The sequence below is a fragment of the Aquila chrysaetos genome, chromosome 16, assembly GCF_900496995.4.
Source record: "Aquila chrysaetos chrysaetos chromosome 16, bAquChr1.4, whole genome shotgun sequence".
NCBI lineage: Eukaryota > Metazoa > Chordata > Aves > Accipitriformes > Accipitridae > Aquila > Aquila chrysaetos.
Window position 1 is genome coordinate 8,078,920 of NC_044019.1, and position 60,948 is coordinate 8,139,867.

At 42.8% G+C, this 60,948-nt stretch overlaps 2 protein-coding genes, 1 long non-coding RNA gene and 1 other non-coding gene across 7 annotated transcripts; 3 read left to right on the forward strand and 1 right to left on the reverse strand.

The window, feature by feature from the left end:
* Positions 1-15,743: 15,743 nt before the first annotated feature.
* STX12 (syntaxin 12) lies at positions 15,744-30,209 on the forward strand. 3 transcript variants are annotated; one of them, XM_030039443.1, is made up of 10 exons: positions 15,744-15,820; positions 15,853-15,982; positions 19,378-19,447; positions 21,408-21,507; positions 23,366-23,503; positions 24,395-24,438; positions 26,345-26,450; positions 26,923-26,995; positions 27,162-27,244; positions 28,763-30,209. In XM_030039443.1, the coding sequence occupies exons 2-10, from the start codon at positions 15,871-15,873 to the stop codon at positions 28,853-28,855; spliced, it is 819 nt and encodes a 272-aa protein (XP_029895303.1). In that variant the 5' UTR covers positions 15,744-15,820; positions 15,853-15,870; the 3' UTR covers positions 28,856-30,209. The 3 variants fall into 3 exon arrangements, with proteins under 3 accessions (XP_029895303.1, XP_040985176.1, XP_029895302.1); XM_041129242.1 differs by adding an exon at positions 17,124-17,216 and having other exon boundaries at positions 15,751-15,982; XM_030039442.2 differs by having other exon boundaries at positions 15,751-15,982.
* A 1,385-nt stretch (positions 30,210-31,594) lies between these two features.
* Positions 31,595-60,168, forward strand: PPP1R8 (protein phosphatase 1 regulatory subunit 8). 2 transcript variants are annotated; one of them, XM_030039525.2, is made up of 7 exons: positions 31,595-31,745; positions 45,930-45,990; positions 53,355-53,508; positions 54,156-54,376; positions 55,064-55,208; positions 56,394-56,458; positions 57,460-60,168. In XM_030039525.2, exons 1-7 carry the CDS (start codon positions 31,684-31,686, stop codon positions 57,811-57,813), a joined length of 1,062 nt encoding a protein of 353 aa, XP_029895385.1. In that variant the 5' UTR covers positions 31,595-31,683; the 3' UTR covers positions 57,814-60,168. The 2 variants fall into 2 exon arrangements, with proteins under 2 accessions (XP_029895385.1, XP_029895386.1); XM_030039526.2 differs by lacking the exons at positions 31,595-31,745; positions 45,930-45,990 and adding an exon at positions 52,194-52,350.
* LOC121233854 lies at positions 35,147-52,008 on the reverse strand. Its single transcript, XR_005934137.1, has 3 exons — positions 51,996-52,008; positions 35,796-35,802; positions 35,147-35,318 (listed from the first exon to the last, which is right to left on the reverse strand). It is a non-coding gene; the product is annotated as an uncharacterized LOC121233854 (long non-coding RNA).
* LOC115352252 lies at positions 49,801-49,966 on the forward strand. The gene has a single exon (XR_003927053.1).
* Positions 60,169-60,948: the final 780 nt, after the last annotated feature.

Here is a 60,948-nt window from a genome sequence, read left to right on the forward strand (position 1 = left end):
GAGAACTGCCAGGGAAAGTCAAGCCAAAAGCCTGTCTAGCCCTACCTGCTCTCTGGGATTGGGTAGTCTGGGAGGAAATTTGGGAAATCAAGTGATTGTACATGGTCCTTCTCACGATGCTCCTTCACAACTTTCAGAAAGTAGTAGTCCAAGGAGTTCTGGTTATGTTTTTACCAGGTTAAATACCCTGCTATGGACCTACCCAGCCTATACCTGCAATCACTTTTTAATTCATAGGTACATTTTACTTCAGCAATATCTTGTGCCAGTGAAATCCAGAAGGGAGTTATAAAGATGTAATCAAGCTCTTCATAAGAAGCTTAAGCTCTGTAAGCTCCTCTTCATTTTAAACCTGCCACCTACTCACTTTGTTGAGTGTCCCCTAATTCCCAATCATTTCTTGGCCACCTTCTCCAAACCAGTAATGATTTTATAACTCCTGTGATGTTCCCTCCTGAGTCTCTCCCCATTCAAGAATCACTTTGTGTTGTAGATCGTTGTGATCACCTTCTTCTGTCCTGTCTCTAGCTTTATGGGATGGGGAAGGGAACAGCACTGGTTTAAGCCATAGATGTGTCATGGAGTTCTCCAATGCTATAATTAAGTCTGGTTGTTCTATATTTCAAACATTCATCACAGAACCACAGAAAGATTTAGACTGGAAGGGACCTGTGGAGGCCACTCAGTCCAATCTCCTGCTCCAAGCAGGACTGCATTCAAAGGTAGGACAGGCTGCTCAGGGCCTTATCCAGTCAAATTTTGAAGACTTCAGAGGATGGGATTTCTCTGGACCCTTGTTTCAGTGCTGCACTGCTCTCATTTCTTTCCTAATTTCTCCCTTTCCAGTTGGTTGCTGGATGGCTGGCTCTCTATTTTTCAGAGATCTGCATGCAGGGACTCCAGATATCTCTCCCAAGGAATAATACTGTACTTGTAGCCACCTTTTCATGTACTGCCAGGGTTCTCTCTCCTATGAGCACTCTTGGCCTAGGAGATGGTGGATGGCCACCTCCACATCTCAAATACAAGTGTGACTGTTGCCCAAATACCCATGTTCCTAAAAACTGCACCCCAGCACCATCCCTTGGTTCTCCCACCACCTCAGACACCTCCCAGGGGCATCCTTGATAGAGTCATTCTCCCATCCACACTACAGCTGCCAACTTGCACAGACTGATGCCATCCTGCCATGAGACATTCCTCCCTCTTTGCTGCTCATGAGGTGGTACAATACTGTTTCCTCCCTGAGCCTCCCATCAATGAACCTTCCTCCCTGCCCTCCTCCACCCTGGCCACACTGGCTTTGGGAGACAGTGCTCTCCCTGTAAGATCTGGGATGGCTTCCATCGTATGACATTTATTCAAGGGACAAGCAATCATACCTGTGTCGTTCAGGGTGACACTCTCTTGAGCTCAAGGCTGGATTTCATTTTAGTTTTAGGGCTCTGTTTCTTCATCATTCTTTTAAACCCTGTATCTCTGGGTTTGCATTTGCCTCAGAAGTTTGGAGTGAAGAGTCCCATCTGTTCCTCTTCTCCATGCTGTCAGACCTCTTCATCTTGGGAGCTCACAGTTTCTGCATCCCTCTCCCTCAACCCTTTAGAAAAACCTGTTTGAATTTTCTTGATCATAAAATAGCAGGAGTAAGCTTTGTTCTGCTTCTCTGCAGCACATTTCTGGGTGCAGTTTGTTCCTGCTGAAGACAGCCAGGATGAGAACACAATTTGGTCTTCAGACATCTTGACTTTGCTTGTGAGTCCTCTGGACTACCAGAGGGGTGAGGAAGAAAGGGGATTTTACAATTTACCTCATCCTCAAACTCCAAAACACTGTTACTAAGAAATATTCGGTCAAATAGCTTTCTTATTCTTGGCTACAAGAAAACTGTCTCAGATGTGGTTCTCTCCTCTAGCCACACTGTAAATGCTCCTAGTTAAATACTGATGTCTTGTAAAAATAAAACTACGGCTGTGCCTGATGTCATCCTGCGCAGTTCCCAAACCAAATCACAACACTTGCCTCAAAAGACAAGCTGGCTGCTAAGGACATCCCTCAGACAATGGCACCGCATCTGCAGTAGGGTATAATGGAATGCTCTGCACATTAGCTCCAGTCCTGTCTTACAGGTAGGTCCCTCCTCATGTCCCAGCTCTCTTCCTAGGGTATATGGCAACAGAGGCAGAGGCAGGTATCAGCTGTGGGGCTGGTGCCTCCCAAGGAAAGCATTACCTCACCACCTCCAACTCCATCACACACTGTGTTTGGACAGCACTGAGACCCTTGATTATAGGCTGTTAGCACGGGCTCCCTGACAATAGCATTGCCTCACTGCACTGTCAAGGAAAAAGACCAATTTGGATAAAAGAAGCCAACAGCAAACAGATGACAAAGAGCCTCACAGCTGCCACAATGGGACAGAATCACTTTGGCATGGTGTGGGATTGCAGCCTCTCCCCGAGGGGACCAAGCAGGGCACCCCATGTACCAGGTGCTTTTATTGCTCACAGCAGAAACTAGAGTTAAGCCTGGTTATGTGAATGCCAGAAACATCTGTGTTGTTCCCTATTCCGAATCCTCAGGTCACAAGCACCTGCTGATGAGGATATCTCTGAGATGCATGGTGTTACCTGCCTGAGAGAAGAAGAGTCAATGACCTTTTCCAAGGCATAGATCAAAACCAGTTCCTGAGACCCTTAGCAGCTCCACAAGTCCTCTTTTGCCATGTCCTACTTTAGCCATGTAGTCCATGCACCAGTGAATATAAGCTACCTCCTGCTTGGTGCTGAGGTTAGAATGGAGGATTGGAAGTTCCTGGTCCCACATCCCCACATGCTCCATCCCTGATTCAGAAGCTCCCAGTGAGGAGCCAAGAGGTGCTCTCTGTCCTACTCCTGATGCTGCTAAGTCAGTATGAGAAGGGAAGCCACACAAACTTTGGGCCACTTGTCAGAGAGCCATGGCAGTTGAAACACATCAAATCCAGCCTGACTTTCCCTTTGCAAATTATTCAGGATCAGCTCACAAGTCCCATATCTTTATCTGTAACCAAACTTGCTGAGCAGCAGTTTTGTGTCACAGTGAGGTTCCAGCCCAGTTCACAGTGAGCTTTGCAAACCAGCAAGAGGCACCAAGGGAGGTAAATCTGGCCCAATACAATGACTGGCAGCACATTCCCATCTCCAGCCATAGACGTTGCTACTAAGAAGTTATTTGCTGCAGTAACTCCTTCTCCATCTTACTTTGTAATGTCACTCTCTTCCCAGAATACACTGGACCAGGTAAGATATTTCCCCTCTGTGGCAGAGCTTGCTTTCTGACCCATCATGCATATTCTCCAATGTGTGCTTAAAACTGGGCTTTACCATGGCAGCTCCCTGCAAGTGAGGAGCGGGAGCAGGGTTAGAGGGAATGGGTAGGGGATAATGCTAGGGAATGGGTAGCATTGTTGCTGGGATGTTCCCAGTCCCACTGCTGGTGCTCACCATCTCCTCTGCTTCCACAGCCCCAGAGTGTGTGCCTAGGGTTCAGACCAACAGTCAAAAATCAGTCTTATAAGGAAAAAGTCTGTTGGTTTGAACGTAAATTCTACTGAAAATTCAAAACAAGGCATGAGATAAAAATAATTGCAATGCATACAGCTCCTCTCCACAAAGCTAATGCCACATGATTGCAAATTCATCCATATGTAGATGCCAACAGATAGCCTTGAAGATATAACAGCATTCCCAGAGCTACAGGATGCAGCTGTTCTGCAACTCAGGGGACAAGCCAGGTCCTTCTGTGGACTTCAGCAAAATGATACAACAAATGATCCAACTTTGAGAGAAAGTCTGATCCCAGGTCTGAGTCTGAAACTGCTGGCAGGCAACTTCAGAAGATGCCTAAAGAAGCAAGAGTCCTTCACTCGGGTACCGGCTGCTGTGATGCTGGGAGAAAATGCAGCTTTGTGAACAGGCACCAGCACAAATGTGCGTGAAAAACATATACCTGCTGGCCCTGGAATGACAGCTTGGGTGAAATGACTCTTCTTTTCCAACTTAGGGACATTTTTGAGAACTGCTTTCATGTCCTTCTGTGTTGATAGCTGCAGGAAGAAGAGCTGCAGTTCCAGCCCTATCCTACATGTGCTAAGCACTGGTAGACCAGTGGGATAAGAGATCTGTGGCTGTAGCAAAGGATGCTAGAGGCTTTCTTGGCTTCCTCCATAAGAGTCAAATCTTTAGAAAGGAGGGCTTGGGGCTTTCCAGGAAATGGCGGAATCAGGCCAGGGTGTTTCTGGACCCCCTTCTTTCTTATTTAGAACAAAAACCCATAGCTGCCTGGTGCACTGGACTGCGAAGTCTGCTGTGAGCTACACAGCACTGCCATGGCACTGGGTAGAGGCGAGAAAGCTAGAAGTGGACAAAGGTCTCTGATCTTAGATCAGGCACACCGAGGAGCATCCTCCTTCAGCCACAGTTACATACACCCCGTGGCAGCCTGATGATGTCCTTTTCTCCTCCTTTTCCTGACCTCTGCCACCAATGGAGGTGCCATGTGTGAGGAATTCCCTGTACTCAGACACACCTCGGTGCTTAGATACACCACATTCAAAAAGCAACCTGCTCCTTTCCTTTCCTCCTCCTGGCTGCCTCTGCAAGCCACTATGGCTGGGTTTAACCTGCAACACCAGCACCAGGGCAAAGAACCAGGCAACAGGTCTGTCCTAGGAAAAGAGTGTGAGAAACAGGAATAGGTAACAATTCACCTCCTTGTTATTAATGATGCGCCAAATGAAATCTGGAGTCACCAAAGGGCAGATTTGGCCCTTTGCAAAACATGGGCTCCCCAGGTAGGAACCAATACTCAGTAAACAGCTGTGTCCATGCGTGGCATGGGGAAGAGCTGACACACATCTCTGATGCATCACAGAAAGTAGCCCCATGCCACCCAGGACTGGGGGCAAAGTGGAGTGCCCTTCTCCTGCACCATCTCCACCAGTCTTTGCACAGAGCAGCAATGCCATGGGGAAGCTCAGCTATAGCCTGCCACAGCTCATCTGCATGTCCCTGTGGTTCCAGAGGAGCCAGCCCAGGGCTCAGCATATGGATACATGGATGAGGTTCTGAAAGCGCCAGCTGCTGGCTTGCTGACTCAATGTTTCATCTTTCTTTTGGGTCAGCAGCTCTGTGTATTCTCAGGTCTCTGGATCATGGGGAAGGACACCACAGTCGAAAGAGCAATGCAGAGGGGCTATGCATCACTCCCCAGAGCCAGCCAGGCAGGCTGGGTTCTCTGGAGGATGCCACTATGGAGTACTCATGGTGAGTAGTCCCACTTTGCTGAACCCGAGCCCCTAGTGCAGCAGGGATTCCCAGGAACTTCCACATGTGCCTGCATGAATGGCGATTAGGGAAAGCAGCTCTTTGCCAAATCCAAGTGATATTCCAGAGACAAAGGACTAAGCCCATAGTAAAAGCTTTGCAAGTAACTGCTTTTGCAAGCATCTGATCCCAGCCCGATTCCCTCCCAGGCCTTTGCCCTGAAGGAGGGGGAGAGAGGGGGAGATCTGCATCTCAAGTCTTTGATAAAATGCTGTTGAGAAAGCACAGTAGGTTACTCTATGGCCCATCTCTCAGCAGTAATCGAATGCTGAGGGTCTCCTCTGGGGCATGTCATTGTTTATGGCAACACTCATGATTTTCAGATGCTGGTTACAGTTTGCCGTTAGGTTGCTTCATAATTGCTACACCAAGGTATGGACCAAGTCCTGCTTTTCCTGTTTCAACTGTAAATACAAAAGACAGTTGATTGCAGGGCATTGTAGTGAGTTGAGAAAAGTTTTGACAAGTCAGCCAAGTCCTGTTGTCAGTTGTATGTGCAGGTCTGAAGCATTAGGACCTTTCAGTGTGCAGGGGGCTGTGCTGCATCCTGCAGCCTCTGGATGGAAGATTATTTCCTTTCCAGATTTGCCAGAAATATCCCTGAGTTCACATTTCCAGGGAATTCTGCAAGTTCAGCCTGCTACAAAAGTCCATGACCTGCTCATGACCACTGAAATATCAAGGGGGTGAAGAGACCTCAATTCAACAGTTTTCTGATCTTCTCCCACTCTGTTGGCTCTGAGCCATACTCAGTCCATCCTCACTACTTCAGCTGTGTCTGGTGTGCAGAGCCACACTGAAATCTGGCTCTCCCTGTGTGGCTGGAGAGCTACTTAGTCTGCCCCAGCCTCTCCCGATCCCTCTGCACACCTCTTCCTTTCTCCAACAGCACCAAGACAAACATCAGAAGGGGACAGAGGGTTTTATTTCTTTCTTTCATTCTCAGCTGAACCCCTGCATCTTGTTTCGCTAAGCACACTGGTCTTCCATCCCAGGCTACTAAGAGCCACAACCAAAAGCCACCACATCACTACAGGTAGGAAAAGCTGGCTAATACTGGGGTGCTGTACTGTGAGCAGTGCCAAGAGCAAACCTTGTTTGCAAAAGGGGCACAGCTAGGTCAGGGAAGAAGCAGTAGTTTTTGTAATTAAACCTAGCTTACTCGGAGTTTCTGGTGGGGTTCAAAATTGGATCTTGGTGTCCCTGGAGGAAGAGGAGCTCAGCACTGCCCACAGAGCCGCTGGCCTGCTGAAGCAAGACAGGGGGAGGTAGGCAGAGTGTTGTCCAGCACCCCTACACAATTAAACTAGGTAAAATCCAAGGAAAGGCATCTCATGGAGATGGGATTCGAAGATGCTTGTTTCCCTCCTTTGACAGGGAAGGAAAGCTAGTTAAGGCTTGGAGGCTATGTTTTAGACATCTCAGAGCAGACAAATCCCACCTCAAGTGTGTGCGTGCAGTGAACACTGCACTGTTCAGCAGCTTGGAAAGATACAGCTAAAACTGCTGCCAGTTTCTGCCCATGCACCACAAGGATCATCCCCTTTGGACAAGCACAGCTGTTTCATGCATTAAAGGCATGACTGCCACAAATGACTAATTTCTCCTGCAAAGCCTTTGCAAGAATCCAGGGCTGTGAACAGCACCAACTGCACGGCCAAAGTGTTTAGGGCTGAATTAGATACTCACTGGAGTTTGGCAACTCCAAAGAGTTATTAAAAGCTGTTGGTGCTGTGGTGTGCCCCCAGCAGATGGTCAGCAAGATCTGCTCTATTCGCTCCTTTCTGAAGGATCTCTGGTGAAATCAAGGCAGTGAAAGAAAAGCTGCAAGAGTCCCTGCCCCCCTGCAAGAGAAGGCTCGGCACAGCAGGCTGTTTATAAATAGCTAGTTTCAGGAAAAGGCACTTTCCGTTCTGGTGTCAGTACGCTGTAAAGAATAAACAGCTTTCAGAGCTGAAAAAAGCCCTCCTTATCTTCTCAGTATGCAAACCCTGCATCTGCCTCCGTGTGCTCAGCAAGCTCAGGCATTCAGGGCACAGCAGCTGGCAGGAGTCCCCTTGGCCTGTCAGGGAGGCAGGCAGGGGACCCTGCTTCATGTCCTGCACAGAAATGTTTGCTGCAGTTTTTCACGGCCACAAGGCAGAAGGCAGACTTGTTAACGCAGGATGTTCAATCACTTCCCTTATTTCTGCACTGCTGACCTGGGTTACATGGGATCTCAGAAGAACGACGAGGGGCTACTGCATGCTGGAATAGTGCCCACAGTGTGAGGGCACGGCCTCTCATTAAAGGACTTCACCACACTTTCACAAATCACCCGAGCTGGACCACAGGCTATAATACATAGTATACTAGGTGAAAAAACAGATAAGTGAATTTTCTGTCAGTGTGGGACTGGCAACAACAGAGCTAGGAGCAAAGGGAGAGAGCCTGCAGCTTCTGCTCTGAGCACAGGGCAGCTCAGCCCAGCAGCACCGCATAGGAACTTCTTTAAGGACTCAGTTTAAGTCAAAGTAGCTTTCAGACCTGTCTAGTAGAGACAGTTTCTGGAATCCTGGCACTGTCTGAAAAGCACACCCTGACTTTCCCTTTAGTCTTCATCCCTGGGAACCCAGGACTATTTTGATGCCCAATGGAAAGGCGTTGGAAGTGGGACAGGAAGATTTTTCCATCTGTGGGATGGAGGTGAGACAAAGCCCTACAGATAGCTGGGTCCACTTCCATGCCAGGGCCTTGAACTCAGCTCTTCATAGTAGCCAGTGTAAAGCAGAGGAGAGTAGGGACGTGGTGCAAGAAGCCTTTCCTCCCCATCCCAGCATGGCTGTCCTCGAATGAGGAGGGACACTCAGGTGCTGGGGGCTGATTGCTCAGGGGCCATCAATGGTGACCGCATCGCCCTGGCAGGGGCACCGCGAAGCAGCCGTGGTACCCTGACAGAGCCAGCGAAGGCAAGAAGGGTCCCCAGCCCCCTGGCACCCAGGGCCACCCAGGAACTCCCACGGGGCGCTGCTGCCCCCAGGTGGCACTGGGCGAGAACCACAGCCCAGTCCCACCACAGCGCTGCGCGAACTGGATGCTGGGGGGGTCCTGGGTTTCACGACACTGGGGTCATTTTTCAGAAGCTGGTGCTGGCCCTTTCCTTCTCACAGCCACGCTGTTTGTTCCGAAGACAGAGGGATGCCTGGGCTGTGTGTAACGACACAACATCTTCACATTTTGCACCCTCAAAAATCAGAGCGAGGAGCCAGGGCCCTGGAAGTCCTCCTTGCTGAAGCAGAACATACTGTAAGTACATCAGCATTATGGGGATCTCCTCCAAAGCTATTTCTGTTGCTTTAACTTCTTCTGCAAAATTCCTTTTCTGCCCCATGAGCTCCCCACATCCTATTTCTCCGCCCTCATTGGAGCAGAGCTGATCCTGGTCTGCCCATTGACTCTGCTCCTGCACCAGCACTTCATGCATTGGGGACACCCCACCCCCCCATTAAACTGCTTAGCAGGCCAGGAAGTTACAAGTGCCTTCAGATACTTTCCGTGCCCTGGATCCAGGGACACTGGACATGCCAGGGAGTGGCAGCATGGCGCAGCCACTACAGCAGCACAGGACTGGATTCATGCACCTATCGTCAAAGAATGACGGTCTCTTATTAAATTTAAATCAGAGCTTAGGTGGCACAGTTCTCCTGTCTAGCTCTGCCACAGAATTCCTGTGCAGTCTCAGACAAATCATTTAATCTCCCCTCCATTCCAGTTTCCTGTCTGCTCAACGATGCTGAGTCCATATTTCATAAAAGCCTTGTGATTATTGTCCCTGTGCTCACATAACACGGTATGAAGTGCATGATAGCCCATGCTGCTGTACCCAGGAGCATCCTTTTCCAAAAATTTCCTCTGTGGCCATGCGCTAGAAGTGGGCTGTAGCACTGAGCTCCACAGACTCCCAAAATCCTGCATCACCTGGCAATACTGATACCTACTGACCTCGTCCTCAGGGCAGATACACAGAAACTGTCCGACTGCACCTAGTCTGAGGTCTGCCAAATCCACTGTGCTGCCTGCATGAGCAACCACACCCAGCTGCTCCAGCCAGAAGCAGAAGCAATTTGCCATGAGACACATCTTTAGAGAGCCAGCATTTTGATGCATGCAGCACAGTGGCCCTTTGAAAATTGCTGAAAGCCTCTCTGGATTCTTTTACTCTCATTGTCATCCCATCCTTTTGCTAAGCATCCCTCAGTGACTTCCTACAGCAGTGAGTTCCATAGGCCAATTACATGAATTGTTTTGACTTTCTATCAATTATCACCTTGTTCTTGGTACGAAACTTGTGGCTGACCAAATTTTTCCAGCCCACTGGCTTCCCAGCCCCAGGACTGGTGGTACGCAGATGCAGCTGTTCTGCTCCAGGACCACATGTTCCCCTCGGCCTTCAAGCATCCCGCAGCTCCCTGTCTGAAGTGAGTGCTGTTGTCCAGTTTGTGCAAGGTTTTCCAGTATGAGGAACTTTACTGACTTTAACAGTGAGTTGTGATGTGTAAGAAAAGGTTTTGCCTTGTGCTGGCTCAGCTGTATCACATCATTGTCGTACAGATGCTCTTGGTTTGCCAGCTATGGAAATCCGCATCTTGTCCCTGGTTTACCACTGCCAGATGCCATCTATAGCCTTATTTTAAAATGATTTAGGACATTTAGCACCCTCCAGTCCATCAGCATACAGGCTGTCTCTGATTATATTGCCTGGCCACTGGAAAATAAAATGGCAAATAAATGCCCAGTGAGCAAGCAGTTTCTCCGGAGGAGTGGGGGCATGCCAAAAGGTTCTCACCCTCTTGGATGGTCAGATTCTCAGAGCCTTTGCCTTCTTGATGAACACTGCCGTAGCCTCTCCTGGAATAAATCAGAGCCAACAATCTTCATTTCTGCCTGGTGTGAAGACTGGTTATTGCTGTAAGCACAGCAGGAACATGGAGGTCTCGCCAAGCCACACGGTGAGTTTGGTGGAGGGGAAGCAAGGCATGGCTGAGTGCATGGGATGCTGTCTGCTACACAGGCAGCAAGATAGCTCTGCTGACGAACCCAATCCCATTTTGTCCACACAGCCTACAGGTCAGTTCCTTCCCAGGCTCTATTTCTAGAGACTTTCAAGGATTTTGAGGCACTACAGAAAATGAAGGCAGTCTGCCAGGTCTCTGCCATGGCTTGATGTAGAAACTCCTCTGTGCCAACATGGACCAGATGGTCAGACATGTTATCAGCAGTGTCCTGTCCTCTGCATCCCAGTCATCAAAGTGTGGGATCCTGGAGAGGAACTCTCCTGCAGAGCTCCAGCTCTGCTCTTTTCCTCCAGCATGGTCAGGAAGATCCTCCAACTTAGAGCAGTACAGATGTGGCATGTCATTTGAAAACATAGCAGAAACACAGGTCATGCTTAGGTAACATACCCAAGCAGGAATGAGTGCATGATGCCTAAAGAGGTTTCCAGGGCTTCCCAACCACACTTTTCCTTACTGCTCAGATTCCAGGCTCTCCAAACATCGGGCTTCCATGATCTGCTCATTGCCAGCCAGAGAGCACTTCCACCTGGCAATGAGCTGCTTCCCACTGCTGACCAGAAGCAGGAAGTAGCAATTATGTGAAAAGTACCTCCAGAGCAGAACTGATCCTGACAGGCAACTCTGTCATCACCTCTTTGCCTGCCAAACATTGCTGTGTTCACTAGGAATGCCACTTTGCACCTATGCACATCTGTGGTCTCAAAACCAAAAACAGCAGACAGAACTGCAGCTTGCTTGGCTTCCAGGCATCACCTTGATTGTGATGACCCATGGTGCTGCTGTCTTTGTAGTTTTCCTTCTCTGTATCGTCTCTGTGCTTCCAAATCTTCCTTTCGACTGGCAGGCCTGTAGTGCATCCAACCAAGCAGGCAAAATGTTTTCCACATCCTGTTTCCCTCTCCAGGGATTACTCCAAATTAGATTTACCTTTGCGAAGTTCTTTGAAAGATCTTTGAAGACTGTTGTGAACAGGCATTATAGGCACTCTGGACGTGCTAGTTGTTTTCTTCCATGATTGGATTTAGCCTATGAAGAAGAAAGATCCTAAATTCATGCTAGCAGCATGCAAGCTCATGACTTTTGTAATGGTAATGAATGCAGTGTAGATAGCTGTGTGTGAATCCAGCCTATACTTCCTTGCATGTGTATGCTCCATCTGCCACACACTATTGTTCCCCACAGCAGTTTCTTGGGGAAGGTTTGTTCCTTCAGTCCAGGAGAAATGTACCACTGAGAAAGGATTAATCTTCCTTGGAGGGCTGGAGATTTTTTAGATAAATCTAGAAGATGAACTCACACTGCTAAGTCTGAAGGCAGATATGCAGTGCAGGTGCAATCCCCAAAGGGCAGCAGCGAGCACTGGTGGAGGACACATGCATCACCCTGCATTGTGTATGCCACAAGCTTCCTTAGACCCGAGAGATTACCTCAGTGGTCTGTGAGTCATTCCTCTTCTTTCTACTGCTCATGTGGGCCACAGGCTTCATTTCTCTATAGATGGTCCTATTTCACTGAAGAAGTATGCAGAAGAAGATACTGGTAATTCTGCATTTGAAGAATTGGTTCTTCAAACACTGAATAAATTCCCCAACTTAAAACCACTGTAAACTTTTTTCTTATAACCAAGCTTTACTTTTTCCACAGGAATGGGCAGAATTGGAGCTGGGAGTTCCAGGTACACAGCATGGATTGATTTTGCAATGAAACAGTTATGCCTGATGATGATGAATTTATACAGAGTGGGAAATAGCTGACATCATGAAGCTTGAGCTGCGCTCCCTTCCTCCCCCATGGGTCAGTCAATGTGTGCAATGAAATCTCATGACCCAGAGATTCCCTTCTTTTTGAATTAACATTTTTATTGGTTTTCCAAAAAAAACCCCAACTCCCAGGGCACAAAAGCACCTAGGGAAGATCCTGGCGCTTTTCAGCCAGACAATATCATGTGTAAATTATCAGGCCAGAAATTTACACAATAAACCTTGTCCATCTTCAAGAGACTGGCTGTTTGTCTGTCACCTCTTCAGAGCTGACACTGACAAAACAGACAAAAGAGAAAGATCTCTTATTCTCTCAGATGAGAGTGTCATTATTCTTCAAAGGAAGGGAAGGAGTGTGGGATTTTATCACAGCAAATGCACCACACTAAAATGGACACTCTTTCAGAAGAACAGTTCATCCAGGAGAACATACTGTACATCTCAGCTGCAGCCAAACTGCAGCATCATTACAGATTGTCAGGAACCATGAATCCGATGCAGCCAAGACAGGGATCTGGATTTTCACAGTAACCTTCTGTCAAGAGACAAAGAAAACCCTTTTAAAGTGCTGCTTCTTTTTTTTAAAGTGTATTTTCATCTTCTGACAATGGTTTGCTTATTTAGCATATGTAAAAGAGACCACTTGCAGTACAAATTACTTTCTACCACAGCCCAACACCACCATATGTTGGCTTTACTTCCACTTATTTTACAAAGCCTTTCTTAGGAAAATATAATTTCAGAGGGATGAGGGTTATTTCTCCCAGAATACTTCTGAAGCTGAAAAGCAAGTTCCCGTTTGTTAATACTCTTAAACAGAATAAAAAGTGGTGCGTCACTAAAATTTGTAGTACTGTTTATTGGAATTTACTACGTTCTATTTCAAATTAGTTTCTGTCACAAATGGGGTCAATCTGGGAATTGTCTGTGCTACCTTTGGTGCCCTCTCCAACGCCTGCCGCCTTTGTCATAAGCAAGGCCTATTTGTGCTCACCACAGATTTGTTGAACGTGAACAAGTATTTTAACAGTTCAGAACCTGCAAGTATTTGCCTACCTGCTGTTTCAAGCAAATAATTCGTCAAACCGACTTCAACAAACTGCTCATGTGCTTAAAGCTGAAAAAATATCTATTGCACATACAGGTTTCATCCATAGCCCTGCATTATATTTACCATAACTTTGACCTATTGTGGACACTTCTGCAATTAGAAATTTGTTACTGTATCAGGCATTTCTCAAAGAAGTATTTACACTCTTACTTTTAATCATACATACACTGACTTCTTCTTACAGGGCATGACCTCAGATTTTTTATTTCAAGATTGGATGTACTTTCTTTAAAATACTATAGCTTCTGCAGTAGGTAACAGAAATGGATGTTAACTTATATTTCTTTACTCTTGATTTGAAAGCTAGCATTGCATTACTAGCTGAACAAAAAGAGGTAAGTGGAGAAACTGTGTAAAAATATTACAAATTTTTTAATCATTTCAAAACGTAAATTGTTTTCAGCATTTAAAAAGGTTCTATAGTTTTTATATTTCTAATTATTTTCCTCCTAGTTTATATTCTGATATTGCTAAAGAGATTATTTTGTAATCTCTGTGAATCCACGTTGAAATATTTGTACTTTTTATATCAAAATACCTCATTTTTATTGTGCTTATCAGACAGAAACAGACACACCAACAGCTTCACTAACAAATAAACACTGAAATGCAAAATCAAATACCAAACTGGACCAAATCAAAACTGAATTGCTTCAGCAAGCTGACATGTCCACTTCCCCCAGTCAGCACCTGCTACCTGAAACCAGTGAGAACACCTACTCTTTTGTCACCGATTGGATTTTGCCTTCGACTAAAGCCTTAAAAATGGACTTGCCTATGTAATAAATTTCATAGTAACTTTGTTAATTTATTGGAAGGCATCATTAGCAGTGAAACAATTTTCTTCTTCAAAGGCTGTATTTTCAGGTAATGGGGCTATTTATACCAGCAGGGTGAATACCACTTCAGTATCTTCAGGACTGGTGCAAATGTTTTTGTTTGTTGATGTCGTGGTTTAACCCCAGCCAGCAACTAAGCACCACACAGCTGCTCACTCACTTCTCCCCAGCCCGCAGTGGGATGGAGGAGAGAACTGGGAAAAAAAGTAAAACTCATGAGTTGAGATAAGAACATTTTAATAGAACAGAAAAGAAGAAACTAATAATGATAACACTAATAAAGTGACAATAGTAATAATAAAGGGATTGGAATATGCAAGTGATGCACAATGCAATTGCTCACCACCCACCAATCGACGCCCAGTTAGTCCCCGAGCAGCTATCCCCCCCCCCCCACTCCCCCCAGTTTCTATACTAGATGTGACGTCACGTGGTATGGAATACCCCTTTGGCCAGTTTGGGTCAGCTGTCCTGGCTGTGTCCCCTCCCAACTTCTTGTGCCCCTCCAGCTTTCTTGCTGGCTGGGCATCAGAAGCTGAAAAATCCTTGACTTTAGACTAAACATTTCTTAGCAACAACTGAAAACATCAGTGTGTTATCAACATTCTTCTCATACCGAACTCAAAAACATAGCACTGTACCAGCTACTAGGAAGACAATTAACTCTATCCCAGCTGAAACCAGGACAGTTGACTACAAGCATTTTTTAAAACAGTTATTATTCCCTCCAGTGGTGCCATTACAAAAGCACCTAGAATTTAGTTCATTATATATTCTAAGCTGAAATTAAATCAGGAAAAAAGAAACTAATTTTACAGCGTTGGTTTGATTAAAATTAGTTATCTGACCAAACAAATTATGCAACCGATTATTTAAATTAAATTGCTCTGCTGTCTTGAAAAAGGCATTTCCCCAGGAGCCAGTATATGCGTGTCATGTTTTGCGATGCAATTTAAAGTAGTATTACGTGGAAAAAAATCCCGTAATTGTCTTTGACAGCTCTATAATAACGGAAAGATAAGGGATAGACTTTAATCGCAAATTGTTACGTATGCTTTACTTCTAAACGCTTATCCATTACTCTCCCACTGCTTTATTGACTAATTATTCATTCTAGGCCTTTTAGAAAGCTGAGAGCATTCACTGCCTTTCAGAGGCGCTACAGCAGGATTTGTCGAAGGAGGCCTGAGACGTCGGCTACCATGTTTTGCGTTGCACTCACGCAAGCACAGGTTACGACCCAAACAGCCTCGCCTTTCCCCGCGCCTGCGGTGACACCTTCCCCCGCTTCCCCGGGGTGGCTTCTGGCATTCATTCGGCCGCAGGATGAGGCGGATCAGGACGCGGCCTGTTCTAACAAAAACGATCAGCTCCTCGACTCGGCTCCCCCGAAGCGGTACTGCGGGCCCTGGCAGGGACAGGGGCGGGGACGACCCTCCCTCACAGCGAGCAGACGGTGCCGGAGCTCGGCCCCAAGCCCTGCACCCACAGCCGCGGCTCCTCCTCAGCGGCCGGCCGGGCCTCGCGCCGGGCGCCCCGTTACCATGGCACCGGGCGGGCTCACCGGCCCTCGAGCGCGCAGGCGCCGGCGGCCGCGCCTCGCGCATATGCGGGCGCTCCGTCAGCAGCACCGGGCGGCGGCGCATGCGCGGAGGCTGGTGGGGCTCTGTCAGTTGGGCCCGGCGGAGCCGCGCTCCTTCCTTCCTTCCTTCCTTCCTTCCTTCCCTCCCTCACGCCCCGGCCATGTCGTACGGCCCGCTGGATCCCTACCGCCCCGGGGCGACGCCCCCGCCGCGGGACTTCGGCGGCATCATCCAGACATGCAGCACCAACGTGCAGCGCATCGCGCAGTACAGTGAGTGCGCCCGGGCCCGGGAGGGAAGGGGCGACCCGGCCCGGGCGGGCGGCGCCCCGTGGGGAGCGCGAAGCGCGGCGGCCGCCTCGCCGGCGGTGCGGGGGGGGTCCCTCCTCGGGGTCCCGCGGGAGCCGCCCCCCCACCCCGGGGCCGGCAGAGCCTCCGCCAGGGCGGTGCCGGGCGGACCGAGGGCCTCCCGGGGGTGGGGGCCTCGCCTCCCCCTGGCCGCGGACGCACGCCGGCCGGGAGCCGAGCTGCCTTCTCCGTGCGCTGTAATTAATAGCTTACATGCCGCCGCTGGCCTGGGCGAAATTCGTGCTCCTGTGGCTCTCGGTGCGGTGTTTATGTCGCTTTTGCCAGGCTGCGCTCTTCCCCAGCGGAGCCGAAACCCTCTGTCGCCCCTGGCAAGAGCCCGGCTTCTGGTTCGCTTTTAGGTGCCTTCAGTGAGGTGCTGAAGTGGAAGCAGGGAGCCAAAGGTTGTCACCCCGCCTTGCGCAGGGTGTCTGGGAGGAAGAAGCTGCTGTTGCAGAGATTTCTGAAGGCTGATGTTAACTTGCCTGTTTCCTCTTAACTGCGCTGGCAGAGTTCTGCAGGGAAGCGTTCTGCTGCTGAACAGATTGCCGTTAAATAAATGGTGTTGCAGTTTCTTGGTCATATGGTTGTTGTTAGAGAAAGTTAGTGGTATTGTAAGCTGGTCATTGAAATCCTAGTATTGATTGCTGAAATACTGCTTACTAAATGAGTTGCTTCCAAAAGAGTCTTTGATATAACCCCTTCCTAAGGATACAGCCTTTGCTAAAAAAGGCATTAATTGTCCAAGTAAGTACCCATGCAATTTTTTAAGGGGCAAGGTCAGTTGAACATGTTTGTTCCTCTGAAAGTTGGTGACTTCTCCAATTCAATTATACAAAGCTATTAATATTGCTGAAACTGCTTTGCTTTTGTTCAGTCATGTTCATTTCCTCATAGTATAGGCATGGCTGCTAGTTGAATTGCTTCTAAGTTCACCACATAGCACAGGTTGTCTGGGTTTGGTTTTTTCTTTTCTTTTCTTTTTTTTCCCCTTTATACCCCCCCCCTCCTTTCCATGGGACTTCTGTGAGCCTCCCCTTCTAAGTAGTTCAGCTTCTCTTTCTCACAGGACAAGCTTCCACTGTCTCATGACCAGCAGCCATCCTATCTCAGTGCACTGCCTATTTCAAATGAAACAAATAGCCTTACAGTTTTTATCAAGGTGGGTGGGAACACACAGAACATCTGACTTAACATTACGGTAATTAACTTTATTAGAAGTTTTATAAAAGCTTTCTGTTCAAGCCTAGGAGAAGAAGAGATATTGAAGCCTTAAGCCTGTCTTCATTTCTCCTTTCATTCCCTATAGGGAAAACAGCAGGCAAACAGTGGACACAGCTGACTATTATTCAGCCCTTTTGAGAAACTCTGTAGAGTTAGCATTTCACACAAAACGTACAGAATACTGGTGAGCTGAGCTGGCAAAACTGTTGCTTGCAAGACTGTTACATTATCTAAGCATCTAGAGCGGAGATTGAAATGTTTTAAGTAATCTTAAGTGGAAAATAGTCAGTATGTGGAAGGCTTTACGGCCTAAAATTGAAAGGGTTTGGAGACTGAAAGCTGTTGACTGAGGGGGCTCTCTGTGTTGATATGTGTACCCATTATCCAAAGAATAAAGAGCTCCAGCCCCTTCCTTTGGCCTCCCAGACACTTTGCTCTCATTTTGTGTAGACTCTCTGTGTTGCTCTTGGCTGAGATAAACTAAGCACAGCAAATTGCTGAACATGGCTCAGACCAGGGCAAAAAGCACATTGCCTGGCGTGGAAATGGGACTCGCACAAGAATTTCCCCCAGTGGAGAAGGAAAAATACATCACAGAGTATCTAGATGTTATAGCACAAATGCCATATGCAAAATCCTTGATATCTGCACACAGAGTATAGTCCGTGTGCCATTTGTCAGTTTAACTTGACTATGAACTTTTCTGAGCTTCCTGTGGCTGACAGAGCTGTGAAGCATGTGCAGTCTTGCTTGCTAGAAGCCATGTTCAGCTCAGCGTACAAGGAGTTGCTAAACAACTCCTCACTCTGTGAGCTAATAGAAGTCTAGAATTCTCAGGGAGAACACTCTTGCTGGATGCCAAAGCTAGAATACTTGCCTAATTACTGATTAAATCATGTTGCAGTCTTAGCTGAGCTGCCATTGTCATAAGCCATTGGACATCACTTTAAAAGAAGTGGCCATTGTAGGAATCTGATGTTTCTTCAGCAACACATTTAATCAACTGAAGTGGCTTCCTCCAGGCTGAAAGCAGAAGTTAGACCAGTAGGATGTCACTGAATTGGAAGTAGCTCTTGTTAAACTTATGGGGTATTTCAACTCAATTCAGCTGCCTATAGAACTATACTAAGTTGATCCTTCTTGGTCTTGCCTCTCTCAATGTTTGATGGGATAGCATATGATTTCATGATCAATTTGAGCCAATCCAACTTTGTGCTGCTGTCATAAGTGGTGTGCCCGGCATCTTTAGTAATGCTAAAAATTGTGCAGCTGCAGAATAAAGTGGATCAGCTTGTTGATCTGTCAAAAAAATAATCTTCTAAGGTAAAGGGAGTAGGGAGAGAAGATGGTACTTGGTTTCCAGGTAGGTTAATGGTTTGATATTTATTGTGTGGTTGCATGATCATCACTGCCTACACAAGGAAAATAGTGGAAGAACATGGGAGATGAGGGGAGAAAGAGGGCTAGAATATTTCTTCTTGCTACATCATGATTTCAAATTGATGCAAGCTACCCATGAAGTGCACCATTGCTATCTGCTGTTCTTGAAAGATTGCTTGTGCCAGTATTGCAAAAGGTTTGGGCTATCATGAGTAGAAAAATTCAGATTTTTTTTTTTTTAATTCACAGCAACCCTTGGCTTTTTCTTATTTTGTTTTTTTAAAAGAGTACTAATAATTTAAGTAACTTTAGAATATATAAAAGTGGCAACACAGCGTAGTAAAGTTGTTCTGCAGCAGTGATAGCCTGAAATACAGAACTAGCAAGCCTGGTAGACAAACAGCTATGTTAGTTGTTCTAAAAAGGCTGAGGAAGAGGAGTGCATGAGCTTTTAGCTCCACAGACTTGTCTTCAGAGTAGGTATGCCTCACTGTTGCTTTCTTACCTGAAAGTTAGTCTGTTAGGCTAGATGATGTCTAAATGGGAATGTTTAAAATACACTTTGCATTTAAAGCAAAGAATGTAAGTCTTGTCTTACCAGCTTAAGTCAAACATTGAGAGAAATCTTCTGGGGGAAAGCTAGAAGAATATATTCAAGAAGGAATAAAATACCCTGGAACTTGTCTTATTAATGCATCTTGTGATCTCTTTATCTTCAGCTGCTCAAATAAAGAATTTGATGAGCCAGCTGGGAACCAAGCAGGATTCCAGCAAGCTTCAGGAGAACTTGTAAGTATTAAATGAGCTAATATTTATATAGGTTCTCTTTCATTTCTGTCTGTACTCTTAGAGGAACTGGGTTACTTGTTACTTGCTTTGGGGAGATGCTTTATTAGATAAATTTAATACAGTCCTACAAACCAAAAATGACTAGCTGCCTTAAGTAGTTTACTGGATGAATTAAGGTATTTCTGCAGGACTCTGGAGAAGCCATTCAAAACTGCTGGATAGGAATGGTTGGAAATGGTATAGTTTATTTCAAAAGAGTAGTGATACATCAGCCATGCATTAGCTGTACTCTGAGGACTAGCCATAGTAGCCTCACTTGTGGTTTAGAAGAAATGAATGCTGTACCAGGTACTTGGTCCTCACATAAGAGCAATAAGGAAAAACAGCAAGGAAGACCCATAATTGATGAAGAAGTAGCTTGTAGTACAGATGGATTTAGGCACTAGAAAGATTAGCAATCTTATATGGCAGCCAAAATGACACGTGTAATTTCAGAAGAATAGTATGCCAGTGGGGAACAATATAGAAGACATTTAAACAGGCATAGTCCAAACCAACTCCTAGAGAGACTGAACAGGGAGTTTGTATGTCTGTGTGTCTTCTACAAACTTGTAAAGCATAAATAGCAAATTATAAGAAGAATAATTTCTGGAGTCATAAAAGAAAACTTGAAAGTAAGTTCTTCTATTATCTCTTCATGTGACTGTACCTTGAATCTCAGAATATGCAACTTCCCCATTTTTTATAATAGTTGATTTTTGGCTAAGTTCATAACTTGTGGTGATAGCTACATATACTACATTTGAAGGATGAAATCAGAGCCCAGTTGGGAGAGAAGGGAATTTGTTTGCTTGAGCTGCTCAGTTGACTTGACCTGTATTTAATTGGTAGATTAAAGAACTAATCACTGGTGACCAAACAAATGTGTCTCCATTTAATTTCATTGTAGAAATGGTCCTCCTCTTCAAGGTGAGAGTGGTTGCACTCCACAAATTGTCAGCTGCCATTCAAATTTAATAGAAGAATGCATGGGTGGTTTATTCAGCTCACATATTGCAGTTCAACTTATACAATAATGCAGGCTGAATAGTTTGATTTGTGTATCTATTGGGCAGAATAGGTGACTTTCATTTAAGCATCTTGTATCCACTGAATGCCAAAAAAGTAATGGTTTAGTATTTTGTGTCTTCCTGGTTTACCGTATCAGTTTTTGTGCATATGGCTGCAAAATAAAACTTGCAGTTCTGTTCTCTGTGAAGCACTAGCATTCTTTCTAATAAACTGCATCTTTGATGTACAAGGTGATGTCTTTACATTAAGCTCAGTGTAACTAATGTCTTTCTGTATTGTGGTACTAATGAAGGTGCTGCTGCACTTGATCCTTTGCAACAATAGCTTTGAGTTGCAACGTTGTTGGAAAACATAAAAACTCAAGGGAAAGCCGTGCATTTCCCAAAGTAGAAGCTGGATCATTCCTCTCTGACCACAAATTTTCACAAAAATGTAAGAATTTAATCTCTCTGAGTCTCTGTACTTTTATCAAATGTACATTTAACCAATGGAGTTGGCAGTTGTCAAGTGAACAATTAGTTACCAATCGGTACCCCAAGGAATTTGCCCTAAAAGAGTGATTATGTTCACTGAATAAAGCGCTCTCTCCCTTGAATTTCTCTCTCTTATGCCACTGGAGAAAAATATCTTTTTAAAACTACTGAATTATACTTGTTAGCAGGCAGCACAGAACTTCTTTGAATCTTTTTTTTTTTAAACATAGTCCTGAGTCAAGTTGATGGTAAAAGCTAAAAATACATCTCTGTTCCATTAGGGTAAAAAAAAAAAAGCCACCGTACAGATATGTGATCTCAGAACCCCTACTTAGTCATTATTTTGGAAACTGAAATGCTCTGAGACTGCTTTTTATGTAGAAGCTTGTGTAACTGCTTTTGAACTTTTATTTCAGACAACAGCTACAGCATTCTGCAAACCGCCTTGCCAAAGAGACCAATGAATATCTAAAGGAGTTGGGGTCTCTACCACTTCCTCTATCTGCTTCTGAACAGGTAGGCACACAGAATTTTTCTGGTTGTATTTCTAAATCACTCATTTCATGAAACTAGCTTAGACCACAACCTCACAAAGCTTGAATTGGCACAGCAGAAGACAGCAGCCTTTTGCAATGAAGAATGTTGCTGAAGTACAGAACACATTAAACTGGCTACATCCCGGCTGCTTGTGTGGCACTGGGAAAACAATGTTCCCCCGTGGCAAATAGATATAAAACTTACTCGTGTGAGATAAGAAGCCCTAAATGTTTGGGGATAGCTGAGGATGCAATTCTGTTTTTCCGAGTAAACTTCTGAAAAATAATATTGTTTACAAAGTGCCTGGTAATGCGAGGCAGTGTTTTAGGATAAGAACTCATAGCAAACTGCATGTCAGTATGAAATGTGATCATGCCAAAAAGCTTTCCCTTACATGTGATTTATTAGCCAGGGGGGAAGCTGACTCACCTTGCTCATATTTGAATAAAGCAAAACATAGTGAGGCAATGACTTTGTCTTGCCAAATAGTCCTTTGAGTTCCCCTGCCCTATGGGAAAGGGAAACAACAGTCCTCTGCTGTTTCTTGCACTACTTTAAATCACTACCACAATATTGATACATCTGCTTTTGTGATACTGTTGTGAGATGATTGTGGATATGGGTCAGCAGATGTTGTCTTAGTCTAATTCTGTATTTAAAGGTTTATGTGCCAGTTGTAAGCATGGCCACATTTTTCCTGTTTGTTCAGCAAATATTTTTCAGTTAATCTCCCTCTGGTGAACAAAATCCTGTCATGTGCATCTTGCTGAATGCAGCAGCGACTTTTGAAGCCTAGTGAAGTCTATTGGAGCAGTCCAATCAAAATCTGCAGGAGCTGACATCAACACACTGAGGATCTCCTCTGACAGAAGGGTTGTTGCTTCCAGATGGCTCAAATGGAAGCTGTAGTGTATTATGAGGCTGCTGTAGTGGCTTATTATAGAAAAAATTAATTGAAAATATTTATTTCCTTGAAATGGCTATTGAATTGATAGAAACTTGTTGAAGGATTGCAATACTGGAAAGCCTGCAATTTGAGACAGCTGTTGGGAATCTCTCTAATGGAAAACATAAGAACTGACCAGAGTATTGAGTGTCCTTGGGACAAGCTTTTTCACAACTTCGTTTCCCATAACTGAGATGTCGCAACACCCAAAGGAGATGGTCTGTGGAGGCTAAATAAGTTGAGACTGTAAAATGAGGATGAAAAGGAATATTACAACTAATGTATTTGGAGAAAAGAAAAACTGAAATGTTTATCGGGACTAAGGATATTCTCTGATCAAATAACAGCAAGCTTGTAGTGTGGTACAGCTGGGAGAGACAGCCTGTGAAACTGGGGTAATGGGTGTTGTCATTAGTTCTGGAAGTGTGGGGCTTCCTGTATTTGTAAGAGAGTGAAGGGCGTTGTCTTATCAGGACAAGAGAAAGTTAAGTACTACCAGGTTGGCTAAGTAGAGGAATGGAGGGTAAAGGCATTGTAGGTATCCAAAAGGCATATCATTAAATATGGTAGATTACTGGAATGTGATTTGAATAAAAGTAATCATGTAGAAGTCCTCTCTACTTCAGACTTAAAACTAGATTGAAATTAGAGAATCTTATTGCACAAAACCGTTCTGCAATAGGCAAGGTGTACAGCATTTTTTACAACAAATTAAAATATGGTGGGCTTTTTGTTCTCTCCAGTGTCCCAGAATGCTGGAACCAAAAGGTTACTTGAATGCCAGCATTCATTGTTGTTGTTATTATGATGATGGGGTTTTTTTAAGAGTCTGATAGTTACATTATCATGAATGGGAATATCTGAACACTTGTTTTTGTTTCATTTCTTTAGCGCCAACAGAGGCTTCAGAAAGAACGTTTAATGAATGACTTCTCCATGGCCTTAAATAACTTCCAGGCAATACAGAGGCGAGTGTCAGAGAAGGAAAAAGAGACTGTAGCAAGGGCGAGAGCTGGCTCCCGTATCTCTGTAAGTATTTATAGGAATTTTGTATTGATATAGCGAACTACAAGTCTTTTGAGAGTTCTTGTACTTACCTGCCAACTTCATAGCTGTCTACTGACATGTTACTGAGTGCAGATGAGGCCTCGGTGCATTAGTTTTGTCATTCCAGATGTTGTAAGTAGGCACTCATTTCAGTGTGTTGTCATTGTTAGTAGAGGAGGGGAGGAATCCTGGTAGTTGCAAATGTTGTGGAGGATGAGATGGGGAGTCCAAGTATAGTTAATAGCAAAGTATTGCAGGCTGCTTGTTGCTTGACGTCAGCCCTAGACTAGAAAATGTAAGAGGTCAGTTGGAAGCTTATCACACCTTAAATTATATCTTAAATCTCACACTATGTTTCTTTATTTTCTTATAGCTTCTGTCCTGCTAATATCTCCAATGTACGTTCAAACCTTCTAGCTATTATGTTTTGACAAACCCCTGTGGCTACTAAGAATTCATAATAAAAAAAGCCAGTGAAAGCATTTTCCTCCCCTTGCCTTGGGGTTTTGTGTTAAGTATGCATTCTTAATTTCTACAAGGAAATGCATTTATCCATTGGATTATGATCTAAATTTTTTGCTACATGTTGAGAAAGGAAGTGACAAATGACAGCTGATCTGAGTAAACAGCCTAGCTGCTTTTGATTGCTCAGTTGCCTCTGATTTGCAGAGACAATCTGAATCTGAAAATTAATCTAAAGATGAATCTAAATCTAACCTTAATTAACCTAAGTAAGATCTGAATGTTGAAGTGATAGTGGCATTCTCAAAGAACTCTTTGGACAGTATATGCCTTTGTCTTCAAGATACTCCTGTTGATTTTGAGAGTGGTCCTGGTAGTCTGCAAGACTAATAACTCATTTATCTCTTCCAGGCTGATGAGCGGTTCAGAGAAGAACAGCTTGTTTCATTTGATAGGTAACAGCTTCTGGTACTCTTGATGGTTTACTTTTAACTACACATAACTGAAGTTTTTGTGGTGAGATATGTTATTGTAACTTGGGCAAGGCTCTACTAGCTGAATGCAAAGCAGAAAGATCTGAAATGCAATTATTACAGTACTTGTAATATACAATGTAAAAAATTAACTGCATATGACAGTATTTTATCCTCCTTAAACATAGATTGTGTGATTGCTGCACTGAGGGGAGTAGTAGAGACCCTAGTATGTGGCAGTTGGAAGCTCCTGGTTTTCTGGACTGTGAGCACAAGATTACCAGACAGGATTTCTGTCACTGTGACTCGTTCCACAAAGAGCTGTATATTTATTTCATGGGTTTGGGTATTCTCTAGCAGCCTAGTTGGAGCTATTACAGAGTAGTGGATGAGGCTGCCTTAAATTCAGAAGTCCTGGATACTATGCACTGGCAAATTAATACTAGAATATGCACAAGAAGACGGCATTACTGTCACCTGTCAGATAGTTGCATAGTCGATGGGTTTGTAAAATGTTATATCAGCTCTACAGTGTGGTAAAGAGAACTCAAGACACTCCATATCTGCGATTACTGTGTCAGTTTCTGCTGTATGTATGTTTGAGAAAACTGGGACGAAATATGTTGGCCCTATCTGTATAAATCCTTTAACTTTCTAAATCAAGAGACCTAGCTTACATGTCTTGTCTATACATCTTCCGTCTGCAAGCAGCATTTCATCTGATCAGCTGCTTGGTGTGCATCCCCTTCATTAGCCCTGTGCTTTCACATCCTGAGTCAGGAGTGAAAACCCCAGGTTGTTCAGTTATACAGATGGTGTGATGAGTTTGAAGGCCTTGCATACTAAAGCAGGGGGAACCAGACAGGTACCTGTTCATGCACAAGCTCTTAGCTCCGTGAGAGATAGTGGCATGCAGCAGCTGCTCCACATTCAAAGTCATTCTTGTGTGCTACATGTCAGAAACTTCTGCATTAAATATCTGAAAACCCTGCTGTCATCTCAGAGCTGAATTGCTGGAATGGTCAGCTGTCTCTGACCTAGTCATGTAGTTTGTCTTCATTTCTTTTGGCATTTTGAGACTTTAAAACTTACTGTTTAGTGTTGTATACCTAACACTGGAATGTTACAGTGCTTTCCAGCACAGTTCTCTGTGTTGAGAAGAGGGAGATGTTGCCCTTGAAGAACTTTCTATGCTGAACATACACATGGCCTTTATTATAGGTGCAGCCTTCACTATAATTGGTGTAACTTGTGCAGCAGTTACAAAGTACCAGCTCATCAGGAGAGAGGTAGACTGGGATGCAGAGTTACTTGGTTTTAACATCTCTTTTTGTGTGTGATTTAATTTGAAGTTCTTACTAGACTAATAAAATACTAAAACAATTATCTCCAAATGCCAAATAGAAAGTGAGAATCTTTGAATCAAGATGCTTGTCAGGTGTTCTTTTGTTCTGATAATGTTGTGCTTGCAGGCTACTCTCTATCAAAACTTTCACCCTGATTTCTCCCTTTTGGGGGATAGTGAGAGGGAAGGAAGGTACAGGTATCAAAAAAAAAAAAAAAAAAAAAAAAAGCAGAACTGAAATAAAGTTTCTTCTATAATGCTATAGATAACTGACACATCCTAGAAGAGAGTATTCTATACATGTAACTCCTTTCCAGTTTCTTCACTTTTCCTGATCTGTCCCTTTTTTTTTCCCAATTGTTCCAATTTGTAACCGCTGTCACAAATCAGTCCTGTCTCTGTATACAGTTGCAGGGCCAGGAACCTAGCGGTTGTTCTGTAGGAAACTCTTCAACTTTAACTCACTGGTGCTTTGCTATAAATGGAGTGTGGAGGTACCTATACTCAGAGAAGGAGTCATACTTTCTTTCCATCTCTTTCCAGTGGTGAAGATTGGAATCAAATGCAATCTCAGGAAGAAGATGTGGCAATAACTGAACAGGACCTTGAACTCATTAAAGAAAGAGAAACAGCAATCAGGCAATTAGAGGTGACCAGTAGATCCTGCACAGTTAACAGTATTGGGAGATAAACCAAAGAAGTCGTGCAATGCTAACTAATGGGATGGGCTGAGGAGATCTGAAGGTGGAGGAACAGAGTTCCTTGTAGAGAGGATTGATGCCAAGATAATCTCCCTGCTCCTGTTGAAGGAGACTAGGTATTATTTTCCTTTGGTATTGACTGGTGGTCCTTCAGAGATGGTAGGAGCAACTCATGATACAATGTTCATCTCAATTCCATACTGTGCTAGTTGCTAGTGTGATGAAACAAATATTTGGTAGTAGGAATATTGTAGGCTCCTGTGTTAATCCCAAATTTCATAGACGGTAGCATCAAGTCACCAGACAGTGAATGACTATCTATTCTGACACTTTGAGCAATGGTCAGAAGAGGTACTAAGAACAAGGATTAGAAAAATTGTAACCAATGTTTGTTATAACTTGTTAAACTGTTGTCTTCAGGCAGACATTTTGGATGTCAATCAGATATTTAAGGATTTAGCCATGATGATTCATGACCAGGGAGATATGATTGGTAAGTGTGTTTGTATAACAGGAAGTTTCTTCTTAGTTCAATTACATGTTTTGCCTGCATAGATTAAATTTTCCAGTATTTTGTATAAAAAGTATTGTATTTCTGATTTTTTTTAACCACTGAAGCTCTGAAATATTTTACAATGAGTTCTCTTATTTTTCCATAGATAGCATAGAGGCAAATGTGGAAAGTGCAGAAGTCCATGTGGAAAGAGCCAGTGAGCAGTTACAGAGAGCTGCCTATTATCAGGTAAATTCTGTATGCTTGCATTATTGTCAACATACAGTTGAGCAATAATGGAACAGGCATAACAAGACACATACAGAGGACTGTAGCACACCAAACAAGTTATTAAAAACAGCTTGTGCAAGCTGACACTCACTCAGAATTGTGCTGCAAAGAGTAGATAAAGCAGCAGTGTTTTTGACTTGAGTGAAAAACATAGTATTGAAATTAGCCTTCTACTTCAGAGGATATAGAGTCAGTCTGTTTTTTCACATAGGTGTGCTCAGCAAGTTTAAGTGTTTAGTTGTCTTTGCTGTTCTCAGGAGTTAGTAGAACAGTTAAACAAGAACAAATTCTCATGTTTTATCCATCTTGTAAACATATTAGCCAAGACACTGAAGTGCGAAAATCCTTGCCCAGACTCGGGAAACTGCTGCAAATCCCGTCACTGGAACCCTTCTAACTGCTGAGTTTCTATCCTGTAGTCTGTCCTCCCTCTCCCATCAAATCTCTTGCAGTGGTTCTCACTGCTACTTAAATCTCCTTTGTGTATCATACTCAATGTTTTCTGTAGCTTCCTTTCATCATTATTGTCTCTGTAGGTCCAGGTTCTGTGAAGGAATAAGGGTTCTGCTTCAGTCAGTCCTATACAGAGTTTTGCTGCTGGGACTTCAGGCTTCCACAGAAGATAACAGCTTGAAAGAGTCCAATTTTTTAAGTTGGGAGGTACTAGAAGGCAATAAAACTCCAGTGCTATTTAGCACAAGGGAGGGAAAGTAGCTTTTACCATCTGGCAGTATTTAGTAGTATTCTCTCTCTCTCCATGGTTTCCTTTACAAAGTTTTGACATCTAAGTTTGGGAGCTATTGGACATGTATTGGATGTGGTTTTCTGGATGGAGAAGGAAGTGGTTATATATAACTATCCTCAAATCCTTAGATACCAAGTTAAAAATATTTGGTGTATATGGACAGACTTTAGTTTCCTATGATGAATAAAGTGATCAAAGCTGTAAAATCCAAGTACAGTAAATATATATTAAATCATTTAAACTGTAGAAATGCAGTGCTATTTCCAAACCAAACCCAAGTGGCCAAGGGGAGATTGTATCAGAGAACTGCTTAGCAGTTTTATTAGTCTTACCTGGAAAATCTAAATAGCTAGAGATGTTTGGCTTTCCTTTGAAGCCATGGTGTTGTCAGTTAGGATGAAAAGCATGTGGTAGGTGTTGTCAAGTTCTCCTTTTGCAGCCAACTTGAAGTAAAGCTTGCATTTTCCTTCAGAGAAGCAAAACTTTTCATATTTTGACTGAACTGCATCTCTTAGACCACTGTGCTCCTAAAACTAAAAACATTTATCTGTAGGATCATGCAGTTTAAGGAACATGTAAAAGTGTTCTGACTACACTGGTTACTTCTCTTGAATAAGTATGAGTATCAAGTGCTCTAGTTTGCAAAGTTAATGTCGCTAACTGGTAGACTTGCTTTTTCTTCTTGTCATCTGTTCCTGGTGTCAGTGGCTTTTTTTTTCTTCTTTTATTAGAAGAAATCCCGTAAGAAGATCTGTATCCTGACTCTTGGTCTTGCTGTGGCTTCTATAATCATAGGATTCATTATCTGGCAGACAGCAAAATGAAAGTTTCACATGGAACCTAGTCTCATTGCTGAGATTTTCTTCCCTCAGAGCGAACAGGCTGACTAGTCTTGGAAATGAATTGACCATCCTGAGAGAGCACAAGCTGGAACTACTTCTAGTAATAGATATTAGCAACTAATGTGCAGATAACTAGTATTTGGAATTAGTGAACCATGGAGACAGTATTTATCAGTTTATATTTTTATGTAACTAAAATCTTGTGATTTTGCTTTCTGTAATGTATTTATTCCCTGTCCCAACTGTATGCTGAAGTGTGATCAATAATTGGAGATGTCTTGTTTTTGACAAGTGGCACAACTTTAACATTTTATATGTATAAGTAACTTTGTTGGAGTGGAATAAGAATGACATTCAAAGAGGGCACAACACCAATTCACATTACCTTAATGCAGCAGTTTCTAAAGTCTCCAGTATCTGCCCCATGGTTTTATTAGTCTCCAAGTGGCTGTGGTTCTAGATTCTCTTGAAGAGAAAGATGATGTTACAGATTGAAAGGCAAGGAGAAGTACGTATGGATGATAGTTGGAACCACTGCGTGCTGGTCAGTTTAGCCTTGAGACTCGTGACTGTGTAGTTTAATTTTCTGAGAGTGGTTGGGGTGGTTCTTTTCCAAAATGCATCATTTGAGGACAGGATGTTCTTTGACTTACAATCTAACAATACAACTTCCTTAGAGAAACTAGCTGGTGGCTTATTATTGGACAAATAAATATCTTCCAATGCTGACTTTCAAGCACTAGAAATACAATGTTTAGCTGCTTGCTCCTAATTGTTTTTAGAAGCTTCTAGGGAGAAAATCACACAAAAATGAGGAATTGGGCACCTAAGTTTACAAGCTAGCAAGATAGATGAGTATTAGCAGAAATCTTGCTTCCGAAGTAGTACTCTTAAAGCTCACTTGTAGTGTATCAGTAAATATTACGTGTGGCTTGTGAACATCTGGTATTTTCTATACTTTATGAAACAAAGTACAGAAACTGAGTGAGTCAAGTGCTAGGTTTTTCAGGCTGAGGATATGTATGCAAATGAAAAAGATTGCTGGTTCCAACTGTCTTGCTAGTAGAGCTGGACAGAATGTAGCAGCCACTCCCTGCTTCGATGTAGCTCTGAACTGAAATGCACTGAGGGAACAGTGATCTGTCCAAAGCCCAATGGAGTGTGGTAAATGCAGCATACTGACCCATTTTGTATTTAATCCTTATTCCATGTCTCCTGTATAATAAAGTAAATGTGAAAGCTGGGAAGGGAGGGTGTTCTCCCAATTGCACAGTGGTTTGCACTATTGCGCCATCATTCCATCTAATAACCATCAATAAACACTTTTAAAAGCCTATGTCAGAGCTTCTTTCTCTTGCAGTTTAGACATTGGCATAGGTATGTTTGCAGTTCCCTCTGTAAGCAGGGTAGAAGACTTTGTATCAGCAACAGCAGTGTTTCCTCAAGCTTTAGTTCTGTGGTCCCTGATTAAGAATGGAACTAACTGGAAACACTGAATTACTTTCATGTGGACATACACAAAACTCCTCTACAGAGCCCTGTACAATAGCTGATCACAGAAAAATTAATCTGATGCCTCAGAACAGTGTTGGGTCAGCTTTGACTATATGCCCGTTTCTGAAGCCTTTGCTGAGCCTGTAAAATCTGACTTGAAAGCAAGGGAACTGTGTGTTGTTCTGCTCCTTATTTAAAATATTCCTTCTGAATGGTAGAGCCTGCTGCTTTGTGCACTGCCTGCTGCAGGGGGAGAATCCTTTGGATGTCGTGCCTCCATCTGAAAATGAAAGCACTTACCTCCTTGCCATGCTTAAAAGGGAGCCTGGGTGCTTTATTTGTAGGATAATAGCCTGTTTTAGTGCTCTGGAAACTGGAATTGAGGACACCAGTCCAGCTTGCTGACCTCAGGACTGCTGTAATTTCTTGACTCCTTTTTCCTCTTTCTTTGCATCATTGAACTTAGCAGTGGAACTGCTGCAGCAACTATTTTTAACAGCAGTCTTGACTAATGTTCCTTAGTATGAAAAATCACCATCAGAAACTCTCATCGCTGTTGCTGCAGCACTCTGGCACTAAGCGTTCCTGGCTGTCAGATGTGTTTTCTACTGCTCTGAGAGTTGCTGGAAACTTATTCTGGGAAGTCTGGCACTCGCCATGAGAGCCAGCAAAGGGATAAGCTTGTCGTGGTAGCTATCCCTGCCCTGCTCAGGGGTGCGAGAGCCTCTGAGCAACAGCTTTTAGGGGACCTGTGGCTCACTGGGATGATTCTGGCAAAATGTGGTTTTTCCCTCACAGGAGCTCAGGTACCTGTACGTGTAACAAAGAGCAGGACCCCTGTTACCCGCCATTTAACTGCTTTTCTGTCTGCTGTTCAGTGGAAAGTTGAGGCGCTGAAACACGTGCTAAAAGGGGGTTTTGAAAACCTGCTACAGGAGGGCTCGATCCGGGCTGTTCCCCTGGTGTTCGACTTCTCCCCGGCCCCCCGCCCCCGTCACCCCCTTCCTCCTCCCGCAGCAGCGAGGGGGGCGGCCGCCAGCTGCGACCGAGAAGGCGCGTCGGTGGACGGGGCCGGCGGGCACAGGGAGGCAGCGACGGGAGCCGGCGCGGCTCCCCGAGGAGGAGCAGCGAGGGGAGCCGGGACCTGCCTCCGAGCCGAGACCTGCCTCCGAGCCGCCACCAGGCCGCTGGGCCCAGCCCCGGGCGGCGGAGCCCCGCCCCGCCGGCGCCGCGCGGGGCACGCTGGGATCGCCTCCCGCGCCGGTCCTCCAGCTTCCCATCCTGCCCTCGGCCCGCCTGAATGGGGCAGATGCAAGATGGCGGCGAACGCGAACGCCGCCGGTGGCGGCGGCCTCTCGCTCTTCGAGTGCCCTAGCTGGTGAGCGGGCGGGCGGGGGGGCGGGCCGGGGCTGCGGCCGCTCCGCCGGGCCGCTCGCCTCTGGGGGTGCCGCGGGCCTCCCGCGGGTCTGCGGCGGAGCGCGGGTGCCCGCCGGGCCGGGCTGGGCCGGGGGAGTGGCGCCGGGCCGCGGGGCCGGGCTGGGGGAGCGTGGGGCGGGAAGGGCCGTGGGGCTGAGGGCCGCCTGGCCGGGCCTGCGCTCCCTGACACCGCGGAGGGGATGGCTGGCAGCTGCGGCGGCGCTGGGCCCGCCGGGGGTCCAGGCTCGGGAGCGCAGCGCTGCGGGCGCATCCATCGGCAGCGACGGCCTGCGGGCTGCCTCGGCTTCACGGCGAAGTGCGGCGCCGGCTGGAGATTCGGATGCTTCCCGGAGATGCTGTGTCTCTGCCCAACAGCTTAAACAGAATACGTGGTGCAGTACAGATTAAATCTTCTGCTCAAGTTTCTTATTCGTTACAAGAAATCTATCAGCTTGAAACTAGCCTGCGTTTTTTTCTTATCCTGAGTTAAGAAGTCAGGGCAAAGTGATGTGTTGGAGAAGCAGTATCAGGACCATGAATATGGCTGGGTTTAGAATTGTAGAAAAGTCTGTGTTGGAAGGAGTCTCTGGAAATCATCTGGTCCAACCTTCTGTTGAAAGCAGGGCCTTAGATTAGGTTACATGGGGCCCTGTTTCATTTGCTTTGATTTTTTTGATACATTGCTACATAGATCTTTGCTGTACCCTCGTCTCTGCGTGCCAGAACATTGATTATTGAGGGGATATGTGCAGTTATATTTTAAATCACTTAGAAAATGACAGTGTTACAGCTGAAGAGTCAAGCACTTGTATATTGGTATGAGCTAGCAATGCATGTGCATGCATGATTGCAGTCTTTAATTGCATAGTCATCTGGTTTTTACTACAGGTCCCCTACCTTTCAGTGCTTTGATGATAGTGCTCAGTGAATGGATGCTTAGTGAATATGCTTTTTAATTTTGACCTGTTTTATAAGTTCCTGCTTTAGTTAGTAAAAACATTTAACCCTCTCGTGGAAAAGAATTGCTCATGTATTTTATTATTTTATTTGTGCTGAACCTATGCAGTAACAAACATCTGTATGAGGCAAGGTGGTGCTCCATAAAATGATGATGTGATAGAGTAGATAAAGCAAAAAATTATTCAGTGTTAGTACTTTCTGGATGTTCAACGTGAAATTTGAAATATCATATCTTTAATTTTTTTTTAGTGCTTTTATTCAGCAGTGCTCACAACTAGTGTTATATTCAGTGGTAAATTTGAATGACTTCTGCCTTTGAAAGCTATAGATTGAACAGCTGGAGAAGTATAACTTGTGAAATCCTTAGTTCCAGTAACTTGCATGCTATTGCAGAAGAATTCCTAAATAAATACCATCTGGAGGGGAGGACTGTAACAACTATAACCGTGAGGGCCTCTTCAGCTACATACTTTCTGGCTTCTGCTACAAACAGGTCAGGGTCTCACAGACAGCGAGCTTTCTTCTCTGTGCTGACCTGATTTGGTTTTGAAGCACAATCTGTTGTGCTGAACCATAGAGAAATGAGGTGGAAGGGGCGTCAGGGAGATGATCCAAGCCAGGGTTTCACATCCGCGAGGAAGGGGGTCATGTTCAGGTGCCAGGGCCTGTTTCATTCTGACATTTCTAAGAGTTTTGATAATTTGCTTTTTGCAACCTGAATGTCCTTTTACTCTAATGTTCTAAAATCCTTCTCGGGTAAAACAAGGCTCGTATATGGACTCTATCCTTATAGCATTTTAAGGAAGCTCTTTATTTTCCTTTGTATCTCTATTGTACATATGCACATTGTAATATTTTAGAGACTGGATTTGGGCAAGCTGTTTGTTTATACTGGTATAGTGAAAGGCGTGCCTGATACAGTTTGATCTTAGTCAAATTGTCATGTGTAGATGTGGCAATTAATATTACTGAAAGATTCGTTTTAGTGTGGAAAAACTTAACATTTTTCTTTAACACTCCTTTTGAAACAGGTAAGCTGTTGTTTCATAAGTGTAAAAAAAAAAAAAAACAAAAAAACAAAAAAAACAACAAAAAAATCCCAACAACCAAAAAACAACTGTAGCACAAAGCCAATACAGATAGCCTATTCTGCTGAATAAGCAACTGAAAATAGGAAGTATTAGGTAGTTATGGCTGGTGGCATTCCACTGCCTCATCCAGTAGGAGGGAGGAGCTCTTCTACCAGGTGGATTTATTTACTTCTGGTTTATTTTTCTAGTCTGCAAAAAAAGTAGAATATATTTCATGGTAAAACTTTACATGACTTCCACTGGCATCTACTGAATTACAGATTCTAGCTCACAGTGTTAAAGTATTTATTTCTTTCAGAGCAAACCAAAGAGCACACAGTTATGATATTGAATAAGTGATGGGTCTTTCACAGGTAGGATTCTCCAGAGTGAAAATGGTTTGCAGTAGCAGGCTTGGACCAATAGTATTGTTATCTGAAGCTCTGACTACCAGAAAGTCTCAGTGTAAACATATCCTGCAGGATCCTTGATGTCTTACACAAGCACTGAAAAGTCTTCTGTATAGGTAGCAATGTAGATCTTTGTAGGGAGAGCTTTGGGTGGCCAAAAAACATGGAGTTGCAGAGAGTCTTCATGGTCAGCAGCAGCTTCTTCTGTAGTGAATTATCTTCAGTCTCATCAACCTATATTAAAATCAAAATCACAGTCTTTACTTATCTATTTATTTTTCTGTCTCTAAGTCTGCCTGGACTTCAGAAGGGCCTTTGACACTGTCTCTCATGGCATACTCCTTGAGAAGCTGGCAGCTCATGGCTTAGACAAGTGTACTCTTTGCTGGGTAAAAAACTGGCTGGACGGACGAGCCCAGAGGGTTGTGGTGAATGGAGTTAAATCCGGTTGGTGGCCAGTCACAAGTGGTGTTCCCCAGGACTCAGTATTGGGGCTGGTTCTGTTTAATATCTTTATCAATGATCTGGATGAGGGGATCAAGTGCACCCTCAGTAAGTTTGCAGATGACACCAAGTTGGGAGGGAGGGTTGATCTCCTGGAGGGTAGGAAGGCTCTGCGGAGGGATCTGGACAGGCTGGATCGATGGGCCGAGGCCAATTGTATGAGGTTCAACAAGGCTCAGTGCCAGGTCCTGCACTCGGGTTGCAACAACCCCATGCAGCGCTACAGGCTTGGGGAAGAGTTGCTGGAAAGCTGCCCGGCAGAAAAGGACCTAGGGGTTGTTGGTCAACAGCTGGCTGAATATGAGCCAGCAGTGTGCCCAGGTGCCATCCTGGCCTGTATCAGAAATAGCGTGGCCAGCAGGAGCAGGGAGGTGATTGTTCCCTTGTATTTGGCACTGGTGAGGCCACACCTTGAGTATTGTGTTCAGTTTTGGGCCCCTCACTATAAGAAAGACATTGAGGTGCTGGAGCCTGTCCAAAGATGGGCAGTGAAGCTGGTGAAGGGTCTAAAGCACAAGTCTTACAAGGAGTGTCTGAGGGAGCTGGGGTTGTTTAGCCTGGAGAAAAGGAGGCTGAGGGGAGACCATATCGCTGAGGTGGGTCTGGTCTCTTCTGTCAGGTGGCTGGAGATGGGATGAGAGGAAGTGGCCTCAAGTTGCAGCAGGGGAGGTTTAGATTGGATATTAGGAAAAATTTCTTTACTGAAAGGGTTGTCAGGTGTTGGAACACGCTGCCCAGGGAAGTGGTTGAGTCACCATCCCTGGAGGTATGCAAAAAGCACATAGACAAGGCACTTCAGGACATGGTTTAGTGGGCATGGTTGATGGTTGGACTCAATGATCTTAAAGGTCTTTTCCAACCTAAATGATTCTATGATTTTAAGTAGAACTGCCTTGGGGACTGCAAACACAGATCATGTGAGAAATAGATCTTAAATATAATCAACAGAAATAGTTTTTTTTTCCTTGTCTTTAAATTGTTGCCCATGCTTTTGAGGTTTGCCTCCATCATTGTATCTGTTCTTTCCTAACATGGATAGTGTTTCAGTATCCAGTTTCCAGAAAAGACCTCTCTACTGAAATTCAAAGTTTTAATCGGTTTTAAGTTCTGGCCTTGATTTGGTTCTTATGCTCCTATAGGTTATTTCTTCATAGTTCATAAAATATTTATTCTTTCTTTTCTTGTGTTTCCAAGAGTTAAAACTAGCTCAAGACAGATGAAAAACAATGAATGCTGTCTTAGTAGTACTTGCTTATGCTGGTACTTGTTTATGCATGTACTGTAATTCCTCCATATGTGTTAGTAAAGACATGGGCTATGCATTTAAAGTTGGAATAAAGATGTTGCCACTACTTTGTACGGATTAAAATTTAGCCATACCATGAGATTAGAAAATGTCTTTAGGTAACAATTACATATCCTAGCTTTATTAAGACTTTCCATACTTTCTGAGGTGGTTTTAGTGAGTAAAAGTAATTTATGTGAGGTGCAAATGATCTGGGGTGTAGTTTTGAGGTGACCATCAGATGTTTAATGGATACTTCCTGTCACTCCTTTTGTCCTGGTTTAACCTGCATTTTGGATTGTGAATCTTTCTTTACTCTCTGTCTTGACATGTCATTAGTTGGGATGTCAAGCTTTTTCTGGAATGTACATAAATTTGAAGTAGTATGTTTTAAAGGCAACAATTGTTTCTCTTCAGTTTCTGTGAGCCACGAACAAGCTGTTCGTGGCAATGACTGCACACAAATTTCTGGAGAAGATGAGCTCTTGGTTTATGGAAGTTCCACCCTGTCCTTGAAGTTGGGCATGAAGGTGTGTACAGTAGTTACATAGGCCAAGATTTGTAGGAAGCGGCTAAATTTAGGCTTCTGAGTCCACATTTAGAAACCTAAATAATTGACCTGATTTTAAACTAACACAATAGAATTAAAGTTGTCCTGTCTATGTCCTTAATAGCTACAACTCAAAATGTCTCTTTATACTGAGTAGGACGTACTTCAGTTAGGCTGCTGAGTTTCAACTGGATATAGCTGTTGTGTCCCAGTTGGCATGTCAACATTGAATCTTAGCCGTGTCGAGGGGATACTGTCAGCTAATTGGTGAAACTTCAGCTCTGTTATTCAGTACTAATGGCTAGCATCACATCCCAAAGCATTAATGGCTTTGTCTTCTTTTTCTGAAATGTTTTACTTTTGTTATTCAATATGTTCCTTCCAGGAGCTTGGGGTTTTCTTTCTCTTCTTGGCTGTCTGTCCCTGATTTTTCCCATTACTCTATACTTCTGCAGTAGAGGGTTTGCCATCAGTGGCAGAAATAATATATATAAATTCCTTACAGAATCATCTTGGCATAATGCACAGAGCATTGGAGTGGCCTGTAGAACACAAGGTGAAGAAACTGAAGAAACACATTTTTCTAATACAGAAGAAAGAATTTTTGCTTGTAGGTGGTTTAATATTTTAAAAACTTACGCTGGAACTTCTTTTTGTTCAGTGACATCCCTCTTAAATATTTCATTGTTCATCGTGTCTTCTATAAGGCCAACAAATCCATACATGTGGCTACTGTGGGAAAACCTGAACTGTACTGTGTCCGCCTGCTAGACTGTATTTTGAAGGAGCTAATTATTCGAGGCCGCGAAGCAGATGTATTATGTCTACCAAAGACTGACTTTGTCAGATGAACCAGCTTTCTTCAAGACTTTCTTTCAGAGCACACAGGAAATGATCATTTTAGGAAGCATCAGAGAGGCTTATACAAGAACTGTGAGTGTATAAGGAATTGATTTTGAGGAGGCAATAGCAGTTGAATAGAGTCTGTGGGCTGACCCTTTTAGTGTAGCTTCGTTGTTTTGGCTTTTTTGGTTTTTTTATTAATTACCTTGACAAAAGTGACCACAATACTTGTTGGTAACACAAGCACGGTCGACATAGAGGCCAGAGTATTATCCAGTCCTTTTGCTATAATTTGAAGACCAGAACAGATACAAGATAAAATGCAGAAGTGTAAGGTGGAAGATAGGGACTAAGAACAAGAACTACTTCTTAAAGCCAGAAATTTACTATTCAGAAGTAAAAGGACACAAGTTCATATTCAGAAACAAAAGGACATATATACAAGTACATAGGCTAATCACAGAATGACCATCAATCAGTAGTAACATATAACTCTTCAAAAATAAATAAAAAGACTAATACTGATGTGTAGTAATATGTATCTCTTTGTAAGGTAGGGAAGTGTCAGTGCTGTTGTAGAAGGCACTGACACTAATGCATAGTCTGTTACCTGTACTTAATAAAGCTCTAATCAAACTGAAATAGATGCAGTGGGAAAATCCATTGATGGGGAAGCAACGATCTTACTTTGAGACAGAATAGAGCTTTAGTTGTCTATTAAAATAAAAACAACACTGGTTTTCACTGGCTAAAGTATTTTTAAAGAGGGATAGTATTGGGGTTTTTTTTTTTGTTTAATAGCTGAAGGGAAAGAACAAAAAATTTAGGATGGAAATGAAAGGACTTGATCAAAAATTTAGGATGGAAATCAAACTGTCAGAATAACAAGGCTTTGGAACAGCTTCCTGGTAGGCATAAAGGTTAGGGTCCTGTCTTTTCTTCCTCTGATTTCTACAGGTAAATTACACTTCCAACATACCTGTTCTCACTCTGAAAATGTAGGAATAATCTTATCAAATAATCATTGCATTGTTGCTCACTACTTAATATTCATTTTTCTATTTAATTCAGTGGCATTTGAATTCAATTTTTTGATGCCATAAAACCTGTAGTTCTCTCTAATAGAATATTTATGGCCCAGCTCCCAGGAATTACATTTCGTATACAATTTCCAAATTTCACTGTATTCCATGGAGACTTTGTTCCTGAGTAAGTAACCAAGGGAACCAGTAAAATCTAGTGCTGTGAGGAACTGCATTGTAACAAGAAAATGTACGTAGTGCCAAGGTGAAGTTGGGCAAATGCTTTAATAGCAATGGAATGCTTTGTTCAGTTGAAGCAGCCACATTTCTCATCAGAAATCTTCCATAATATACTCCTAAAACACAGTGCAATTTTTTTGTGTTCAGGAAAGGTCTGTAATCATCAAGTTTGAACCACAAGCTTTTTTAACCATTTCTTACAACTAGAAGCTTGGCGAGAATTATTTTAATGCTTCTAAGAGTAGAGGAAATCATAAATGCCTCCCATCAACCTGCTTTTTTTTTTTTAAAGTTCAAATGTCCTAACCATCATATTTCCTCCAGACATAACAAGATTGGATCAGAATTTTTGGTCAGCTCTTTATCCAGTCCTCTTCCGAATGGGAAGAAACCATTCTGCATGAGCTAAAATATTACCCAAAAGATTTTGGCCTTAACTTTGTCATAATACCTTCTTGTATTGTCGAAATAAGTCACCTAAACACATCCCAGTGCTAGCTTGGTCTCAATTTCTGTGGTGTGTATGCTGTGCTTTGAGAAAGGCGTATGACTCATTTCCATCACTGATGCACAAAATCAGCAACAACTTTGCATTCAACCAACATCTTGGTAAGAGGAGGATTTTTCTTTATTCTCATTTCCTTCTACAAAAAAGAGCAAAAAACCAGCCATACTAATTGAAAACAGCAGCCCAGATGGTTTGCGATCATATTGTGGTAGTGACCAATAACTTACACGTAAGCCTTAAGTATTCTGTCTTCTTGTATGCGCTCTGGACTTTTGGCCATCAGAAGCAAAGGGGTTTTGTGAGCTGAAGACTCTGTCTGGGTGGTCATATTTAACAACTAACACCAGACCTAATCTCCACAAATTTTTTCATTTTAATTTGTTAACTTACAGTTTAATTCCACAATACTGAGTGACAGTTCTTTCCACAAATTATGCAAGTGTTGGAAAAGGTACTCTCCTTGTTTTCAGATCCGGTGCACCTTGCTTCTTGTGTTTCAAGAAATAATGAATACACTAGTTTTGTACCATTCATTAAGAGGACAAAGGAAATGGATACTTGCCTGTTTTTTTCCAAGCTTCTGAAGTGATGTACTCCTTTTTTTTTTTCCTTTTTTTTTTTTTTTCCCTTGCATGAAGGCATCCGTACTGGTTTTCATCCTTGTGCCCTTCTCAACAAGAGAACCAGAACTAATACATCATTCAAGATGTGAAAACGTTTTTATAGTTTCTTCCTTGTGATGTCTCTGCTTTGTCAACTGTTGATGAGTGTTCTTCTGCTTCTTTTTGAACATAGTTGTGATGGCTCTAGATCTTTCCTGAGCGGCAATAAGGAGCCTGGAGCCCCTGGTTGTGTTTGCGTGCTTGAGGCGGTCTTTCTCTAGCATGTACTAGCACTCAGGAGTGCCAATTTCTGCCCCCCGCCCAGGATGTTTTCTCAAGCAGTAGTTCATTATCATGAGATTCATTTGCAGCATTTGAGTCTGATTTGAGTTTTCTGCATAACTGTTGTCATAAGTGATTTTTCTTATTTGTTCATTGGCTCCTTTTTTCTAGACCACATATAAACATCGGAGAGTCCTTGCAGAACCCTGCGCTTTCCTGACTCGTAATCATTTACATTGCCTCATGGATTAGTGGTTCTTTTCCCTGTCACACCTTAATTTCCATAAGACCATTTGATAATTTTGTCAAAAGCTTTTTTTAAAATGCCAGTCTACTGTACTGATAGCCTTGTTTACATTTTCTTGGTTGTCTCCAGTAATTCTGGTAGGTTGTGTGATACTACTTGCCTCCTCAAAACTCATGTGAATTCTTTCTCTCAAGTATTAATTTTAAGTATTATCTCAATCAAAGGTATAGGAAGCTGTACTACAGATAGTTAGCCTAGACTCCTCTTCAGTCTGGAAAAAGAACAACTGAGAGATATGTTGGCTCTCTTGAATAGTGAACAGAGAGTCTGTAGGAGGCAAGTGTTTGCTGTCCTTTTGAGGAGAAGACCTAGAGTTTACAAAATGAAATTAATAGCAAGCAGATTTGTGGCCAGATAGTGGAAAAGGTGCTTCAGTTACATGTAGGTGATCTATGAAATTGTTTGTGTAAGATTCTGTCGAATGCATTAAGTTTGCATAGGTTCTTAGAGCAATTTAGAGAGAGCTGTTTAAACAGATAGCAACTATGGCTCAGGAAGTCCTTGAGTTGGTAACTTGGAAACTGGGAGAGTATTCCTGTGTGAGGCACCTGATACTGGTTACTGGAGGTAGTTTTTATTTTGCAAAAGGTTCCTTACTCTGGGTTTGTCAGTTTGATCTGCCTGATACAATTTCACAGGAATGTGAAAGATTACAAGTAGAGTTCTTGAAGTCATACAGAAGCAGCACTGCTCTCTTGATTAAATAGTGCTCTCATTTTACAAGAGAAATGGTCTAAAGGAACATAAATACAGTATTTTTGGACCACTGTGTAAGTAGTATGCATCTTGTATGCAAGTTTTGAAGAGTATCGTTTTAAGTAAAGTTCACCTTGCAGTGAAAGAACACCAAAACCAAAACACACACAAAAAACCCCAGAACTCAAAAACCCAACATCCCATTAGAAATATTTTGAGTATGAAAACAGCCCATTTTGTAACTCCCCATCCATTGTACAGGTAGCGAACAACAGTTCTGGGGTAGAGTGCCAGTCTCAATTCCCTACTCATTTCTCATCATCTGTGAATATGCCCACTTTCTCTTGCAAGAAGTCAACTGATTTGGCTAATAAACATCAGTTTTATCCAGATACCGCATTCACTCCTTTCCCAGGACATTCAGCTCATCTTAAGTAGAATAGAAACTATTTCAGTGCTTGATTGTATTCTGTCAAACAAGATGTTCTTTCAGCGTGGTCATTGTTGTCTTTGGAGCCTTACAAAGGCTGAAAGGAGCAGATTATGTGTAATTCAAAGTAAGGTTTATCCTTCTTTAGCCCAAGAAAAATGTTTCCTGGCATTGGAAGAACTGTCATCCCCACATATCGTCACGTTTCCAAAGGATAAATACTGTTGAGTATTGAAGTGCGGATTAGATGACTATTCTAGTCTGGCTGTTACTCAATTCCTATCTGTCTGCTAGTTCTGCTCAGTAATAGGGTTTCTACAGTTCTGCTCTCTATAGCTTCCTGTGGAGGTGATGTGGAGAGGGCAGTGCTGATCTCTTCTCCCTGGGATCCAGTGACAGGATGCTTGGGAATGGTTCAAAGCTGCACCAGGGGAGGTTTAGAGTGGACGTTGGGAAACGTTTCTTTACCAAGAGGGTGGTCAAACACTTGAACAGGCTTCCTAGAGAGGTGGTCAATGCCCCAAGCGTGTCGGTGTTTGAACTGGTCAGGCAGTTGGACTAGATGATTGTTATAGATCCCTTCCAACTGAAATATTCTAATCTACCAGTTTCCCAGTCAGAACTTGCTTTTACTGTATGTAATTTCCACATCATTCCTGAAATATGCTTTAAAATTAGTGTCATCAGTTGATACCTTTGTTTCTCTGATAGTGAGGGTAGTTTAAGCAACAGATTGATAAACGGTTAAACATAGAAAACTGGTATTTGATATCTCTTAGAATGCTTGGCTAAATACCATCTGGGTTTTGCAGTTTGTTACTTCTTTTTATCAATTCTCATAAACTTTCACTTTCTGACACTTTGACCTGCTTGGACTCATTTTTAGTGAAGAAAAACTCTAGTGTGGGATGTCCTCTCACCTCTTCTCTGATCCAGAGAATTCATTTAATGATACTGTTATGGTCACATTCTCCTTGCTAATCAGCCTTGTTAATTCTCTGGAAGGCTTCTTTTCTCACATGTAAGCCTTTAATGGTTCATTGGGCAGTGTAAGCATACCTTTTCTCAGTTAAACTTACTGAACTAGTGATCATTAACAACTAGTCCACTTGCAGGTCTTATTTTAAGGTCACTTGCAGAATGCTGACCTGTAGAGAGCAGAAGACATTCAGGCAGTGGGGACTGTGATACACAATCTGGAAGGTACAGAACAGCTTCTTGTTTCTCTTTTTCAAATGCAAGCACTTGTGCTGGAGCCAAGTTCTGATGTGAGCTCATTTGTCTTGGAGCAGTGCTAAGCCTGGCCTGGCTGTGTCCGTATGTGCTTTGCGGAGAGGAGACTCTGTTGACCTCAAGTAATTGTCCGTCCTTTAGAACCGTGTAGGAAAATTAGTTTAGTGGATATTTTAGCACATTAGTTAGTGGGAGAGGACTTTTTTGTTTTTTTAATCTTGGAAATAAGAGGGGAAAAAACTGCTCTCCTCTGATAGCACGGTACCAGCTCTCTAACAAACTTTCTTCTAGTAGATTTTTGCAAGAGATTTCCTTTTAATGTTTTACTTCCTTGATGCATGACGTGAGGGGTCTGATGGGCAGAGCATGTGAGGGGTTGTTGATACTTCCAAATACAGCCATTACTTCAGATCTTTGGTGACTCTGGAACTATTTAATTTTGGATATAAAACTGGAAAATCTTTCTACTTTTTTCATTAAAAGGCTTTTCAAGAATCTAACTTCAGCAGCATAAGCTGTGACATTGATTTAATCTGTTCCAAAGAGTTTTTCTACCAGAAATTATTTCTGACAGTTTGTTTTGATGGTATCATAATCAGTATTTACAGCCTTAACTGTGTTCAGTGTTTTGCAGGCATAGGTAGATAGGGGACATACTGTCCACAAAGGATTCTCAGTCCAAAAGAAGCCAGAGAATAGATAAATTTTCCAAACACCTTAATTTATAGCTGAAGGCACTATCTTGTGCTGCTGCTGGGCTTTTTTTCTGTGTTCAAAATAAAGTTGAAGGTAAAAGCAGAGTAAAAATAACCGCAAGGGTGAAACTAAAAGTAGAGGAGTTAATGAAAAATCAGAGATTGTATATGTCAAAAGGTGACCATCAGACAGTCAGGATTCAGTTTACAGAAGAGGAAAGTGGTTGTTCTAGAGCACCTCGGAGCTTTCCCGTGACCTAGCAGGTACATTGAGGATGTTGCTAAAATTATTTTAGGACAGGCTGACCATTGAGTATGCAGGAAGAGATCACTGAAAAGAAAAGCAGAGGCCAGACTGAGTAAGTGAGTAGACTTGCTCATAGAGTTAATTTGTTGAAAGGTTTACCTATTTAGAAGGAAAAAAAAAAAAAAAGGTGAGGGAAGCAACTTTTGTTTGATCAAAGTAAGGCAGGCTTTGTGAAAATTATCAAAACTTGTGTTGCAGAGTAACTAGAACTTGGCAATTTCAGTGCAATGGAGAAAAAACAGTTTGTCAGTGCTCAGGGGCAGAAAGAGGCAACACTGAGAAGTGGACATGAATCCATGAATGAAACCTGTTTTTTAATGAAAAATGAGCACTGAGATCCAAGGGGAGCATGTGAAGAGACAGCAATACTTAGGTGTAGCCTGGCTATATGATCCTAGAGCAATGTTTAAGAGGAGGCGGTCCCCTAGCTGTACTGGAGTGACTGGAAGAGACAGTCCTGTAGAACTCACCAGGTGGATTGTGTATCTTCATTGGAAGCATTTTTACTTGCTGGTCTTTCTCTCACACCAGTGTAATCCCACTTCTAGGAAGCAGTCACCATTTTAGCAGTTTGCCCTCGAGCTTTGCATCCTCTGCTTTTGCTGCTGCTGTTTGCTCATCCAAAAGAATAAGAATCAATTATCAGCCATATCCATCTTATCCACAGTCTTAGAGAAGGGCTTGATAAGAAAACTTGTGAAGGTCCCTACTGGTGTATTCAAGAAGGGCCAGAGAGATCTGAGCAGGCTAGTATAATGGATTTGGAGCATGAATGGAAAAGACTTGTGCAATACTTGAGAAAGAAATGAAGTAGAAATAATAGAGGACTGTGTTCTTGAATGAAGTTATCTAGGAGAGCACATGTATAGTAACCAGCTGACCTGAGGACACAGAAGAAACCTTCAAGTTGTAAGGCACATCCCAGAAACCTGAACATCTCTATTTAAACCCCTCAAATAACTTCAATTACAAGTGACCTTTCTTTCTTCTCCAGCCATGCTGAGAATGTCACTACCCATTGTCACTGTTCCTTTGGCTTGCTCTGTGCAGTGAGCAAAGCAGTAAATAGGAATGTGATCTCCTCTGTGGTTGCTCTTCAGAAGGGCAGCAGTGTAGCTGAGAACTGGGTCACTGTTACTGCCTAGAAAGTTGGTCCAGCCATAGAGACAAGCAGCAGTGCTATTATCAGTGAAGAAGTACTAGAGATGCAAATTTTTAGATATCTGAGCAGAAAAGATCATTTGCTGTCAACAGCCAAAGATCCTATGTAGTGAAGGGCACCATATTGATACCACAGTGGTGTCCTGGTTGTGAGCACTGTAAATACCAAATATGTTTTTGATGCTGCTAATACTCATGGGTTCTCCCACATATTAGGATTGTTTTGCTGCGCATTGCTGAGTCCCACATGCCTCTGTGCTCCCTTTACCGAAGTGGGAATAACACTGTCTGAGTGGTGAATCTGCTTCACAGGAGGTGAGCAGGGATGGAGTTATAGGCCTGGGGGAGCTGAGCTGCTGTTTGTTTGAGAATTTGGTGAAGAAGGATTGTCCTGTCGTAGGGTAGGGGTCCCTCTGCCATCTAATACTGTAGTGTCTTCCATGTTACCTGTGTTGATAGGAAAGTTTGATTATAGGGTGAGTGTGGAGGAACACTGGCTATTGGTCAACTTTTTTTATAATACTACAGGTGTGTGTGGAGCCCCTTTCAGGTTTTTTGCAATTACCAGTCCTAGAGGGGAAGGATGGTAGAAGTTTCCATTCCTCTCAGCAGCTAAGGGTAGAAAACTACTGTTTTGAAGGTAACGTGAGAAAACAGAGCCCTTCAGCAGGCCCTTAAGCAAACAGTCCCAGCGTATCCCCTTCTCCAGTTGTTAGCCTCTTTCTGGTGTTGTATCATGTTCTCTTAGGAGCTGCTCTGTTCATTTTGTAAATTAGCTATTTTTCACCTGGAAAAGTAAAGCTTGAAATGCTTTGTGTCCTGTTAGCTTAACTCTTATTGTAAAAAATCATGTTTTATCTGTTATCAGAAGGAATCTGCAGGGAGGGAAAGAAAATTACGGTATTTTCGTATTTTCCCCAAAATAATTCTGCTTACGTTTGTGTAGGTTTGGTCTGTAGCTCTAATAGAGCATTATCTCTAACACTAACAAACTTTTTATTGAATGTTTTGATACTATATTTTCCTTTTGTTATTTTCCAGGGCAGGGAAACCACCACCTGGCTTACATCTGGATGTAGTCAAAGGAGACAAACTCATTGAGGTATGAAAATAGGTTTTCTATGTATTGGTGTATTGTATACATAGGCACCAGCATTAGAACATTTCCCAGCATTTGCCACATTTACTCATAAGTATTTCCTTTCTCTCTCATATTTATTATTTTCAAACCAGTTTGTTTTACTCTGAAACTTTAGAATGAAGTCAATTTTCCCTTGCTTGTATTCTAAGGCTGTCTCATGCTATGCAGTTCTTTCATCAGTTATCTTCTAATTAGATGCACTATTTGAAGGGATACAAAACTGCAGTGCTCAGCTAGCAAACAATGGCATTTTGATTCCTGAACATTAAACCTGTCCTAGTAAAAGAGAGAAGAAATAAAATGTTTGTAAGGGAAGCTCAATACTTTGCAGAGCCTTATTTCTTCCAAACTTAATTTTGGATCAAAGTTGACATTTTGTTTCCTACAAGGTACTTACATATGAGGTATCAGACTGCAGCCAGAAGGCACCTTGTGTTAGGAACTTCAGGAGCAGAAACTCTAGTAACATGGGGAAAGAAATCTCAAATACAAAAGAGTAAGAGTAAAAAAAAAACCTCTTCACTTTGTACTGCTTGAGATACTTGTCTGGTCAGTTTATTTTTTTATTTTGTGTTAGAGTAAGGTTAACTAGGCATCCTGTATTTTATAGGATTGTTGCCCTGTCCTACAGTATGATTTTTCATCCCATGTTCTAAATCTGTGAACAGTGTTGTGATTAGCACAGATACAATGAGTTATTTTTATTACAGCAAAGGAATTTGTCTGATACACACCACTTCATTTGCTGTTTCATTTTTTGTCTTATATTGCGCTGAAAGTAGTAAATAAAGGCTCTCTAACATGTTTGACAGAGGGGACCCAAGCCAGTGAATGTACTTTAGCTGTGGAGAAACTCCTAACTTGCAATCAACTGAAACAGAGAACTGTTTCTGGGCAGCAAAAGTTTGCAAAGTTGAGCCAACTTTTCTGAACAGAAACTTGGAAAATTAAGAGCTCTGTGTTAGATCAAGAAAGATTTAGGTAGCTTAAAATCTTGGCTGGTTTTTGATGTATGTGTTTTGGGTTTGTGTGGTGGGGTTTTGGTAGCAGGGGAGGGGCTGCAAGGGTGACTCCTGTGAGAAGCTGCTAGAAGCTTCCCTGGCTCCAAGTCAGACCCAAGGCTGAGCCTATCAGTGACAGCAGTAGTGCCTCTGGGAGAACATATTTAAGAAGGGAAACATGCAGCAGAGGGGGGAAGATGGGAATGTGAGAGAAACCCCTGTGCAGATACTGAGGTCAGTGAGGAAGGAGGGGAGGAGGAGCGGGGGAGGAGGGGATGCCCCTGCAGCCCCTGGGGAGAGCAGGCGGCAGGCTGTCCCCCCCCAGCCCAGGGAGGGCAGCGGGGGAGCAGATGCCCGCCTGCAGCCCGGGGAGAGAGGAGCCCGCGCCGGAGCAGGTGGGTGCCCCCCAAGATGGCCGCGACTCCACGGGAAAGCCCGCGCTGGAGCAGGCTGTGACTGAAGATCGGCCCGCGGAAAGGACCCATGCTGGAGAAGTTCATGGAGAACTGTCTCCCGTGGGAGGGACCCCACACTGGGGCAGGGGACAAGCAAGGAGTCCTCCCGCTGAGAAGGAAGGAGTGGCAGAGACAATGTATGATGAACAACCACAACCCACATTCCCTGTCCCCCTGTGCTGCTGAGGGGGAGGAGGTGGAGAAAATCGGGAGTGGAGTTGAGCTTGGGAAGGAGGGACGCATGGGGGATGGTGTTCTAAGATTTGGTTTTACTTCTCATTATCCTTGTTTTGATTTGATTGGTAGTAAATTAAATTGATTGTGTTTTTTCCCCAAGTTGAGTGTGGGTTTTGCCTGTAACTGTAAGTGGTGAGTGATCCCTCCCCGTCCTTGTCTCAACACACGAGCATTTCTTTGTATTTTCTCCTGCTCATCCCACCAGGACCAGGGGGCAAGGAGTGAGCGAGCAGCTTCATGGTGCTTTGTTGCCAGCTGAGCTTAAACCATGAGCGTATGCTATCACAGGAGCATCAGACAGTATTAAGTGTTCTTTCTGGTGTCTAGCAGGAGAGTTTTACTGTTTAGAATTTGGTTAAGCTACCAGAATATGCTTTGCATAGGAAAGCAGATAGAGATGTTACAAACAGGTATCTCACAAATCAACTTGTATTTTCCCAGGCCAGAAACCAGTAAAATGAGGCTTTTCTTTATAGTCCATTACTGTTGGGTTTACAGACTGTTTTGAGAGTGCACTCTTATCCTGGATTTAAAGGCACAGAAAATTGGCAAAGCCAGTCTTGACTTAAGAGATCTTTGTTCAGCCTTAATTTGAAAGGAGTTAGGTACTAACACACATTTACTGCATCCTCAAAGTGGCTCATTAGTTCATACAAGACATGACTGAGTTGGTTCATTCCTGCTACTCAGACTATGTTGGAGCTATCCTTCACTGGCTCTTTCTAGGCACTAGAGCTTTCAGATCCTTTGTGTTGTGTTTGTCTTCAAACCATGGACCATGTATTCTGCTTCTTTTGGTACTGTTACATGTTCAGAATCATTTTCAGAGGTCAGAGAGCTGTAGTAAGACTGTTTCTCAGCTCAGCCTTCTCATTGCCATTCTAGCAGTAGCATCTGGGGTGAGGATTGTACTTGGCAGTGAGTGTTCCAGTATTTCTTTCAGGCCACATAATGAGATTCAGTGAGCAAAGCCAAATGGCAGTGACTGGGTTTTTGGTATGTGGCAGGTGGCCAAGCATAATGCAGCCTTCCCACCTGGGAGGCTTATTCTCTGAGATGAGTTTTTTTCTTGTCATGGTTCTTTTGGATTTTTGAGTCTGGAGAGAGAGCTTTAGGGTGAAAGAGTTTATATGGAGCTCTCTGCTCAATTAATCCCCGGGTGCTAGGCAAATGACTGTCATGGGAGTCCTGGTCAGGACTGAAAAAAAAAGCAGCAAAATGCCATATGGAAGCTGAGGATGCACCACTGGTTTTTGCAATGGATGAGCAAATTTTGTGTCGATAAATTGACAGTCAGGAAAATCACCCTGGTGGTGTCAGACTCTGAGGCTGTGCTGCCCAAAGCTTTTGGGCCTACAGGAGGTCCCAAGTTGTCTTTGTAAGCCTGGGGTCTCTGTCTGTATTGGGAAAGTGGGTGGTACAAACATCCCGATTCCCTCTTCCTACAATCAACTCTCTTGACAACCTAAAAAAGGTTCTTTTTGCTGCCGTGCAGAGTACTGTTAACAGGCATTGCTAGTCTGCTATTCAAGTACTCCGAGGTTCAGTAGAGGATGTGGTTGCACAAAGGTTACGGAATGACTGCAGAGTTTGTGTTTTACCTCCTGAATATCTGATGTTGACTATCAATGTTACTGAGATCAGTGAGGTACAGCTTGCCTGCCATTCAGTGTGCAATATGTGTGCTGAAGCTGTGGCAAGCAGTGACCAGGCGCAGGCACCTATGTGTGTAGCACAGAGGTCTGCCTTGCTGTTGTACTTCGGTCTGCTGAAGTAAGAATTGGAAGAGCTGGCTTGGTGGGCAAGTTCTAGCAGACTGTTCCATGTAGCATGCATGCCTGCTTGTGGCCTTGCACTCTGTGTAATACATAGGTCATGATTTAAGTCCTCTAGACTGTAGTGGTTATGTGAAACAATGTACTGTGTGTATGTATGGGAACTGTGCAACAAATTAACAGCATTTGAATGTGATCCACCTGTTTCACTGTTAGGTACATGTGGCAAATAGTTCTTCAGTTTTGTCTTTTATGGTAGACAGCAGTAACCAAGAAAGAACTTCTTAAAACTTGTGGATTACTGAGCACTTGATACTAACCAAGCCATCTGTATCCCAGGTCTTGTACAGGGGTCTGAGGTACACCTTGTGATTGCTGGGTCTGAAAAGTGCAACATTAAAACAAGCCCTGAAGTGTTTAAGCTCAGCGTATAAAGGATGACACTGGGTTATAACTCAGAGGCACAGAAAATTTTGGAAACATTATCTTGAAGTAAAGGCAATAAAATTATTTTCTCTGATGATTTGTTGCAATATTTCTGGTTTATGAATTTATGTCTTTGCAAAATCTCTTGAAATGTTATCAAATGAGAATGGTATTGTTTTGTGTGTAACAGGTGCAAATGAAAACTTACAGGACACTTTTGGTTTCAGCTGTGGACAAGAATGAGAAATTGTTTGACCAATTTTTATGGTACTTGAAATTGTGAGAACTTCTTGCAGACCTGAGCACTGAAATGTGGAGTAATGAATCAGCTGCAGATCCACTTGTTTGTATCAGAGTTGTGTTTACACAGGATTATTTTTTTTCAAATACATAAGAATAAAAGGAGAAGTTAGTGCTCATCTTACAAAGTGGAATCATAGAATTCATTAGTACAAAGGTATTGAATTTGGGAAGACTCAGAGCGCTGAACTGAATGAGTAAAGTATTGCATAACATTGGACATAAATCCATTACTATGAAGTTGAACCCCAGAAAACCTAACCAGCATTTCTCAAAAGATGTAACAAATACTGTGGTATTCACAGATCAATAGCTGGATGAAACAATGGTAATCTTAAGGGAAAAACATCAGTGAGACTAATGGAATGATAGCTGTTGATAAAGGCTTGCAGAGAAAAGCGTAACAAAAGTACACTAGCATGAAGGATGTACAGGGAAGAGATTCACTGATCTATATACAGGTGAAATAAAAAAAAAAGCAAAATAATATTCAACCAGAAAGGTCGGAGGAAACCATGTACTAGTTTAAGCTCTTTATCAGTGGTTTATACTTTCTGGTTAATTCTAAGAGGAGGATCTTGTGAAAACCAGCATTTGTAAAGAGACAGAAATGGATAATAAAGGAGCCAGGTGAAAGCAGAATCCAGTAGACTGTTTCAGTATATTGATTTCTTGGGTTTTTTATCTGAATTATACTGAGGCTTTGAGGTATGCTATTCCCTGCCAGACACAAATAGATTCAGAGGAGACACCCACATGTTTTAAATGTCCCAACTGCAGGAAAATCACTTGCATTTTTGCATTTGTACCTCACTTGTCACCAGATAATGTACTTGAAGGTGAATTGCTAATTAAGCTGTGATTCCCGTCTTATCAAATGAGACGTGGACTCACAAAGAAGATTTTTTTTTTTTTTTTTTTTGTAGTTTAAGTATTCGCATTCTTGTGGATTTTCTGCCAGCCTATCACTGAGGGTACTGATGAAGTTGTCATTCTATCTAGCTGTTTGTTTTCACAGAACTTCTTGAAATTTAATATCTTGTAGTGCTGGTTGAAATTGGCCAGTTGGTTGAGAAGTTACTTGGTTTCGCAGTGGGTGTTAGGAGCTGATAGATCACCTAAATCTTGTTATTTTAAGAAAGCAGGCCAAAATACATAAGTCAGTAGATTTCACAAAGCATTTATCCTCATGAAATCGTGCTTAAAATGTATGCCTTGAGTTAGCTGGGAATAAGACATTAGCAGAGTATTAGCTAAGGGACCAATTAATTGTAAAGTCGTCATGATGTATACTAGTATGGAGTTGAGTTGTTCAATTAATTCTTCTAGTGACCTAAAAGAGAGAATAAACATACAGAAATAAATCAAATACTTATTACTGAATACCAGATTATGAGAACTTGCAGCATGGGGGCTGACAAATGTTCAGCAGAACAATGAGAAATCCAACCTAGAAAATTTAGAACACATCTGGGGGGAAAATCTGAAAAAAAATCAGTGGGGAAGTGACATCTGAATGCAGCAGTGCTAAAAGTCCTGAAGTTCATAATTGGTGGGCAGGTAAATAGATGTAACTTTGCAAGGTGACATGTAGTAGAAAATGAGGTCCGTGTCATTTTCATGCTTGCAGGTAAGGCAGAGGAATATAAATACTATGTCTTATCCAAGCTGCCTCCTTATTTTCTGTATGACTTGGTAGTGCCACAGAATAAGTAACTGTGTAGGTGCTCATTGTGTCAGTCTTTCTGATAGCTCAAAAAAAAACCCCAAACCAACTACCTGTAACTGATACATTGGCTCTTTCTAGCTGAGCATGTAGTTTATATAGGTGGCAAAACTGAGGAGCAAACAGCTGATTGACATGAATGCTGCTGCCAGAAAGGGAGGTCCTTCCTCATCACACAGTCCTAGTGCATATAATCCACTGCTTCACTAGAGCCAGCTGGGATACGCATCTGACTGAAGGCAAACTGATTCAGTCCACTAAAACAGTAGAAGACTAATGCAGCAATAAAGTGCTTTGCAAGCTGAAAACTTTGCTGAGATGTGTGGCAGTGCAATTGAGGAGAGGATTGTATAGCTGGGAATGGAAGGAGGGAGAGGGGAGAAATCCTCATGCTCTAGCAGGTAAAATGTTAATTGAGCTCCCACCATCTCATGAAAGCAATGCTTTCCTGAACTAAAGTCTTTTTCTCTGATGGAAAATGTATCATCAGCATTCCCTTGATCATGCTATTGAAACGTTGTGTGGGCTTTGGTAAAAGTTTCAAAAAGCAAGAGAAGCCATCTGTTAATGAATCTGTAATGCATTGCTCGCCTTTGACTTGTGCAGCTGAAAGCAAGAAAACACAGGTTGGATTAAGATCTTGGAATACAGTAAGAAAGAAGGCTTGCACTGCTTAGGTACTTCAGCATTTAGGCACAAAGAGTTCCTTTCAACATTGTCTGTTAATAGAAATAGGCTGTGTACACTGTAGGATTGTGTCAACATGTTCCTTTGCTTTTCAGAGATAGTTTATGTAACTGATATTACAGTATGTAAGATCTTTTTTGAAGAAGATATTAGAACTAGGATGAATTAAGAAGAAATGCCTAAAATTAATGGTTTACTTGAATAGACTAATATGGATTCATATCACAGGACATATTCAGCATAGTTTTACATCTTTGTTATAAAGGTCTGAAATCTCCTGTATGTCCATTTCTATACAGAAATATAATTTTGATGTTCTGTATCAGACTGGAGATCATTTAGCATAGATTTCTGGTTTAGACATGGCCGAAGGTCATCTGCATTGAGGAGTGTGTAAAAATCATTGGGAGCAGATGCGAGAGAGAATCTCTTGTATGAGACAGTCTCAAGCTTTGAAGAGTTATTATCCATCCCAGGCTGTCTTCTATTGCCTGTTAAAGAAGGGAATAACTGGGACTTTTCCATATTCAGCTGTTCTGATTTTACAAAGAGAAGATTTGAGCTTCTGTATTTAACAGTGTCAGACAAACTGAAATACTGATTAGCTGTTGATGCTTTGTTTTGAATTTGCTGTTTATTCATGTTCTTGAATTTTTTCAGGAAGATCCAAAAGATTATAGGAGTCTAATGTGCTTCTCTGTCTGATATTCTACCTCAGAAACTCATCATTGATGAGAAGAAATACTATCTCTTTGGGAGAAATCCTGATCTGTGCGATTTTACCATTGACCACCAGTCTTGCTCTCGGGTCCATGCTGCCTTGGTCTATCACAAACACCTCAAGAGGGTTTTCCTCATAGATCTAAACAGCAGTAAGTAGTGTGACATTTAACCAGACAGAAGTATGATATTTCAATGCTTAAACATTTCTGAATCTGAGACACTCTTTCCTTTTTGTTGTTGTTGTTGTTGTTGTTGTTTGCACTGTGTGGATAGTTCACTATAATCTGAATTAGCATCCTAGTGAAAGATTGGCAAGGGTTAGCAGCAAAGGACAATTTGCTCCAGTCAGCTTACATCTGCTTCACTTGGTGTTTAAAACAACATTTCTAGACTCTTAAGAGGCTAAGGGAGAGGAGGAAAGTGACTTGGCCTTCCCTTCGCAATTTTAATGAAGCTTTCTCTTCTGAGGGTGGTTTCCCAAGATATAAAACCTGACATACTGTTTTTTTCCACTGAGGGAATAATTCCAGACATGCTACATTGGGACCTACAAGAATCCAGAAAGTAAATGGTGTTTGTCATTTATTTCCATGACTTTTTGAGGACTTCTGATGTGTGTTATCATAGTTTGTGAGATGGTAGGTAAAATGTACATAGCTAATGTTTTCAGCAGTGCCTCAGTGACTTGTGTCTCGGAGCAACCATGTACAGTTTCTGAACTTCTCAAGAGTTGAACTCAAATACTGTGAGCCCAAGCTGATGATTAACAGACTATTTTGCATTTTGATGTTCTCAGCACATGGCACATTCTTGGGTCATATCCGTTTGGAACCTCACAAACCCCAACAGATACCCATTGACTCCACAGTTTCATTTGGCGCTTCTACACGGGCATATACTCTGCGAGAGAAGCCTCAGACACTGCCATCAGCAGTTAAAGGAGATGAGAAAATGGGCGGTGAAGATGAAGAGCTCAAGGGCTTGCTGGGCCTGCCAGAGGAGGAGACAGAACTTGATGTGAGTACGATGACACATTGTACTTAGATGGCATTTCCAGCTAAACGGATAGCATTCCCCACTCATTTGCTTAGGTTCAGGTTCTTAATTTCTTGGCCTTGAAGATAGCCTGAGGTGTCTTCTGCTGGCAGATACGCACAAACCATCTTGTTCTGCTATGAGAAGCCTGTGATCATGCTGCTTCCCAGAATCAGTGACCTAATAATCCTGCTATTCCAATGGTCTTCTCACAAAGGCTTGCCAGGGAATACGTGTTCTCCAGCTAACATTACCCCAGGTCAGGGGTGATTTCCCACACTGTTCCCCATTGCAAGATAACAGTGACTGCTGCCCTGTTTCCTAAAGTTAGCTAGTGAAGAAGGAGAAAGCAGTGTATGTGGCATTCATAGGACTCTTGAGGTTGGAAGGGACCTCTTGGGATCACCTAGTCCAGCCCCCCTGCTCAAGCAGGGTCAGCTAGAGCAGGTTGCCCAGAATCGTGCTCAGTCAAGGTCTGAATATATCTGCAGACAGACTCCACAACCTTTCTGGGCAACCTGTTGCAGCACTGGAGCACTCTTTCTTCCTAGGGGTCTAAAGTTGAAGCTAAACAGTGTGCTGTGGTCTTTTGATACGCACAATCACATGATTAAATCAGACTTCATACACTAGTTGCTTAAACTATTTCATCTCCAAATTTATCCTTAGAACCTGACAGAGTTTAATACAGCCCACAATAAAAGAATTTCCACGCTAACCATTGAGGAAGGGAACTTGGATATTCAGAGACCAAAGAGAAAACGAAAGAACTCCAGAGTGACATTCAGTGATGATGATGAAATCATCAATCCAGGTAAGAAGTTTGCTTTAATCTTTAGTTGACGCCCTTAAGACCCTCTTTCCAGTATTCTCATACGGATTCCTCATGGCTGCATATAGATAAGGAGAACAGAAGTTTGGCAGTCAGTATTTGGGATCTGCTATTTCAGAGAAGCTGCCATGTGTCTCGCTTAAGTCTTTGACCTCTCTGTTTCATCTCTTCTACCTGTAAAATAACTGCATGATTTGTGCAGGACAGGGATATCACACTCAGCCTCATTGTTCAAAATTCTATCAGATGTTGGAAAAATCTCATGGGTCAAAAGGAGGAAAGTGTTTTAAATTTTTTTGTCGTCTTGAGATTCTGAATGGGAACTGAACTGTTTGTTTTTCGTCTGTCCCTTAATGCTTTCCTTACCTCTTGCCTAATGGATATCTGTCTCGAGCTCAGAGGTTTTCTGCTACTTGTCTACATATCCAAAACAAGTCATCCTCATTAAAAATGATGCCTCTGAAGGTGTATCCAATTCCTAATTAGTCATTTTTCTCCCTTAGCTGTTTTATATTAATTGCATTCCTATTAATGATATTTTATATGGCTAATACTCCTATTAATAAGAGTAGCTTATTAATGAACATGCATTTGAAAATGCAGTCTGGAGCTAGTTTGATTTGGCAGTGTGTACCACCCAGAATAACCATTTTGATTTATAAGGTTATGCAATTTAGTGCTCAGAACATCCTAATGTAAAAAGCAGTCATTCACATTACAAAAAAGATAGTTTTTTCAGACTTTCAGAGACTCTACCTGAATTCTTCTGACTCCTCTTTCAAGGTCCCTCAAGGACTTCTGGGGCTAGCTGTTGTGCCTTTGAGCACATGCAGTGCCTTGTCAGCAGCAGCTCTTGGCCCAGAACTCCAGTCTGTCTAATCAGTGCAAACTGCCCATCCATCTGTTCCCTTTCCCTGCTCTCCATTTGAGTGGAAGCCTTTCTTACCAGAATATCTGATGAGCCCGCCTTGAGACAGAGCCACTAGGTGTCCTCTCAGCTCCTCGCTTTGTTTGGGCATGCTTGTGCTTACTGAGAGGTACTAGAGTGCTGGCTTTGAGAAGACAAGGTCCATGTACCAATTCTTCATATAGGTTCCTTTACCTGACACATGTTCTGGTTTTTTTCCTGTATTCTTACTGAAGGCTTCACTGTTCTTGCCTTTACAGAGGATGTGGACCCTTCTGTTGGGCGTTTCAGGAACATGGTACAGACGGCAGTAGTGCCTGTTAAGGTACAGAGTAACTCCCAACTTTCTAATGAATACATCACATTGATGAACTCACTTTATGAATTACACCTTAGAAACATAATGTTCTATGGTAGAAAGTGTTTTATTGTTAAACAAAAGTCATGTTCATGTTTCACAATTGTCTTTTTAGCAGATTAGACCATTTCCCTTCAAATTCAGCTTTAGCTGTTTTCTTTAATAACACATGGGATCAATGGCAACTTTTTTCCTCCCAAAAAGAAACAGTCCAGAAATTCAGTATGGTAGTTCTAGGCATCAATTAAAATTGTGGGAAGTGTGGAAAATAGAAAGTAAAAATGAGAGGTTGCTTGTTTAAATACTGTAAGTGCTAAAGATTTCATAAGGTTGTCTGCTAGAACTAGCAGGGTTTAGACTTTGCTCCAAGATGAGTGTGTTGCTGGTGCTGTATTTAATTTGAATATGCTAGGAGTAGGGAAGAGTTGCAAAACTTCAGGGTAGCTAAGCAACAGTGTAATAGCAATTTCACTTGTTGCTGGTATACACTAAATAATGTATGTGGAAAAGGATAATTCTACATCAACCCCAGACTGCAGGAGAAGATTCAAATGATCAGGAGCAAGACAAAATCACCCAAGTGATCTAGAAGTTGCAGTTTCTTACAGTGCGGGGAAGGAGGGTCTGCATTACTGACTAAAGACCTACTCAGTCTTGCGTTCAGGACAAGCTAAAGACTGGCAAGCATGTTCAGGAAGTAAGAGGTGCTCAGCCTGATCTAAGTTAAACCTGAGCTTCAACTTCTGTCACCCTTTCTTGCACTGTGCACCTTTAAGAGTTTATTATTAAGTGGTTTTCAAGGAAACCCAGAAGAAATCTTCTGGGACAAAGACTGAGACATGGTCTGTAACCACTTCATATGTGGCTGCTCTAGGTGCCTTTTTGGGGAAGATGTCATTGGCATCCAGTTTAAATAGCTTGCTTGTTTCATGTATTTTGAATAATTCTTTAAATACTTCTGCCTACAGAAAAAACGGTTGGAGAATCAAGGCTCGTTGACCACAGATGATTCTGCATCACGACGTATGCAAAACTTTCCCTACAGTGGAGGATTATACGGTGGTTTACCTCCAACTCACAATGAGGCAGGTTCCCAATCGCATGGTGTCCATGGGACAGCACTCATTGGTGGTCTGCCAATGCCCTACCCCAATCTTGCCCCAGATGTGGACTTGACTCCTGTTGTGCCCTCAACAGTTAACATGAACCCAGCTCCAAACCCTGCTGTCTTTAATCCTGAAGCTGTGAATGAACCCAAGAAGAAGAAATATGCAAAGGAGGCATGGCCGGGCAAGAAGCCAACCCCTTCCCTACTGATCTGAGTTGGGTTTTGTTGAGGGAGGGTGGGAGTTATGAACTCCAGAAACTGTTTATGTGCAGTATCGTCTTTTTAAAATTTCAATGTCCTAACCAGATGTTATACCAAGATTGGAGAAGTGAAATATCCTTTAAAGATCTGTCTTCAAATGTTTTTATATGTCTGTTTAAAAAAAAAAAAAAATACAGCTCCCATCTCCTTTTGAACCAAAATATCTGGCAGCCTTTTCTTAGCCATTACTGTCCCCAGAGGTCTTTACTCTGAATTTTGATCCATAAGTTGAAGGGGCAGAGTCATACAATTTAATTATCATTTATGGCATGACCCTGCAAATTCATGTATTTAGGTGTCGTGCTTACTATGAGTAATGTTGTCCCTGCTTGACTTGCTCATAGCAGGTCAACTGTATCAGAAGTAAATGTTTGTGGGGCCAAGTCTTCCAGAAATCCCATCGGTATGAGTTCTAAAACTTGCAAAATACAGGTCAGCTTTTATTTTTTACATTTTCAAAACCTCACCAATGTGGGGTTTTTTGGTTTTTGGTTGTTTTGTTTTTTGGTTTTTTTTTTTAGTTTGGCTACAGCTTGTTTTAATTTCCACCTAAAACACTACAGCATCCCATTAGTTCATGAGAATGTGGAGTTGAGATGGGCAAGAAATAGGTGGGCTTCCTTAGGTGAGGTCCAGTATTGTAGGATGGATTGCTGTGTGGACAGATAAAGGGGTGCACACGTGGATGGAACTGAGCTTGAGTTGGTGCTAATGGCAGCATACAAGCATGGCAAGCCTAGGAGCATTTGGTAGATAGGCACTATCTACACTGTACAAACAATAAACAACAAAGTAGTGTTGACTTTTTCCCCTGTGATAAGTTAAGGTGGAGTTAACAGAGAGGAGAACAGTTTCCTTTAAACTTGGTGGCCCTTTTAACTTAGTTTCATTTTTATTTGCAAATGGAACTTGTGAGCTTAGAGTATGTGTGAGATGCAGCAAGACACATAAAAATAAGCAGCTATCAGCAGTGTCAGAGGACTTGCATGTTTAACAGCTAAAACCACAATCTGCACACTATTTTGGCTGCTAGTAACAGTGGGTGAGAACTGAGTGCTACTTCAAGCTAGAATATGAATTCTCAGCTGAGAATTTGCCTCGCCTTGAATAAAGCAGTGCACAAGTTGGTTTCGTAATACTACATTTTTTTACTACTTCGTCACTTTTTCCCATTGAATAAAATGAGAAGATTGATTTGGGTTGTTGCTCTAGCCCTTCAAATCTTCAGGTTTAGATTTCAAAATCTGATTCACACGTATTCAGACACTATGTCTTTGTACAAGGTAAGGCCAGAGCTCTGTTTTTCTTAGGTTTACTCTGGATTTTTTTACATTCTATAATGCAGCTCAGCTACGTAGTCACATTCCTTTGTTGTTTGGGGGATTTCTCCAGAAAATATGCACTAAAATGATGGTATACCCAGCTGTTCATTGTGTACAGTACTGTAGCTACCTGGCTATTAGTGGTGTGAAAATCTGATGGTTGCTGGAGAGGTGCTGTGTTATAGTGCATCTGGTGCACTGCATGCACTAGACCTGTTTTGGACAGATGCTCCAAAATCAGTGTGAGTTCTGCATCTGCAGAGTGATTGCTTCTATCATGTTATTGAGGTAAAAATGAGCTAGTAGCTACCCCATTCACAAGAGCAATGGCTTTAGAGACTGGTTTGTTCCCCTCCCTGCACCATCATATCTAGCTCAAACTATTTTATGGATGAATGCAGTACCTTCTCCATTATATAGTTGTGCCGCTCTGTGTTTAGTTGCTATTGAATATGATTCAGTCCTCAGACGTTCTGCTTCCAAACACTCCATGCTCACTCTTGAAATCTTTCTCCCTTTATTTTTAGTTTTGCTTCTTTCTGGTATGTGGAATTTTCTTTTTCCAGCCAGTCTGCTTTATGAAGGCAACTCTTTAGGGTAAGACTAGTTAGGGCAAGTAAAAGTTGAACAGGTTTTCTTCCTTTTTTTTCTGTTTTTGGTTGGGTTTTTTGGGGGGTGGGTGGGTGGGGTTTTTTTGTTTGTTTTGGTTTTATGCAAGTGGCTCTTTGCAAGATTTTTCTTGAAAAGGGAAGCTTTACTGCTCATTGTTTTTAAAGCTCTTCTCCTCCCTGAGTTTGAACAAGCTCTCATTATTTTAGAGCTTAGGGGCCATAGCTGGCCAGTACAGGAGGGGACAGTATAACATCTAGGGGCTTTGTACAGAAGTTTGTACACTTGTGTAATATGTAATAGGCCTTTTCACACTTTCTGTTGAGCTTTTTACCTGTAACCTTTACTATGTTGTAAATTAAATGGAGATTTTGCCAGTTTGGAGAGTGTAGTGTGTTCGTTCCCAGTCTACACTTCTGCAGTTGAGACTGTACATTGTTTTGTGGCTTATTGATGGATTTCTGCCATGGCGAAGTGCGACTATCCACTGCAAGTCTTGTTAGTGGCTGGCTCAGGCTGCAGCTCTTAAAGCTGCTCTGGTGTCTTTGCTCGTGACCTGCTTTGTTGCCTTGTGCTGCAGTGTGTTGCACTTTTGCATGCAAGAGTGACATTTAACAGTGGATTTTAAACAGCAGTTGCTTTATTTTTTCTGAGTGAAGTTTTAGCTGGTTCTGGCATAATCCTCTTTCTGCAAAAGTTACACTTTAGAGCCCAACTTTGCTCTTCTCATTGCCGAGCTTGCTGCCTCTGACATACAGAGTGGCCTTGGGCAGTCTAAATGCACCATTCTTTGTCACACCGTATCTCTGCAGCTTGTCCTAGGCTCACTGGGGAGAGCTGTAGTGAAAAACAGTAAACTGGAACCTGGTTAAAGATAACCGTGGTGCCTGCAGTGTAGGGTTGAGAGGTATTCCCAAGCTTTGCTGAATTTAGTAATACTTAAGCTATAGATTAGTATTTCTTCTCAATCCAGCAATATCGTTTCAGCAGCTGGGGCAGTTACATTTTCGTTACTGTGTGTCAGCAGAAGGCTGAATCTTCACAATTCATGTGCAAGCTGCTGATCTGCGATAGGTAGAAATAGTTGGCACAGGTTAACTACTTAACTTTGTGGTCTGACATTTTAAGTGTTGGTGTGGTTAGCAGTTAATTTCCTG

Coding starts and splice junctions, on each gene's coding strand:
- STX12 (XM_030039442.2), top strand. CDS start 15,772: ATGCGCGGAGGCTGGTGGGGCTCTGTCAGTTGGGCCCGGCGGAGCCGC. Junction 19,448..21,407: donor AGCAAGCTTCAGGAGAACTT/GTAAGTATTAAA, acceptor CTTTTATTTCAG/ACAACAGCTACAGCATTCTG. Junction 27,245..28,762: donor AGAGAGCTGCCTATTATCAG/GTAAATTCTGTA, acceptor TTCTTTTATTAG/AAGAAATCCCGTAAGAAGAT.
- PPP1R8 (XM_030039525.2), top strand. CDS start 31,684: ATGGCGGCGAACGCGAACGCCGCCGGTGGCGGCGGCCTCTCGCTCTTC. Junction 45,991..53,354: donor AAGGAGACAAACTCATTGAG/GTATGAAAATAG, acceptor ATTCTACCTCAG/AAACTCATCATTGATGAGAA. Junction 55,209..56,393: donor TGATGAAATCATCAATCCAG/GTAAGAAGTTTG, acceptor TTGCCTTTACAG/AGGATGTGGACCCTTCTGTT.